Source organism: Quercus lobata, chromosome 4 (assembly GCF_001633185.2).
Source record: "Quercus lobata isolate SW786 chromosome 4, ValleyOak3.0 Primary Assembly, whole genome shotgun sequence".
In the NCBI taxonomy this organism is placed as follows: Eukaryota; Viridiplantae; Streptophyta; class Magnoliopsida; order Fagales; family Fagaceae; genus Quercus; species Quercus lobata.
This window is the reverse complement of record NC_044907.1, coordinates 38,020,920-38,093,008: the sequence shown is the minus strand read 5'-3', so window position 1 is coordinate 38,093,008 and position 72,089 is coordinate 38,020,920. Positions and strand designations below refer to the sequence as shown.

Below are 72,089 nucleotides of genomic sequence, written 5' to 3'. Positions count from 1 at the left end.
AATTGAGACACAAATCTTCGGTCTCTATCAGACACAATAGATATAGGAGTACCATGTAATCTCACTATTTCATTGATATACAATCTAGCTAACCTTTCGAGTGAGAAATCCACCCTAATGGCCAAGAAGTGTGCAGATCTTGTCAACCGGTCCACAATCACTCAAATTACATCTTTACCAGTAGGGGTTCTAGGAAGCCCCGTCACAAAGTCCATAGTAATATCCTCCCACTTTCGTTCTGGGATGGGAAGAGGTTGCAAAAATCCAACTGGTCTTTGATGCTCCATCTTGACTTGTTGACACACTAAACATTGAGCAACATATTGAGCAATCTCCCTCTTCATGTTTTTCCACCAAAAACGTCTCCCTTAAATCCTGATACATCTTAGTGCCTCTTGGGTGTATTGTGTAACTCATGTTATGAGCCTCCTTTAAAATTTCTGCCTTAAGATCTGGATCATTTGGTACACAAAGCTGATTACCAAACCTCAAGGATCCATCCTCATGAATGCAAAACTCAGATTGAGAGCCTAGATTTATCAAATCTTTTATCTTCTGCAACTGTGGATCATTACTTTGTGCAATCTTTATCCTTTCAATCAAGGTAGGCTGAACTCTAAGGTTTGCCAGTTGTGCCTCTACTTCATGAAACTGTACTTCTATCCTCATCTTCCTCAAATCTTCCTAGATGAGTTTTTGTGTAGTCAATAATGCTGCCAAATTTCCTACAGACTTCCTACTTAAGGTATCAGCTACCACATTGGCTTTTCCAGGATGGTAACTAATAGTCAGGTCATAGTCCTTTAATAGCTCCAATCATCTTCTTTGTCTCATATTCAAGTCTTTTTGAGTAAAGAGATACTTGAGGCTCTTGTGGTTAGTGAATATCTCACACTGTTCTCCATACAAATAGTGCCTCCAAATTTTTAGAGCAAAAACCACCGCTGCTAACTCCAAGTCACATGTGGGATAATTTTGCTCATAAGGCTTCAACTGTCTAGAGGCATATGCCACTACCTTCCCATGTTGCATAAGAACACACCCCAAGCCTTTCCTAGAGGCATCACTATAAATGGTAAAACCTCCACTACCTGAAGGTATGGTGAGGATGGGTGCTGACACCAACCTTCTCTTCAATTCTTGGAAGCTTTGTTCACACTCTCCATTCCACTCAAACTTAACTCCCTTTTGGGTCAAGCGAGTCAAAGGCATGGCTAAGTGAGAAAATCCTTCAACAAACCTCCTGTAGTATCCAGCTAATCCCAAAAAGCTACGAATCTCTGTCACACTATTCGGTCTATTCCATTCTACTACTACTTCCACTTTCTTAGGGTTTACAGAAATCCCATCTTTAGATACAACATGCCCAAGGAATGCAACACTTTCTAGCCAAAATTCACATTTTTTAAGCTTTGCATACAACTTCTTCTCCTGCAATAGTTGCAGTACAAGCCTCAAGTGATTCTCATGCTCCTCCACACTCTTAGAATATATCAAGATATCATCAATAAAAACCACAACAAATTTATCTAAGAAGGGTTTAAATACCCTATTCATCAAGTCCATAAAGGCTGCTAGTGCATTGGTTAAGCCAAAAGGCATTACCAAAAATTCATAATGGCCATATCTTGTACGTAAGGCTGTCTTGGGCACATCAGCAGTCTTAATCTTCAATTGATGTTAACCAGAACGAAGATCAATTTTAGAGAAAACCTGTGCTCCTTGGAGTTGATCAAACAAGTCCTCTATCCTTGGTAAAGGGTACTTATTTCGCACTGTCACCCTATTCAGCTCCCTATAATCAATGCAAAGTCGCATGCTCCCATCCTTTTTCTTTACAAACAACATAGGTGCACCCCAAGGGGAAGCACTAGGCTTGATGAAGCCTTTGTCAAGCAGCTCTTGTAACTGTTCTTTTAATTCCCTTAACTCAGCAGGTGCCATTCGGTATGGGGCTTTAGAAATTGGGATAGAACCTGGTAATAGGTCAATAGAAAACTCTTATCTCCCTATCTGGTGGTAACCCTGACAAGTCTTCTGGAAACACATTTGGAAACTCTCTTACTATAGGAATGTCCTCCAGTTTCAATTCACCTTATTGTGTGTCTCTCACGATGGCTAGATATCCTTTACACCCTTTCTTCATCATACGTCTAGCTTGTAAAGTTGAAATCACCCGTGGAGAAGTATATGCCCCACTTCCCACAAAACATAACTCAATCTCACCAGGTACTTGGAAAATTACCTTCTTCCTATGGCAATCAACTATGGCATAATGGGCAGCCAACCAATCCATCCCAAAGATTATGTCAAAATCCCACATCTCCAATAATTTTAGATCTACTAGTAACTCTCTATCTGCTATTTTGACAACATAAGATTGGCAAACACCAGCAGTAACTACTACAACCCCAACTGGGGTATCCAAACATAATTCAGACTCCATAGGCTCAAATTTAAAATTATGTTTCTTTGCAAAATTAGTAGATATGAAGGAGTGAGTGGCACCAGGATCAAACAATGCATAAGCATAAGTTGTGGAAATTGGAATAATACCTGTTACCATAACATTAGAAGTGTTATCATCCTGTTGAGTGAGTGTATAAACCCTTCCTTGGATCTTGGGCTTTTGGCTTGCTCCCTGATTCTGTCCTGTTATTGGTCTTGGAATGATCTGAACCTCCTTCCGTTGGGGACACTCAGCAATCCTGTGACCCTTTTGTCCACATGAGAAACATGCTCCTGTATTCTAGTGGCAATCCTTATCTGCATGAGACCTACCATATCGAAAGCACTTTGGCAGTGCCTTGGTATCAACATGTTGTGTTCCTTGTTTCTTGGCTTGAAAGCTAGAGCTTTGCTCTCCTTGCCTAGGCCTCTTCTTCTGGTTGTTATCTCTATCAGCTTTAGCCTCTCCACTAATAAAGCCTTACTCACCACTGCCCTAAAGGTAGTCAACTCAAGGGGCACAACTCCTTGCTTGATTCGGAACCTTAATCCATCTTCAAACCTTCGAGCCTTAGTTTCTTCATCCACCACCATTGTTGGAGCAAATTTGGCTAACTTGGAAAATTCTGTTTTATACTAAGCAACTGTCATGTTACCTTGTGTCAGCTTGATAAACTCTTTTTCCTTCTAAAAACGGATTCTCTTAAGGTCCGTTTTGTTGGAGGAGTAGAAAAGTGAGAGGATGGAAAATTAGCAGGAGGATGAAAAAGTGGGAGAATAGAAAAGATTTGATTTTCCCTTATGTGTATTTGGTTGGAGGGGTGGAAAAGTGGGAGGGTAGAAAACTTTTTTGTTTGGCTGGAGAGAAAAATGGGAGAATGAAAAATGTAGTTTATATAAATTGACTATTATGTCCTTGTTATATAATAGTAGGAAAGTGAAAGGGGTAGGTGAGTGTAATAAAGTGATGGTATTTGTGTAAATTACATCATCAACATCTTTTCCTTCCCATTTTCCTCCCAAATTGGGAGGATAAAAAAGTGTGGGCCCGGAAGGATTATTTTCCTCCCCATTTTCTGTCTCTCTTTTTTTCTCTCCTAAACCAAATGGTGGAAAATGCCATTTTCCACTCTATTTTCCTCTCCCTGTTTTCATCCCAACCAAACATGCCTATAGGAAAATATTTCTCATAGAATACATACTTAAATAGCTCCCAAGTCCAAGGCTCAGTCTCTAGGCCACGTTTGTCTCCTTCTAGCCGCCACCAGTCATAAGCATCTCCACGCAACATATATGCTACATAAGCCACTTTCTCACCCTCAGAGCATTCAAGAACTCTGAATACTTTCTCCATCTCAATGATCCATTTTTCTGCTTCCATAGGCTCAGTAGCCCCCTCAAAAGCTGGAGGGGACAATCTCTTGAATTCAATCATCCCACCATGATGACCTCGGCGTTGCTCCATCATCCTAGCCAGGTTATCTCCAATGGTGATCTGTTGTTGGACCACTCCAACCAAGGTCTGCATCATCTAGATCATCTTTGATGGCTGACCTTGGTTGTGCCTAAGTTCTCAGTTCCCATCTTGCTGATTCCTACCATTGCCAGAGTTGTTGGGAGTGTTCCCAGTGTTTTTGCTGCGAGGTGGCATCCTAACCTCTGTTCATTATGCACATGACAAACTAACATGTTATCAAATTTCTAATTTAATTAAAAAAAAAAAAAAAAATCAGAAACTCATCTAGTATATATATCATACAATGTATCCCCAAATGCCTAATTTCTACCCTCTCACCATTTAGTTTGATAAATCAATGCCTAAGGATCCAACCTAGAGCTTTGATACCATAAATATTGTCACGCCCCAAACCCAAGTAAGAGTGTGAGAGACCGCGCCCCCCGGCCTGTTTTATAGGAATGTTGGGCCAAACCCACGTGAATGGATGGAGTCATGTTATTGCCTCTCAAAATGGAGGTTCGACTAGTTATATTTTTCCCTTTAGATTAAGGGTTTTACAATGGAGTCACCACTTATTTAATTATAGGAAAAATAAGAAAACCATAATTGAAAAATTCATCATTTTATTAATTTGAAATTGAAATTACATTGGTCATAGGAAAATTACATGGCTTTAGTCCTAGATACAATCTAAGATAAAGTATATGCCTTTGTTTCCTAGTTACAATCTAAAAACCGAAAATTATAGGGATAAGCATTTGATCTACTAACCCTTGACCTAAGCTCGGAGGCTATGTTACAAGGTGGGAAGGTGTTAGGCACCCACCTTGCCCAGCGAAACCGGTCTTTTAGACTATGATGGCCAACATTCATATCATATCATCCAATATGTCAATCAATTTACATGTTGAATTTAATGTGTGTGCATGTGATGACCCTAATTCAATTTATTAAGCATTGCATTTGGATTGAAAAATAAATTCTAGTGAATGTGTGTGTATGGTGATATCCTAGATTCAAAGATTTGAAAGAATTATGAAACAAACATGTTTTTCATATTTTTTATATGAATTTAGGATCAAAACTAGTGTTTATGCATGAACATACGATGAACAACCAAGAACATGTGAAGAACACATAAGAACATTTAAGAACATTCAAATATATTCAAGAGAATTTAAATAATTACTATCATGCTTTGATCCTAAATTCACATCATGGCAACATAAAAAACCAATTAGGGAAAGGGATTATACCTTCATGCAAGATCTATATGGTGGAGGAGGAGACTCTTGATGGAGGTCCTAAGGGTGGAGGAAAAGAAGAGCTAGGAGAGGGAGAGTGCTCAATATCTTGAGTCTCAGGAAGACTAAGATATGACAAGACTACTCAACTTCACTAGAACTCAAGAAAAGAGAAGAGAGTGGGGTTTTTGTTGTGCTTTGGAATGAAGGAGAGGAGGGTTTATATAGTAGTGGTGAAGGAAATATGAATGAAAGGTCATTTAATGAGGGTTGACAAAGAATCATAAACCTAGACCTCATTTTAGCCTTTGGGGAAATCTGGTGCATTAAATGTGGAGATTAATGAGAGTGAGGAGCAAGCAAAGTTCAGTTTTCCCGTAGCTGCTGTAACAGCCCATAGGGCCAACTTCAAAAAATCATATCTGCCTCAATTCTGATCGGAATTGTCTCATTCTTGTGCTCAAATTGAAGCCCCGGATGTCTAGTTTCTGAAAAAATTAACCTTATTCACAGAGTCAAAATATTTTGAGAGATATCATTGAAATAGTGAGAAAAGGTCATTTGTTAGAAAATGGTTTCAGCACAATTAACATTAATAGGTCCCAAATTAGCTCCCAATTAACATTAAATGACTCCAATCACTCCCATTTTAGATTGGTTAAAAATTTACTCTAATTAAAAGATAATTGCACAAATTACTCATTGAATAATTAATGTTTAACTATCTAGTTAATTAGGTGTGTGCAACCCTATCATAAAATGTAGTCTTAACCAATCAAATTATGACACATCATCGATCTCAAATTGATTATACTTATAACCAATTGAAATCAATTATTCATAATCACATATAGTCGGACTTAATTTGTGATAGTACATCTCAGCCATTAAAACTTGATTTGATGATAACTTTCAATCTGATAGTCCGATTAGGGCTCATGACCAGTCAATTTGATTGTTACAATATCAAGATCATTGTGGTGAAATGAGATTAAGGATCTAATGATCAGAATCAGGATGCATATTTTCAAGGTGAAATTACCCTTTTACCCTCAATGTGAGGTTAAATGCGGGTTGCAAAATAGGGTGTCAACAAAGAGCTAGGCACGTGACAACAGCCACACACTTATAAATTTTACACCCTACAAGTGTGAAATGCCTTCTTAACAACTAAAGAATTATCCTCAAAGAACATTTCATCAAAAAAATTAAAAATATCCTCAATAATGCAATTCTTAAAAGATCTCCAAATAATAATCTTCCAACATCAAAATAAAATAAACTAAATCTTTTAAATCTATAGTTCTACACAAATGGTAATTTTAAACATAAAAGTTCAAATCTTATTCCATTGATTTCCTAAACTTCACTCATGTGCACATCCCAGCGGAAACCCAAACATATGCTACTCTTCCTGATCAGAATCTGAAAGGGGAAATAGGAGGGTGAGTTGACAACTCAATAAGTAACCAAAATCTTAAAAAGTTCTATTAAGCAAATAAATCTGTAAAATAATAATTTGTACATAGATCAAATATTTTAAATTTTACAAATATATCATAGATGAATTATAAATTAATCAGTTTACCATATATATTAAAGCTATAATTTACAATAGATTCCAAAAACACATAAGCAATTTCAAGGACTTTAAACAATTCAAATATTCAACATAATTCATATTCTTAACAATCTTTATGATTATGGTCACGCTATATCCCCATGACTGGGTATCAAATTTAGATGAAACTAGTTCTGTGCTAATGTATATCCCCCATTAGTTGGGTCCAGAAACACAATGGGCTCGTGATACCCCTGATAGAACTAGTTTCAGTACCGATGAATAACCCCCATTGGTTGGGTATCAGAGTCAAAACATAGTCAGATTGTCTAAAATCATATATATCAAATCATAGTTCAAACAAAAATATATTTCATTCAAATACATATATTTAGTAAATCAGATATATTTGTCATAATTCTTTATTATTTACTTTAAATCAATGTAGCTAAAACAATTAAAATAAAATTGTAACAACTGTACACAATTTTTAGTTAAAATACGCAAAATAAAACCAATTAGGATAAAGTTACTTACATCAACTAGCTCACCACAAAGAACTTCTCCCTAACACTTTCTCTAAAATCCTTAGATATCATCTAATAATTTATAAGTACCATTTACTCAATAATCAAATAATTCAAGAAAGACTTATAACGGTACCCGACCAGAAGAAAGACTATTAAAAAATATCCTATAACCTCCCACTTATCTCACACCAAAATTCCACCTAACCATAATATTTTCTTTATATATATATATATTTTTTTTTTTTTTTTTTGCCACCATTAATGCCTTAAAAGATAAGGCTATAGCTCCTAGTACTATGTCACACTAAAGACAAGGACGTGGGCCATCCTTCAAGTACTGCACTTATATTACAGCTTTCTTCTCTTTTTTTTTTTTTGGTAGTCGACCTATACAACAAATACATTGACATACACTTTTTTTTTTTTTTTTCTTTTAACTTGTCAGACCTCAAACCTAAACCTATACTCACTAGATTTTTTTTTGGTTTTTCCCCAAATCCATCAATTCAGTACAGTTTCTAACACAAAAACCGTGTAGAAACCTGAACCTTGACCCGCCTAAATCTGCAACTACAAACAATCTGCGCTTATCGCAACAAGTGTATGTAAAAGGATTAAATCACTGAACCTAGAAAAGTCTACAGGTATATCGTCCAGTTAAAAAAAAAAATAAGTCTAATATTTTCTTCATTTGCATCATTAAAACTTTTGAATATTTAAATAGTTTCATTACTAGTCAAAATGCCCACATAAAAAAAGATACTCTAATTCCAAATAAAGCTCAGATCTAACAAGAAAGAGATTCTTATGCTCTTAAGAATCAATTGTGTAGTCAAACTTTCTCTACTTAAGTATTTTGGGTAGTCTCCTTTCTCAAAATATTTGTCATTATACGCTAACTTAAATTAGACTATATATAGCTAGAGTTTCAACCTTATTTTCTAAAAACCCTCCTTAGTAAAATTAATTATAAAAATTGACCACATAAACAAATTTACTTAAATACCCCTCCTTTTATATCTTTTTTTTTTTCGGGGTATTACATTCTCCCCCCCCCCCCCCCACTTAAAATAAGCTTTGTCCTCTAAACTTAACATTAGAGGTACAGATCATTCGGATTTGTAAAAAAATTCGAAATCGTTGAAGGTACAAAATTGTGAAATTTCAATGGAAAATCGAAGAACGTACCAAATTGTAAAAATTAAAGAAAAATTATGTACATTAGATGTACAGATCGTATGAATTTGTTTAAATATTCGAATTTGAATGTACAAAATTGTGAAAATTCAAAGGAAAATCAAAGAACGTACGAAATCGTGAAAATTCAATGGAAAATTGTGTATATTAAATGTAAAAACATTCCGGACTTGTTCAGAAATTTGATTTTGTTGAAAGTAGAAAATCGTGAAAATTCAAGGGAAAATTGTGTACATTAGATGTACAAATAGTCCGAATTTGTTGAAAAATTCGAACTCGTTGAAAGTGTAAAATTGATAAAATTCAATGGAAAATTGAAGAATGTACCAAATCATGAAAATTCAATGGAAAATTACCTACATTAGATGTACAGATCTTTTGGATTTGTTTAAATATTTGAATTCGTTGAATGTACAAAATCGTGAAAATTTAAAGGAAAACTGTGTACTAATGTACTAATCATCTAGATTTGATGAAAAATTTGAAATCGTTGAATGTACAAAATCGTGAAATCTCTATGGAAAATTGAACAATGTACCAAATCGTGAAAATTAGATGAAAAATTATGTACATTAGATGTACAGATCATATGAATTACTTTAAAATTTTGAATTCGTTGGATGTACATGTTAGGACATATGTGTTTCACATGTTAGGATCATATGTCACTATTTTATGTTATTGGCTAATCCTTTGACAAAACGCACTTTACTTGTATTTAGGTAGATCTAGGATGAGGTTTAATACATCAAGAAACTGTGTTTCAAGATCAAGTGTTGAAGTCATCAAGTCTATCCAAGAAACAAGTGAAGAAGTGCTGAGTTTTCAAAGCTCGATAGTTGCTCGACACCTCTCAACAGCTAGGCTATCTATCGAGCCTCTTAAGGTGTTTCTTATCGCAATCTCGATACCTTCTCGATAGCTAGTCGATCAATCGAGAAATCTTCTGTCCCCTCAATAGCTTCTCGACACCTGGTGGATCGATCGAGCCTCATCTCTTGTGTCTGATGTTTTAATCCTCGACACCTGGCTCGACACCTGCTCGACACCTTATCTGTCGATCTTTACGAATTTCAAATTTTCAAATCTGATTTTCGGCCCATGCTTATGTATTTATTTAGGGTTTCTTTTCTCATAACCCTAGACCTATATAAGGCTTATTTTAGAGGCCGTCACATAAGAGAACACAAGGAGAACATATGCAAAAGGCGATCGATGCCTTATTCTCTCTAAAAGAAGCTATTGCGTCTTTGTGCCTTGAGGTTTTGTAACCAAGTGCTTCTTGATCTTCATTGTTGATGAAGTGAAGAACTTTGCAGCCAACAATCTTCTTCTAGTTGGTGATTAAGTCGTGTACTGGGATCCGCGCAATTGGTTAATCACGTACTAGGATTCTTGCATCAAAGGGTGGCGATCATATATTGAAGAGTTCAGAGGTTCTGAAGCGGTAGAAGGTTTCTGCTGTGAGTTCATCTACAGGGATTGTAGAGTCTAGGGACAAAAGTTTTGTACTAGATCTAAAACTTCTTTTTACTATAGTGGATTGCTTTTCGGGAAGGTTTACCCCCAGGATTTTTACTGTGAAACTAGTTTGTTTCATTGATTTTCCTGGGTCATCATATCTTGTCATATTTATTTTTTCACTGCATGATTTTGACATGATATTGATGTTTGTTTGTTTTAACAAGTTTTATTCATAATAAATCTAATTAACAACTTGGGTTTAAAACTTGTTAATTCTATCAACTGGGGTCTAAATTTTCCAATAGTACAAAATCATGAAAATTCAATGTAAAATTTTGTACATTAGACGTACTGATCATTTGGATAAGTAAAAAAGTTTGAATTTTTTGAATGTAGAAATTCGTGAAAATTCGATGGAAAATCAAAGAACATACCCAATCATGAAACTTCAACGGAAAATTGTGTACATTAGATGTACAAGTAGTCCGGACTTGTTGATAAATTTGATTTTGTTGAAAGTACAAAATCATGAAAATTCATTGGAAAATTATGTACATTACTTGTATAGACATTTGGATTTTTTTAAAAGTTCGAATTCGTTCAATGTATGAAATTGTGAAAATTCAATTGAAAACTGTGTACTAACGTACTAATCATTTAGATTTGATGAAAAATTCGAAATCATTGAATGTACAAAATTGTGAAAACTCAATGGAAAATCGAAGAATATACCAAATCATGAAAACTAAATGAAGAATTATGTACATTACACGTACAGATCATATGAATTTGTTGAAAAATTCAAATTTGTTGAATGTACAAAATCGTAAAAATTCAACAGAAAATTTTGTACATTAAACGTACAGAACATTCGGATTAGTAAAAACATTCGAATTCATTGAATGTTCAAATTCGTGAAAAATCTATGGAAAATTGAAAAACGTACCAAATCATGAAAATTCAATGGAAAATTGTGTCCATTATATGTACAAATAGTCCAGACTTGATGACAAATTTGTTTTCATTGAAAATACAAAATTGTAAAAAATTCTTTGGAAAATTGAGTACATTAGAAGTAAAAATCGTTTGGATTTGTAAAAAAAATCGAATTCGTTGAATGTACAAATTCAAAAAATTCGATGGAAAATGAAAATGTACCAAATCGTGAAAATTCAATGGAAAATTGTGTACATAAGATGTACAAATAGCCGGACTTGTTGAGAAATTTGATTTCGTTGAAAGTACAAAATCATGAAAATTCAATGGAAATTTATGTACATTAGATGTACAGATCGTATGAATTTGTTTAAAAATTTGATTTCGTTGAATGTATAAAATCGTGAAAATTGAATGGAAAGTTTTGTACGATATACATATAGGTCATCCGGATTTGGAAAAAAAATTCGAATTCGTTGAATGTACAAATTAGTGAAAATTTGATGGAAAATAGATGAACGTACCAAATCATGAAAATTGAATGAAAAATTGTGCACATTAGATGTACAAATATTTCAAACCTGTTGAGAAATTTGAATTCGTTGAATGTGTGAAATTGTGAAAATTCATGGAAAAATTGAAGAACATACCAAATTGAGAAAATTGAATGGAAAATTATGTACATTAGATGTACAGATTGTCCAGATTTGTTTAAAATTCGAATTCATTCAATGTACAAAATCGTGAAAATTCACTAGTAAACTGTGTACTAATGTACTAATCATTCAGATTTGATGAGAAATTCGAAATTGTTGAATGTACAAAATCGTGAAATCTCAATGGAAAATTGAACAACAAACCAAATCATGAAAATTAAATGAAAAATTATGTACATTAGATGTACAGATCACATGAATTTATGTACAAGATCGTGAAAATCCAATTTAAAATTTTGTACATTTGACGTACAGATCATTCGGATTAGTAAAAAAATTCGAATTTGTTGAATGTACAAATTTCTGAAAATTCAATGGAAAATCGAAGAACGTACCAAATCATGAAAATTCAATGGAAAATTGTGTCCATAAGATGTACAGATAGTTCGGACTTGTAGAGAAATTTGATTTCATTGAAAGTACAAAGTCATCAAAATACGATGGAAAATTGTGTACATTAGATGTACAGATCATTCTAATTTGCAAAAAAAAAAAATGAATCGAATTCGTTGAATCTACAAATTCGTGAAAATGCGATGTAAAATCAATGAACGTACCAAAATGTAAAAATTCGAAGGAAAATCAATGTACAGATAGCCCGGACTTGTTGAGAAATTTGACATTGTTGAAAGTACAAAATCAAGTAAATTCAATGGAAAATTATGGACATTAGATGTACAAATCCTATGGATTTGTTTAAAAATTTGAATTCGTTGGATGTACAAAATCGTGAAAATTCAATGGAAAATTTTGTACAATTGACATACAGATCGTTCGGATTTGTAAAAAGTTAGAATTCATTGAATGTACAAATTCATGAAAATTCAAAGGCAAATCAATGAACATTCCAAATCATGAAAATTCAATGGTAAATTGTGTACATAAGATGCACAGATAGTCCAAACTTGTTGAGAAATTTGATTTCATTGAAAGTAAAAAATCAAGAAAATTCAATGGAACAACATTAGATGTATAGATGTTATGAATTTGTTTAAAATTTTGAATTCGTTGAATATATAAAATCATGAAAATTCAATGCAAAGTATTGTACATTAGACGTACAGATCATTCAGATTTGTAAAAATATTCGAAATCATCGGAGGTACAAATCGCGAAATCTCAATGGAAAATCGAAGAACGTACCAAATCATGAGAATTAAAAGAAAAATTATGTACAATAGATGTACAAATTGTGTGAATTTGATTAAAAACTTGAATTCATTGAATGTAGAAAATCATGAAAATTCAGTGGAAAATATTGTACATTTAGACGTATGGATAGTTCAGATTTGAAAAAAAAATTGAATTTGTTGAATGTACAAATTTCAATGGGAAATCGAAGAACGTACCAAATCGTGAAAATTCAATGGAAAATTGTGTATATTAAATTTACAAATATATGCCAGACTTGTTTAGAAATTTTATTTCTTTGAAAGTACAAAATCGTGAAAATTCATTAGAAAATTGTGAAAAATTAAAATTCGTCAAACATGTTAAATTGTGAAAATTCAATTTAATATTGAAATATGTACCAAATCGTGAAAATTCAAAGGAAAATTATGTACATTAGATGTACAGATCGTCTGGATTTGTTTAAAAATTCGAATTTGTTGACTATACAAAATCATGAAAATTCATTGGAAAATTGTATATATTAGATGTACAAATAGTCCGAACTTGTAGGCAAATTTTTTTTCGTTGAAAGTACAAAATCATGAAAATTCAATGGAAAATAGTGTACATTAGATGTACAGATTTTTCAGAATTGAAAAAAAAAAAAAAATCGAATTCATTGAATGGAAGAAATCATGAAAACTTGATGGAAAATCAATGAATGTACCAAGTTGTGAAAATTCAATTGAAAATTGTGTGCATAAGATGTACAGATAGTCCAGACTTGTTGTGAAATTTGATGTCATTGAAAGTACAAAATTATAAAATTCAGTGAAAAAGTATGTACATTAGATGTACAGATAGTATGAATTTGTTTAAAGATTTGAATTCCTTGAATGCACAAAATAATGAAAATTCAATGGAAAGTTTTTTACATTGGACGTACAGATCATTCAGATATGTAAAAAAAATAGAATTCGTCAATTGTACAAAGTCATGAAAATTCGATGGAAAATCGAAGAACATACCTAATCGTGAAAATTCAAAGGAAAATTGTGTACATTAGATGTATAAATATTTTGGACTTGTTGAGAAATTTGATTTCGTTGAAAGCACAAAATCGTGAAAATTCAAGGGGAATTGTGTACATTAGACGTACAGATAGTTCGAATTTGTTGAATGTGTAAAATCGTGAAAATTCAAAGGAAAATTGAAGAATGTACCAAATTGTAAAAATTCAATGGAAAATTACGTACATTAGATGTAAAGATCGTCCAAATTAGTTTTAAAATTCAAATTCGTTAAATGTACAAAATTGTGAAAAATTGAATGGAAACTATGTATTAACGTACTAATCATCTAGATTTGATGAAAAATTTGAAATCGTTGATTGTACAAAATTGTGCAATCTCAAATGAAAATCAAACAACGAACGCAATAGTGAAAACTAAATGAAAAATTATCTACATTAGATGTACAGTTCGTATGAATTTGTTTAAAAATTCAAATTTGTTGAATGTACAAAATCGTGAAGATTCAATGAAAAATTTTGCACATTAGACGTACTGATCATTCGAATTAGTAAAAAAATTCGAATATGTTGAATGTACAATTCGTGTAAATTCGATTGAAAATCGAACAACGTACCCAATCATGAAAATTCAATTGAAAATTGTGTACATTAGATGTACAAATAGTCCAGACTTGTTGAGAAATTTGATTTTGTTGAGAGTACAAAATCTTGAAAATTCAATGGAAAATTATGTAAATTAGATGTATAGATTGTTCAAATTGATAAAAAAAAAAAAAAAAAAATCGAATTCGTTGAATGTGAAAATTCTAGAAAATTTGATGGAAAATCAATTAATGTACCAAATCATGAAAATAGAAAGGAAAATTGAGTACATAAAAAGCACAGATAGTCCGAACTTGTTAAGAAATTTGATTTCATTGAAACTACAAAATTGAGAAAATTCAAGGGAAAATTATGTACATTAGATGTATATATCGTTTGGATTTGTTTAAAAATTCGAATTCGTTGAATGTACAAAATTGAGAAAATTCAATGAAAAACTATGTTGAAATGTACTAATCATCCAGATTTGATGAAAAAATCGTAATCATTGAATGTACAAAATCGTAAAAACCCAATGGTAACTCAAAGAACGTACCAAATTGTGAAAAATAAATGAAAAGTTATTTACATTAAACGAACAGATTGTATGAATTTGTTGAATATGCAAAATCGTGAAAATTCAATAGAAAATTTTGTTCATTAGACGAACAGATCGTTTAGATTAATAAAAAAAATTCGAATTCGTTGAATGTAAAAATTTGTGAAAATTCTATGGAAAATCAAAGAACGTACCAAATCATGAAAATTTAATGAAAAATATTGTGCATTAGATGTACAAATAGTATGGATTTGTTGACAAATTTATTTTTGTTGAAAGTACAAAATTGTGAAAATTCATTGGTAAATTGTGTACATTAGATGTACAAATCGTTCGGATTTGTAAAAAAATTTGAATTCATTGAATGGACGAATTCGTGAAAATTCAATGGAAAATTAATGAACATACCAAATCGTGAAAATTCAATGGAAAATTGTGTACATAAGATGTATAGATAGTTTGGACTTGTTGAGAAATTTGATTTTGTTGAAAGTACAAGATAATGAAAATTCAATGGAAGATTATGTACATTAGATGTATAGATCATATGAATTTGTTTAAAAATTCGAATTCGTTGAGTAGACAAAATTGTGAAAATTCATTGGAAATTTGTGTATATCAGATGTACAGTTCGTTCGGATTTGTAAAAAAATTTGAATTCGTTGAGTGGACAAATTCGTGAAAATTCAATGGAAAATTGTGTACATAAGATGTACAGATAGTCCAGACTTGTTGAGAAATTTGATTTCGTTGAAATTACAAAATCAAGAAAATTCAATGGAAAAACATTAGATGTATAGATCGTATGAATTTGTTTAAAAATTCAAACTCGTTGAATGTACAAAATCATGAAAATTCAATGCAAAGTTTTGTACATTAGACGTACAAATTGTTCGGATTTGTAAAAATGTTCGAAATTGTTGGAGGTACAAAATCGTGAAATCTAACTGGAAAATCGAAGAATGTACCAAATTGTGAAAATTAAAAGAAAAATTATGTATAATAGATATACAAATCGTATGAATTTCATTAAAAATTCGAATTCGTTGAATGTACAGAGTCGTGAAAAATTCGAACAAAAACTGTGTACTAATGTACTAGTCATCTAGATTTGATGAAAAATTTGAAATCGTTGAATGTACAAAATAGTGAAATCTAAATGTAAAATCGAACGTACCAAATTGTGAAAATTAAATGAAAAATTATCTATATTAGATGTACAGATCGTATGAATTTGTTTAAAAATTCGAATTCATTGAATGTACAAAATCGTGAAAAATCAATGTAAAATTTTGTACATTAGACATACTGATCGTTCGGATTAGTAAAAAATTTCGAATACGTTGAATGTACAAATTCGTGTCAATTTGATGGAAATTCGAAGAACGTACCCAGTTATGAAAATTCAATTGAAATTGTATACATTAGATGTACAAATCGTCCGGACTTGTTGAGAAATTTGATTTTGTTGAAAGTAGAAAATCATGAAAATTCATAGAAAAATTGTGTACATTAGACGTACAGATTGTTTAGATTGGTAAAAAAAAAAAAAAAAATTGAATTCATTGAATGTACAAATTCTTGAAAATTCGATGGAAAATCAATTAACGTACCAAATCTTGAAAATTCAAAGGAAAATTGTGTACATAAGTCGTACAGATAATCCGAACTTGTTGAGAAATTTGATTTCGTTGAAACTACGAAATTGTGAAAATTGAAGGGAAAGTTATGTACATTAGATGTATTGATCGTTCAGATTTGTTTAAAAACTCAAATTCGTTGAATGTACAAAATCGTGTCTACTCAATGGTAAATCGAAGAACGTACCAAATCGTGAAAATTAAATGAAAAATTATTTACAATAAACGAACAGAGTATGAATTTGCTTAAAAATTCAAATTTGTTGAATGTACAAAATCGTGAAAATTTAGTGGAAAATTTTGTACATTAGATGTACAGATCATTCTGATTTGCCAAAAAAAAAAAAATCAAATTCGTTGAATGTACAAATTTGTGAAAATGCGATGGAAAATCAATGAACGTACCAAATCGTAAAAATTCGAAGGAAAATCAATGAACAAATAGTCCGGACATGTTGAGAAATTTGACTTCGTTGAAAGTACAAAATCAAGTAAATTCAGTGGAAAATTATGGACATTAGATGTACAAATCGTATGGATTTGTTTAAAAATTCGAATTCGTTGGATGTACAAAATCATGAAAATTCAAAGGAAAATTTTGTACAATCGATGCACAGATTGTTTGGATTTGTAAAAAAATTAGAATTCGTTGAATGTACAAATTCATGAAAATTCGAAGGCAAATCAATGAACATACCAAATCATGAAAATTCAATGGAAAATTGTGTACATAAGATGCACAGCTAGTCCAGACTTGTTGAGAAATTTGATTTCATTGAAAGTAAAAAAATCAAGAAAATTCAATGGAAAAATATTAGATGTATAGATGTTATGAATTTGTTTAAAAATTCGAATTCGTTGATGTACAAAATCATGAAAATTCAATGCGAAGTTTTGTACGTTAGACGTACAGATCGTTCAAATTTGTAAAAAAACACGAAATCGTTGGAGGTACAAAATCGTGAAATCTCAATGGAAAATTGAAGAATGTACCGTGAAAATTAAAGAAAAATTATGTACAATAGATGTACAGATCGCGTCAATTTGATTAAAAATTCGAATTCGTTGAATGTACAAAATCATGAAAATTAATTGGAAAATATTGTACATTAGATGTACGGATCGTTCGGATTTGTAAAAAAATTCGAATTCGTTGAATGTACAAATTTTGATGGAAAATCAAAGAACGTACCAAATCGTGAAAATTCAATGGAAAATTGTGTATATTAAATGTTCACATATATGCCAGACTTGTTTAGAAATTTGATTTCTTTGAAAGTACAAAATTGTGAAAATTCAAGGGAAAATTGTGAAAAATTTGAATTTGTTGAACGTGTTAAATTGTGAAAATTCAATTTAATATTGAAAAATGTACCTAATTGTGAAAATTCAAAGGAAAATTATGTACATTAGATGTACAGATCATCCAGATTTGTTTAAAAATTAGAATTTGTTGAATGTACAAAATCATGAAAATTCAATGGAAAATTGTATACATTAGATGTACAAATAGTCCGGACTTGAAGGAAAATTTGTTTTTTTTTTTGAAAATATAAAGTGAAAATTCAATGGAAAATAGTATACGTAAGATCTACAGATTGTTTAGAATTGAAAAAAAAAAAAAAAAAAATCATTGAACATACAAAATCATGAAATTTCGATGGAAAATCAATGAACATACCAAGTTGTGAAAATTCAAGGGAAAATTGTGTGCGTAAGATGTACAAATAGTCCAAACTTGTTGAGAAATTTGATTTCGTTGAGAGTACAAAATTATGAAAATTCAATGAAAAAGTATGTACATTAGATGTACTAATAGTATGAATTATTTTAAAATTTTGAATTCATTGAATGTAAAAAATTGTGAAAACTTAATGGAAAATTTTTTACATTAGACGTCCAAATAGTTCAGATATGTAAAAAAATTAGAATTCGTTAATTGTACAAATTCGTGAAAGTTCGATGGAAAATCGAAGAACATACCTAATCGTGAAAATTTGAAGGAAAATTGTGTACATTAGATGTATAACTATTCCGGACTTGTTGAGAAATTTGATTTCGTTGAAACCACAAAATCGGGAAAATTCAAGGGAAATTGTGTACATTATATGTACAGATGGTCCAAATTTGTTGAAAAATTCAAATTCGTTGAATGTGTAAAATCGTGAAAATTCAATGGAAAATTGAAGAACGTACCAAATTGTAAAAATTCAGTGAAAAATTAAGTACATTAGATGTACAGATCATCTAGATTTGTTTTAAAATTCGAATTCGTTAAATGTACAAAATCGGGAAAAATTCAATAGAAAACTATGTACTAATCATCTAGATTTGATGAAAAATTTGAAATCGTTAATGGTACACAACCGTGCAATCTCAATGGAAAATCGAACAACATACCCAATAGTGAAAATTAAATGAAACATTATCTACAATAGATGTACAGATCGTATGAATTTGTTTAAAAATTCGAAATTGTTGAATGTACAAAATCGTGAAGATTCAACTGATGGAAATTTGTTTTAAAATTCAAATTTGTTGAATGTACAAAATCCTGAAAAATTCAATGGAAAACAATGTACTAATCATCCAGATTTGATGAAAAATTTGAAATCATTGACTGTACAAAATAGTGCAATCTCAATGGAAAATCGAACAACGTACCTAATAGTGAAAATTAAATGAAAAATTATCTACATTAGATGTATAGATCGTATGAATTTGTTTAAAAATTTGAATTTGTTGAATGTACAAAATATTGAAAATTCAATGTAAATTTTTTTTACATTAGACGTACAAATCGTTCAGATTTGTAAAAAAATTAGAATTCATTATTGGTACAAATTCGTGAAAATTCGATGGAAAATCAAAGAACATACATAATCGTGAAAATTCAAAGGAAAATTATGTACATTAGATGTATAAATATTTCGGACTAGTTAAGAAATTTGATTTTGTTAAGAGTACAAAATTGTGAAAATTCAGTAAAAAATTATGTATATTAAATGTACAGATTGTTCAAATTGGTAAAAAAATCGATTCGTTGAATGTACAAATTCTTGAAAATTCAATGGAAAATCAATTAACGTACCAAATCATGAAAATTGAAAGGAAAATTAAGTACATAAAAAGTACAGATAGTTTGGATTTATTAAGAAATTTGATTTCGTTGAAACTGAGAAATTGGGAAAATTCAGTGGAAAATTATGTACATTAGATGTATAGATCATTCGGATTTGTTTGAAAATTCGAATTCGTTGGATGTACAAAATTGAGAAAATTCAACGAAAAACTGTGTTGAAATGTACTAATCATCCAGATTTGATGAAAAATTCGAAATCGTTGATTGTACAAAATCGTGAAAAATCAATGGTAAATCGAAGATAGTACCAAATCATGAAAATTAAATGAAATTTTATTTACATTAAACAAATAGATCGTATGATATTGTTTAAAAATTGAAATTTGTTGAATGTACAAAATCGTGAAAATTCAATGGAAAATTTTGTACATTAGACAAACAGATCGTTTGGATTAATAAAAAACATTTGAATTCATTGCATGTACAAATTCGTGAAAACTTTATGGAAAATCCAAGAACGTACCAAATCATGAAAATTCAATGGAAAATATTGTACCTTAGATGTACAAATAGTCTAGACTTGTTGACAAATTCGTTTTCTTTGAAACTACAAAATCGTGAAAATTCATTAGAAAATTTTGTATATTAGATATACAGATTATTCGGATTTGTAAAAAAATTCGAATTCGTTGAATGGGCAAATTTGTGAAAATTCGATGGAAAATTAATGAACGTACCAAATCGTGAAAATTCAATGGAAAATTGTGTACATAAGATCTACAGATAGTCCGAACTTGTTGAGAATTTGATTTCGTTGAAAGTACAAAATCATGAAAATTCAATGGAAAATTATGTTCATTAGATGTACAAATCGTATGAATTTGTCTAAAAATTCGAATTCATTGAGTGGACAAAATTGTCAAAATCCATTGGAAAATTGTGTACATTAGATGTACAGATCATTTGGATTTGTAAAAAAATTCGAATTCATTGAAAAAACAAATTTATGAAAATTTAATGGAAAATTAATGAACGTACCAAATTGTGAAAATTCAATGGAAAATTGTGTACATAAGATGTACAGATAGTCTGGACTTGTTGAAAAATTTGATTTCATTGAAAGTACAAAATTATGAGAATTCAATGATAAAGTATGTACATTAGATGTACTAATAGTATGAATTTGTTTAAAAATTTGAATTCATTGAATGTACAAAATTGTGAAAATTCAATGGAAATTTTTTTACATTAGACGTACAGATAATTCAGACACGTAAAAAAATAGGAATACGTTAATTGTACAAATTTGTGAAAAGTCGATGGAAAATCGAAGAACATACCTAATCGTGAAAATTCAAAGGAAAATTGTGTTCATTAGATGTATATATATTTCAGACTTGTTGAGAAATTTGATTTCGTTGAAAGCACAAAATTGTGAAAATTAAAGGGAAATTGTGTACATTAGATGTACAGATAGTCCGAATTTGTTGAAAAATTGGAATTCGTTGAATGTGTAAAATTGTGAAAATTCAAAGGAAAATTGAAGAACGTACCAAATTGTAATAATTCAGTGGAAAATTACGTACATTAGTTGTATAAATCGTCCAGATTTGTTTTAAAATTCAAATTCATTGAATGTATAAAATCGTGAAAAATTCAATGGAAAACTATGTACTAATGTACTAATCATCCAGATTTGTTGAAAAATTTGAAATCGTTGATTGTACAAAATCGTGCATTCTCAATGGAAAATCAAACAATGTACCCAACAGTGAAAATGAAAAGAAAAATTATCTACATTAGATGTATAGATCGTATGAATTTGTTTAAAAATTCGAATTTGTTGAATGTACAAAATCGTGAAAATTCAATGTAAAATTTTGCACATTAGACGTACTGATCGTTCGGATTTGTAAAAAAATTCGAATACATTGAATGTACAAATTCGTGTAAATTCAATGGAAAATCAAACAACGTAGCCAATCATGAAAATTCAATTGAAAATTGTGTACATTAGATGTATAAATAGTCTAGACTTGTTGAGAAATTTGATTTTGTTGATAGTACAAAATTGTGAAAATTCAATAAAAAATTATGTAAATTAGATGTACCGATTGTTCAAATTCGTAAAAAAAAAAAAAAAAATCGAATTCGTTGAATGTACAAATTCTTGAAAATTCGATGGAAAATCAATTAACATACCAAATCGTGAAAATAGAAAGGAAAATTGAGTACATAAAAAGTACAAATAGTTCGAACTTATTGAGAAATTTCATTTCATTGAAACTACGAAATTGGGAAAATTCAAGGGAAAATTATGTACATTCGATGTATAGTTCGTTCGGATTTATTTAAAAATTTGAATTCTTTGGATGTACAAAATTGAGAAAATTCAACGAAAAACTGTGTTGAAATGTACTAATCATCTAGATTTGATGAAAAATTCGAAATTGTTGAATGTACAAAATCGTGAAAACTCAATGGTAAATCGAAGAACATACCAAATTGTGAAAATTAAATGAAAAGTTATTTACATTAAATGAACAGATCGTATGAATTTGTTTAAAAATTAAAATTTCTTGAATGTACAAAATCGTGAAAATTCAATGGAAAATTTTGTACATTAGACGAACAGATTGTTCGGATTAATAAAAAACATTCGAATTTGTTGAATGTACAAATTAGTGAAAATTCTATGGAAAATCGAAGAACGTACCAAATCATAAAAATTCAATGGAAAATATTGTACATTAGATGTACAAATAGTCTAGACTTGTTGAAAAATTCGTTTTCGTTGAAAATACAAAATTGTGAAAATTCATTGGTAAATTGTGTACATTAGATGTACAGATCGTTCGGATTTGTAAAAAAATTCGAATTCGTTGAATGGAAAAATTCGTGAAAATTCTATGGAAAATTAATGAATGTACCAAATCATGAAAATTCAATGGAAAATTGTATACATATGATGTACAGATAGTCCGGACTTGTGGAGAAATTTGATTTCGTTGAAAGTACAAAATCATGAAAATTCAATGGAAAAACATTAGATGTACATATCGTATGGATTTGTTTAAAAATTCAAATTCATTGAATGTACAAAATCAGGAAAATTCAACGCAAAGTTTTGTACATTAGACGTACAAATCGTTCGGATTCATAAAAAAGTTCGAAATCGTTGGAGGTACAAAATCATGAAATCTCAATGGAAAATCCAAGAACGTACCAAATTGTTAAAATTAAAAGAAAAATTATGTACAATAGATGTACAAATCGTATAAATTTGATTAAAAATTCGAATTCGTTGAATGTACAAAATCGTGAAAAATTCAAAGGAAAACTTTGTACTAATGTACTAGTCATCCAGATTTGATGAAAAATTCGAAATCGTTGAATGTACAAAATAGTGAAATCTCACTGTAAAATTGAACGTACCAAATCGTGAAAATTCAATGGAAAATTGTGTACATTAGATGTACAAATATTCTAGACTTGTTGAGAAATTTAATTAGTTGAAAGTACAAAATCATGAAAATTCAAGGAAAATTTGTGTGCATTAGATGTACAGATAGTCCAAATCTGTTGAAAAATTCGAATTCGTTGAATGTGTGAAATTGTGAAAATTCAGTGAATAATTGAAGAACATACCAAATCGTGAAAATTATGTACAGTAGATGTATAGATCGTCCGGATTTGTTTAAAAATTTGAATTCGTTGAATGTGCAAAATTGTAAAAATTTAATGGAAAACTGTATACTAATGTACTAATCATCCAGATTTGATGTAAAATTCGAAATCGTTGAATGGAAAAAATTGTGAAATCTCAATGGAAAATCGAAGAGCGTACCAAATCATGAAAATCAAATGAAAAATTATGTACATTAGATGTATAGATCGTACGAATGTACAAAATCGTGAAAATTCAATGGAAAATTTTGTACATTAGATGTACAGATCGTTCGGATTAGTAAAAAAATTTGAATTCATTGAATATACAAATTCGTGAAAATTTGAGGGAAAATCGAAGAACGTACCAAATCATGAAAATTCAATGGAAAATTGTGTACACTAGATGTAAAAATAGTCTGAACTTGTTGAGATATTTGTTTTCGTTGAAAGTTCAAAATCGTGAAAATTCAATGGAAAATTATGTACTTTAGATGTACAAATCGTTCGGATTTGTAAAAAAATTCGAATTCGTTGAATGTACAAAAATAATGAAAAATTGATGGAAAATCAATAAACGTACCTAATCATGAAAATTCAATGGAAAATTATGTACATTAGATGTAAAAATAGTCTGGACTTGTTGAGAAATTTAATTTCGTTGAAAGTACAAAATCATGAAAATTCAATGAAAAATTATGTACATTAGATGTAAAGATCGTATGAATTTGTTTAAAAATTTGAATTTGTTGAATGTACAAAATCGTGAAAACTTAATAGAAAATTTTGTACGTTAGACTTACAGATTGTTCGGATTTGTAAAAAAAATTCAAATTCATTGAATGTACAAATTCTTGAAAATTCGATGGAAAATTAAGGAACGTACCTAACCTTGAAAATTCAATAGAAAATTGTGTACATTAGATATACAAAAATTCCGAACTTGTTGAGAAATTTGATTTCGTTGAAAGTACAAAATCGTGAAAATTCAAAAGAAAATTGTCTACATTAGATGTTCAAATCGTTCAGATTTGTAAAAAAAATAAAAAATTATTTGTTGAAAGTATAAAATCTTGAAAATCCAAAATAAAAGTGTAAATTAAATGTACAGATAGTTTGAATTTGTTGAATATACAAAATACTAAAAATTAAATGGAAAATTGTGTACTAATGTATTGATCTTTCGAATTTGTTGAAAAATTCAAAATTGCTGATTGAACAAAATTATGAAAACTCAATAGAAAATTGAAGAACGTACCAAATCATGAAAATTCAATGGAAAATCGAAGAACATATCAAATTGTGAAAATTCAATGGAAAATTATGTACATCAGACGTACGAATAGTCTAGACTTGTTGAGAAATTTGATTTCGTTGAAGGTACAAAGTTGTAATATTCAATGAAAAATTGTGTACATTAGATGTACTAATTGTTCGGATTTGTAAAAAAAAAAAAAAAAAAAAAAAATATTTGTTGAATGTAGAAAATCATGAAAATCGAAGTGAAAATTGTGTAGAGTAGATGTACAGATAGTCCAAATTTGTAGAAAAATTCAAATTCGTTAAACGAATAAAATCATGAAAATTCAATGGAAAATTCAAGAACGTACCAAATCGTGAAAATTCAATGGAAAATTATGTACATTAGATGAATTGATCGTCCGGTTTTATTTAAAAAGTAGCACCTTCTTTTGCAACTAATCCCAAGGTTCAACATTCAGGATAACTAAAAATTTGGGCATTTGGTTCATTATTGAGCATGTGAACTTGTATTACCTACTGAGGAGGATGACATGGGAAAATACAAGAGCATGTGATTATATAAACTCATAAATCTATCCTAGGAGATGATAAGGCAAATGCATGAACATGCAAGCATATGCAAGATGAATAAACATGTGAACAATTTATTATAGAAAACAAGACTAAAAAGCATAACTAAGCATATGATCGCATTGCATTTACTAGGAAACCAAATTGCATGACAAATGTAATGGGGCTTACCTCACAACATAGCATTACCTCACTCCATAGCATTGCATAGTATAATGAGTCCTCTCCAAGCTTTTTTCTCATACCGAAAGACACAAATAAACAACAAGAAAGTCAACGGTTTAAATTCTATAAAATGTTAAAGAAAATATTTTTATTTTTATAAAGTTGACAAGCAACCTAGTTTGGAAGTGTCCCTACACGCTGGTGCTGGTTTATTTACAAAAGAACCAGACTTTAGTTTTTTTAATAATAAAGCTTATCATTTTATTTGGAACTTTATTAAAAGTCTATATTAAGTTCATTAATTCAATCATCCACTTTTTATTTTTTATTAAAACTTTATACATGGAAAATGCATGAGTATGTAAACATAGGCAAAACCATCAACATGTAAACAATTTATTCAAAAAAAAAAAGCTAAGCATGTGAAGTTGTTTCTTTTTATTTTGGGTTCGGCTTTTTATATGGCTTTTTGGGCTTCGGCTTGAGAGAGTTTTATGTTTATTATGAGCCGGGCCTAAAGCTACTAAACAAAAGAAATGGGCAGGCTGGGATTTTTGCCCAGCCCAAAAACCCTCCTCTCTCTTTGAAAACTCTCAGGCCACCGTCGCCACCATCGACGGCGGTGGTGATTTCTTATCTTTCTATCTCTCAAACCCAGACCCAAATGTCTCGATCTCCTCTCTAAATCGCCGGTCCTGAAAAGCTGAAGCCACGGCCACCAACGGCGGTGGTTTCCTCTTATTCTACTACAAACCCGTCACTCTCGAACTCGAATTCACTTCTCTCTCCCTATTCGAAAATTTCAAACCCTAAGGGTCTCTCACTCCCTCTCTTTGATCTAGGGTTACCTAAAGAGGCTCAAATTCGAAAATTTGAGTCCATGTGCATTTCTAGTGTGTGAGATTGTGTACAAGAAAATGTATATATGATGTATGAACAAGTACAATGAGAAAAGGATTATAAAAAAAAAAAAGTACAATGAGAAAGGAATTTACCCCTTTTATTAATCTGTTCTCTGAATCTGCAACAGTGGGATTTTGGGTCTGTTGGTTCTTCTGGGTTTCACTTTTGCTGTGTTTTCCGATTTGGGTCTGTTGGTTTTTCTGGGTTTCACTTTGCTGTGTGTTTGTTTGTTTGTTTGTTTTTTTTTTTTTTTGATAACTTTGCTGTGTGTTTTTGTGTGGCTTTATAGGCGTTGGAAATAATAAATACTTTTTTTTTAAAAAATTCAAATTTCAAAATCAAAGTGGGTTTTCTGTAGACTCGCAATTTTCTATAGCAGCAAGTAAAAAAAATTTTGGCTATAGCTCATTGGACAGCGCCTTTTTTGGTATTTAGGGTGCTAAAATACCATTTTGGTTATTTTTTAGTTTTTAACACCCAATGTGAATTCTCTAATAAGCTTCCAATTCCCCGTGGGATCACATTGTCAAATGCTATATTTGAGAAATACCACATTCATAATAGTTTTATAATGTAATAGTGATTTGAATTGCCATGTAACACTGAAATTATTGCATTATCACAATTGGGTTGGTCCCAAATTATGAACCATTTTGTTCAAATTATTATGGGTACTCTTTGCATTTGCAATTTCCGTACTGGGTGGTCTTATTTTTGAATTTGCTATGTTATAGTTTCTCATTATGCTGTATTTTTGTTGTGTATGTATTTGGCAAGCAATTTTACCATCTGGGTTGGTTTTCTATTCTTCTTGTTATACTGTTATGGGATTGCCAATGGCTATTGCAGTCTGAGGCATTGAATTTTTCTGATTTTATTGTTACTTACAGCAATCAATATCCAAGAATTTAAGATCCATTTACTAGGTTTGCTGAGTTTCTTTCTCTGCATTCATGTTTAGTATTTGCATTGTGGGAGGGTTGTAAAGAGACTGAACAACATTGTACCTATAAAAATTTCAAATACAACATTGTACCGTTACCCTAGATAACAAATGTTGCAGAAAATGTCAAACCTTTGCCAAATTTTCTCTTTGCTTATAATTATAACAAAATCCAATACCGTGATTAATTTGGAATATGCATCATAAACACCTCTTCCCAAAAGAGCGAATCAGTTTTTTTCCATTATAGGGAACAATAATTTATTAAAATAATAGATTACTTCATGCTCACAATGATGAGCATACTGTAAACTAAAAGATTTAAAAAGAATTCTGCACAAAATGTAAGTGAATCTGTGAATTCTAGAAGGAAGTAGCAATTTGTAAGACCCAATACTTGAGCCCATTCAAACAAGTACTGATCAGCAATAGCTCCAACCAGGCCCTTAACCAATCCAACCAATCATTACTTTATGCTCATTCAAAATTTAAAACAATTAAATGATCTCTGCATCTTTTAAGTCCCTTGTGTATACCTCACTAGATAACAGTTCAATATCTTGTAATTTGGTTGGTATAAGTCTGTAAGAGGGACCTGGATCCTACAATCTTGACCATGATTTGTAGGGATTTTTATTATCTAAGTTAATCCATAGGATCATAAAATTGTAAGATTTTAAGATTTTAAGATTTTTTTTTTTTTAAGAAACAAACTATCGGCTAAAAACAGGCACAATTTAATTATACTATCTTACCAAGCTTGACCAAGTAAAAGCATAGTCCCTCTTCATATTTGACTAAAAGGATACCCCCATCATCCCATAAGGAATGTTCTATGCCATTTTCCATTATGTCCCAAAATCTTTCTGAAAGTAAGTGCCTGAACATATTGCTCCTTTCCATTATCCCTCATTTTAAGTTAAAGCAAAGGGTTGCGTTGTAGAAAAATTAGAGTGGAATACTTACCTATCAAGTACAGTTCCCTTTAAATGTTGAGATTTTTTGAAAAGAACTTCATGCTTAATTTAACATGTTTGCTGACACATGTACATACTATGAATGTTTGCGTCTACTCTTTTTTTGGACAATATTTAGTGAGTCATTAAAAAAAGATTGTGTTTATGATCAAAGGTGAGTATATATATATATATATATATATATATATATATTAAGTTGGGATCTAGAGTTTCTTCTCAAATAACAATTGCAATTACCTTAAAACTCTTGTTAAAGGTTCTTTGAGCTCATCCATGTTGAATGGTTGACCATGAGAATGTCTGTGGGAATCAATCTTGAGTTTAGGGCTAAAACTAGTTCAATTTATTCCTATACCTCAGCAGTATGAAAAATCAATCCATTAGATATCATTGGCAAGTTAAGATTTATTTTGTGTATGGCTTACCTTCCAAAAAAAAAAAAAAAGATTTATTTTGTGTATGGTCATCTATGTCCTACTTTTTGAAATTGCTAAATATCAGAATTTCGTTATACTTTTAACCTTGTTTTCAAATATATTACAACAGAACATCGCTTAAGTTTGGTCTCTTAAGGAATGGATCCTAACCCTCACCAATATGTCTTCTCGCCCAAAACTGAATCTTGTCTCTGAAGCTTCTCTAAAACTGAACTTTGTGACTCTCAGGTGCTACTAATAGATAATTTCCCCACAGGAAAGGAATGACTAGTCATTGTTATAGGATTTCATATGATAAGATTTTGCTGACGTTTCATTTTGTTGAGTATGTTTTCGGTGAAGATGATCAATCATTTCAAATTTGTTTATTTAATTATGGTATACAGTGGAATGTAAGAGAGAAAGTGTAGAGCAAGCTGAACGTTGTTAGCAATTTCATCATTTGGGACACATCTTCTCATAATTTGGTCAAGGCAATATTTGAAAAGATAGGGTCATCCCAATAAAAATTACTTACTTCAAACAAACAAAAAATTGCTTGTCTTGTGCACTCCATTCCGTTGAAATTTCCAATTATCTTATGCTCATTGGTCCATGTATAATTGTAATATAATGTATAATTTGTTTTCTAAAATTTGTTGAAGATAATTTTGTTCTCCCTAAAAGTTAAATTATTTTTTTCTTTCTATCTCTACCAATATATCATTCTATTATTTTGGGTGTGTTTGATTGATATTATTCTTGTATAAGGTGGTTCATATTCTTCGAAATTATGTTATAGTATACTATGTCTTTTTTTTTTTTGGTATAACTAAACTTTTTAAGTTTCAAATAAATTATTTAAATTCTTCATTCTCTTAAAGGAAATTATCATAATAATCAAAACTCATAACAATCTTATACTAAATATGTTTAATTTATTCTCTAAATTTTATCGTAGATAATTTGTTCTTCCTAAAAATTAAACAATTTCAAAAAGTATTTTTCATCACTCTATTCTTACAAATATTTAATTTTTTAATTTTTTAAGTTTTTTTTATTGATATTGTACGGCACTGAGATCCCAGGCCCATACAGGCCCTGGGCCCAGTCCCATACTGGCTTTGGGCGCAGGCCCAGTAGAAAGGTCCAGTTATCCTGCGCCCCTCTTGGAGCTTCCTTAAATACACAGACAAGTGTAGGGCATTGAGTTCCAAGAGGTGATTGGTCAAACGTTCTCGGTCAAGTATACGAATCATTCCCAGGAAAATGTGGTATGCACAGGAGACTGGGTTGCTGAACATAATCGGTCCAGAAGAAATCAAGTTCCAAGATCATAAATGCAGCACCGCCCTCTCACCTAAACATCCACTTAAATCAAATAATATTGGACCTTCAATAGCACAAACGGTGACTGTAATCATAATCTCCCCATTAACCTTGGCTATAAATAGAAGAAAGTTGGGAGAAGAAAGGGTTCAGAAAATTTGAGAGAAAATAGTCAAGTGAGTGAATATCAACTGAGCGTTGTTTTGAGTCTCTCTGCCGGGAACGACCCATAGTAGGAAATCCTCAAACCCACTACAAATAAATTGTAAGCCCAAGTGTTCTAAGGCCCAGAAGTCTTATACTTGGTTCCTACAATTGGCGCCCACCGTGGGGCCCTCCTACAAAGCAGTGGTTCGACTGAGACTCAAACGACAGAAATGTCTGAGGAGCGTTCAGGAGAGCGTGCACCGAGCGGCTCCATGGGATCTTCTCGGGGGTCAACGTGGAGGGAGAGAAGGCAGAAACGGCGGGAAGATAGGGAGCACCCAAGAGGGGAGGAAATGTCCGGATTGGGAGAGGGGTCGGCTCAGACACACTGGACGGTTTCAGACGTCTCGGCACATCGGCAGTATGACGAAAGGGACCGAGAGCTGGAGCGGTTACGCAGACTGGTGATGGATTTAGAGCTGGAAGCAAGGGGTCGGCGACATGAAAGGAATCGCAACCTCCAACAAAGGAGAAACCATGGCGAGGGCTCTAGCCGATCTAGTACGCAGCGACCCCGAGACCGATCGCGTTCCCAAGAGTCACACCGGCAACCACGGGAACCACGTCATCGGCGGAACCATTCACGGTCGCACGGTTACGATCACCAAGGATCAGAATCGCCGGAGGAACGACTGCACCACAATGCCACCATGGAAGCCATGAGCCGAGCCTTGCGGATGGCGGCCCGGTCACCATTCTCCGATGAAATTGAACGGGTCCCAATGCCGAGCAGATTCACACGACCACCATTCAATTCGTACGAGGGGAGGACAGACCCCGTGGAGCATGTTAGCCATTACATCCACATGATGTCTTTGCATGCGCACAACGATGCATTGATGTGTAAAGTATTCCCCTCTAGTCTCGGCTCTACTGCACTGAGATGGTTCAATGGGCTGCGCAAGGGTTCTATACACAGCTTTGCCGAGCTGATTCAAGAATTCGGCAGCAGGTTCGTGACATGCAGCCGAGTGCAGCAACCGGTTGACGCACTACTTTCCATGAAGATGAGGGTCGGGGAAACTCTTCGGAGTTATGCCAGCCGATACTGGGAACTCTACAACGAGATTGGGGGAGGAAACGAGAAAATTGCAGCAAGCACCTTCAGGATGGGGCTCCCTGAAGATTCTGAATTACGGGAGTCACTGACGAGAAGACCCCCCGAGGATATGAGGCAACTAATGAGACGCATAGAGGAGTACAAATGCCTGGAGGATGACCGGCTGCAAAGCAGGGGGAAAGCTCCTTTAGTGGGGAGATCTCGGCAAAGCATTCTGCCGACGAAACCGAAAAGAGACTTCAGAATGCAGGAACCAGAGGTGCAGATCGACGGGGTTAATGTAGTGTTTAAGGAGCCTGTGCACAAGATCTTGGAACGGATCAAAAATGAGCCATTCTTCAGGTGGCCGAACAAAATGGGGGGCGACCCATCTCGGAGGAACCAAAACTATACTGCACCTATCACAGAGACAAGGGGCACACCACCGAGCAGTGTCGGGTGCTAAAAGATCATCTCGGACAGCTAGTAAGGTCCGGGTACCTGAAAGAATTTGTAGCAGATTCTATTGACCGAGAAACCGGGCAGGGCGCCCAACAGAAAAGGAATCCCCTCCCACCACCCCTTGGGATAATCGAAATCATCCATGCCGCACCAAGAAGGGCAGCAGCAGCAAAAAGGGTGTTGACAGTGGCCTGCGCGGAGGGAGAATCATCCAAGAAGAAAAAAGTTGGACGGCTATCCATCTCGTTCGGAGAAGACGATTTTGAAGGGACGGTCCAACTCCACGACGATGCTTTGGTGGTGACAGCCCGGATAGGCGGATTCCTGGTGAAAAGGGTAATGATTGATCAAGGAAGTGGGGCTGACGTCATGTACCCGGACCTCTTTGAAGGGCTCGGGTTAAAGACCCAGGATTTGGCAAAGTATGACACGCCGTTGGTCTCGTTCGACGGGAGAGTTGTAATTCCCGAGGGGCAAATCTCTCTCCCAGTGGACATGGAAGGCAAGGGAGTTATGGTTACATTCATAGTAGTCCGATCATTCGCACCATACACTGCAATCCTGGGAAGGCCATGGATTCACGCCATGGGGGCTGTTCCGTCCACCCTTCACGTGAAAGTAAAATTTCCTACTGAGAATGGAGTTGCCGTGGTAAGGGGGAACCAACAGGTGGCGAGGCAGTGCCTTGTCGCCGTGGTCAGGTGGGAGAAGGAGCAGCTCGGTCGAGCTGATGAAAACGAGAAAGACAATTCATAGCAATTACAGAAACCCCGAGGGGAAATTGGGGCGGACGTTGCTGAAGAGGTGCTGAAGGTAAGAATTCTCCCAGATACTGACAGATATTTCCAGATAGGTACAAGCATGAATGACCGGGAAAGGGTAGAGATGTTGTTGTTCCTGTTACAGAACATAGATGTTTTCGCATGGAGCCCGTAAGAAGTGCCCGGCGTAGATCCCGAGTTCATTGTCCACAGGCTCAACGTGGATCCATTATTCCCCCCGAAGAAGCAGAAACCGAGAAGAGCATCAAAAGAACACGTCGATGCAGTAAACCTGGAGGTACAGCGGCTGAAGGAGGCCGGGGCCATAAAGGAGATATTCTTCCCGAAGTGGTTGGCAAACACTATCGTGGTGAAGAAGAAGAACGGGAAATGGAGAGTTTGTGTGGATTTCACAGACTTGAACAAGGCATGTCCCAAGGACCCATTCCCGATGCCCAAGATTGACCAGCTAGTAGATGCAACATACGGGCACCCGAGGATGAGCTTCCTAGATGCCTTCCAGGGCTACCACCAGATTGCCTTGGCACCCAAAGACCGAGAAAAGACAGCATTTATCTCCCCGAATGCAAACTATCACTACGAGGTCATGCCGTTCGGATTGAAGAATGCCGGGGCTACGTATCAGCGAATGATGACGAGAATGTTCCGAGAAAAAATTGGATGCACGGTTGAAGTTTATATCGACGACATGGTGGTAAAAAGCAGAATCGAGTCACAGCATACCGAAGATCTCCGGAGAGTGTTCGAGATACTTCGTCGGCACAAATTGTGCCTGAATGCCTAGAAGTGCACTTTCGGAGTGGGGGCTGGTAAGTTCCTGGGATATCTGATCTCTACTCGGGGAATAGAAGCTAACCCCGACCAAATAGAAGCCGTGAACCGCCTCAAACCACCAAGCAATCCCAAAGAGGTGCAAGTGCTCACTGGAATGTTAGCCGCCCTGAACCGATTTATCTCCAAGTTTGCCGATCGCTGCCGACCGTTTTATCAGCTTCTGAAAAAATGGAAGGGGTTTCGATGGGACGAGAGTTGCGATGAAGCTTTTCGAGAACTAAAGGAATATTTGGCAAAGGCGCCGAGGTTAACGGCCCCGGAACCCGGGGAGGATCTGTTTATGTATCTTGCAGTCACCGATCATGCCGTAAGTGCTGTATTGTTAAGGGACCGGGGAGTGCAAATGCCGGTGTATTACGTGAGCAAAACCTTGGTCGATGCCGAGACAAGGTACCTGCCTCTTGAGAAGTTAGTTTTGGCTCTGGTGCACGCCACGAGGAAGTTACCACATTACTTCCAGGCACACACAGTGTTCGTCCTCACCGAGTATCCGTTGCAGACACTGTTGAAAAGATCCGACTTCACAGGGCGGATTGCCAAATGGGGGACTCGGTTAGGATCATTTGACATAAGATACCGACCTAGAAGCTCGGTGAAGGGACAGGTTCTCGCTGATTTCATCGCAGAATTTACACCCAAGAATGAAGGCAAAATGATCTGTAGTGCGGAGATTCGCCCGTGGAGATTATTTGTGGACGGCACGTCAAATGCTATGGGGGCCGGGGCTGGCATTGTCATAATCACCCCTGAGGGTATACGGCTGGAACACTCCTTTAGATTGGGGTTCAAAGCCTCGAACAACGAAGCCGAATATGAAGCCCTACTGGCCGGGTTGAGGGCAGTGTTGCATCTGGGCGCAAAGGACGTAGAGATCTACTCGGACTCTCGGCTGGTTGTCTATCAGATCACAGGGGACTTCGAGACTCGGGATCCCCGAATGAAAGCTTATCTAAGTACGGCAAAGCAGATTATTGGCCAGTTTGGAACGGTAAAGATATCCCAGGTATCCCGGTCACAAAACAAGCACGCTGACTCTCTTCCCACGTTAGCCTCATCGGCTACCGAGGACACACCGAGGCTTATCATGATAGAACTTGTAAGGGAGCCAAGCATTTCTGTGAAGAGTGTTCACGACCAGGCCGGAGTAGAGGTTGCGCAGGTGGCAGTGGCTGGTCCATGTTGGATGAACCCGATCATAGACTTCCTTAACGAAGATAAAGTTCCAGAGGATGAGGCCGAGGCCAACAAGATTCGACGAATGGCTCCTAGGTATTGGCTGTCTTCGGACCGAAAGTTGTACCGAAGGTCCTTCGCAGGCCCTTACCTCTTGTGCCTACATCCCGAGAAAGTCAAAGAGCTTCTGACCGAGCTGCATGAGGGAGTGTGCGGCGGGTATGCTGAAGGACGATCTTTAGCACACAAAGCGATGACACAAGGGTTTTGGTGGCCACAGATGCAGAAGGATGCCGCCGAATATGTTCGGAGTTGTGAACAGTGTCAAAAACACGCCCTAATGATCCATCAGCCTGCTGGACGTCTAAATCCTGTCAGCAGCCCGTGGCCATTTGCACAATGGGGGCTTGACATCCTCGGGCCATTCCCCTGAGCAACGGGGAACTGCCGTTTTGTGTTGGTGGCTGTAGATTACTTCACAAAGTGGGCTGAAGCTGAAGCCTTGGCTAATATCCGGGATACTGACGTGAAAAAATTTGTATGGAAAAACATAGTCACAAGGTTTGGGGTGCCGAATTCGCTAGTGACAGACAATGGGCTACAGTTCGACAGCAACGCTTTTCGGACTTTTTGCAGCGAGCTCGGCATCAAGAACAAGTATTCAACCCCGGCATACCCACAAAGCAACGGCCAAGCTGAAGCAGTAAACAAGACTATTTTGAACGGGCTCAAGAGAAGGTTGGATGGAGCGAAAGGAAGATGGGCAGACGAGCTACCCAGTGTATTATGGGCCTACCGAACAACCCCCAGGAGATCCACAGGGGAAACCCCGTTTTCTCTGACATACGGAGCGGAAGCAGTGATACCAACCGAGGTGAGTTTATGCAGTGCACGGGTCGCCGGGTTTGACCCCGTACAGAACGCCGACCTGATGATGGAGCATTTGGATTGGCTAGAAGAATGCAGAGAGGCCGCGACCGTACGGCTTGCCGAGTATCAGCAGAAGCTGGCCCAAAGGTACAACCGAAATGTAAAGAGCAGGGAATTCAGTGCCGGGGAGCTAGTGTTAAGAAGGGTAGTGGGGAACATGCGGGACATGGCTGCAGGGAAGCTTGCTCAGAGTTGGGAAGGACCATACAGAGTCACAGCCATCGCGGGTGCAGGGGCCTACTACTTGGAAGACCTTGACGAGAGGCCGCTCCCCCGACCATGGAACGCCAACAACTTGAAGAAATTCTACGCATAATCATCGGTGTAAGCCAGAACTTGTATTCCATTAAAATTAAGAGCATGATGAACTTTTTTGTATATGCTGTTTTTGACTCTGTAACCGCACACCAAGAGAATTACAAATAAGGACAGAAACCTGACCCTCGGCTCGATCAATATCGCCGAGCAGGTGGAAACCTTACAAATGAATCTCTAAGGACAGAAACCTGACCCTCGGCTCGATCAATATCGCCGAGCAGGTGGAAACCTTACAAACAAATCTCTAAGGACAGAAACCTGACCCTCGGCTCGATCAATATCACCGAGCAGGTGGAAACCTTACAAACAAATCACTAAGGACAGAAACCTGACCCTCGGCTCGATCAATATCGCCGATCCTTACAAATAAATCGGACAGAAACCTGACCCTCGGCTCGATCAATATCGCCGAGCAGGTGGAAACCTTACAAACAAATCACTAAGGACAGAAACCTGACCCTCGGCTCGATCAATATCGCCGAGCAGGTGGAAACCTTACAAATAAATCCCTAAGGACAGAAACCTGACCCTCGGCTCGATCAATATCGCCGAGCAGGTGGAAACCTTACAAATGAATCTCTAAGGACAGAAACCTGATTTTCGATTAAACTCAAATCTCCGAACAGGTGGAAACCTAACAAGCGAATACTCCAAGGACGAAAACACGATTCTCGGTTAAACCAAAGCCTGATGAAAATCTAACCCTTTTACAAATACTAAATCAATTAGTGCTCTCAAAATTACATAAAGCGCCACGCAAACAGGTTTCCGGGGGTACCATTCTATTAAGCGGCCATAGCACTGGCATGATTCAAGCAAAACACATAAATAGATATAAATTCATTCAACAAATTGAAGCGGAAAAAGAAAACGGACTATTAATTAAGCAAATAAAGGCAATTGTTCAGTCACCACATCCCAGTGACGTGGGCAAATAAAACCAACAAATTAAGGCAATTGTTCGGTCACCACATCCCGGTGACATAGGCAAATAAAACTGACAAAATAAAAATAAGCTAGCAAAGAAAAATGAAATTAGCTGGGAGGTTGAGTTGGTGGTGTCACTTCCTGCTAGACGGTCAGTTGGAAAGGCGGATCCTCACCGAGAAGCTCCTGCACAGTCGGGATACTGGTGGCTTCCATTTCCTCGGGCTCGGCGTGGGCATCGATTTGTTCGACCAGCTCCCTCATACTTGCCGTCTCCTCCTCATCAATAGCAACCGGGGCATCCTGGGCGGCAGGAGCAGGGCTCGGGAATGGAATTTGGCCGGGGTCTCTCAGTTGTGAATCCTCGGGAACTCCCATTGCTTGTAGAGCGGCAAACCAACCGGCCTCGAAACCCATATGCCGAGCCCGAGCCACCACCGGCTCTGCGGAATTTTCGGCATCAGCAAAACCGACATCGTACCATTTTTGCTCCGCGGCCGCCAAGCCTGCCCGGAGGTCGGCAATCTCCTCGGCGTTGGAGGTGTTAAGGCTGATGGCTTGGGCTAGCTTGACCTCCGTCTCATTCTGCTGAGTCAGAAGCTCCGCGTACCTCTTCTCGGCCAATGCCCGGTTCTTCTCCGCAGCAGCAGCCTTTTTCTCAGCAGACTCAGCGACCTTCAGCTTTTCCTTAGCCGTTTTCACCGCTGACTCCCGCGCCTCCTTCTCGCGCTCGTTTTCCTCGGCAAGCTCCCGTGCCCGGGCAGCCACAATGTGAGCCATTTGAGCGGCCTAGAAAGCGCAAAGGTTAGAAAGGAAGCAAAAGGAAATCTATATGAAGGAGTAGATAGACAAAAGAATTACCGCAATGGCATGCCACTCTAACCGGCGCCCCACAGACTCCTCGGATCCATCCTCAAAGGCGTGCACGTCCTCGAGAAGTTGGAGAGCTCCAGCCAAAGTTTGGGCAATGCGGCCGCCCTCGCCCTTATCCCACATCCGAACACAAGTGGTTGAGGGCAATGGCTTGCCGTCTAGAAGGAACTTTGGCTCCCACGCTGGAGCCACTTGGGAGGAGGACGCACCCCCCGTGCCAGCTTCGGTTGGAGGCTCGCGGATGACAATTCCACCTGTTGGTCGGGGAGGAGTCTGGACGGCGGCATCTCTAGGGCCCGTGGAAGGTTGATCGGTAACCTTTTGTTTCTTACGGGCACGTCCGGCCTGCGCGGAGGGTGGGGGCTGAGACGCCTGACCACGGCCTTGGGAAGGTGGGGGCTGATTGGGTTGCCGGGCTCCGGGCACGAACCGTTCTATCGACATCACCTTCCTAGATACCATCCTTTTGCTAGGTCGGATAGCTTCAGCTAGCAGGGCAGCCGCTTCTATCACTTGTTGTTGAGGCACGGCGGCTGGATTCTCGGGATTGGGTTGCTCTTGCGCTTGGCCTTCTTGCTGTATGGCTTCATGGGCTATCTCCCTGAGGCGCCGGGATGCTTGTTCCTCGGATTCGTTTCGCAAAGGGGCTAGCTCGTCCGCGCAAGTAAACCGCCGACCAAATTCCCTTGCTTCCTCGGTTGTAAGCTTCGGCCGCAAAAAGTTTATGTACCGTACGTCTATGTACGATAGCAGGGGGCTGTCAACTATCAGTGCCTGCTTGAAAGGCTGCCAAGTAGAATAAACCGGCTCCACTCCGAGGATCAAGTGCGAGGCCCGAAGTTGTCCGTCCCAATGCACGTATATTTCAGAGCGGAGGACGAAGTTTAAATCTTTGGTGTGGACGGCTTTGAGGTCCTGCACAAACACTTTGCCGTCTGCAAAAGAACAGGTGACGCATTAGTCTCTAATAATAAAATTTTTTACTCCAATAAGAAGAAAAGGAGAGGTGGAAGAAAGCAATTATATGAATGGGATGGTACGAACCCACTTCACGCCGCGTAAGGGGGCAAGGGATCTCCCCGACAAACCAATTGCCGCGCACCCTAACGTACTCCCCGGCGGAGTTCCTGTTCGAATCAGGTAGGCATGATATCAGCCGTACCCGGGCATCTCTTGTCTTTAGGTAATAATTGGTAGCTTTGCTCCCACAGAGGCTATACATTTGGTTAATGTCATGGTGGTCTAATTGTAAGTTAAAGGTGTGGTTCAACTTACTAACACAACTAACTACCCGGTAAAAATTGGGGGGAAGCTGGTCGGGGCACAGCCCATAGTAAGTGAGTGTGTTTATCAAGAGGGGATCTACGGGGAACCTGACCCCACCTTCTAAAATGGACATCAAAGGAAAGAAGGCTGTGCCCTGCCCTCGGTGGAGTTCCATATCACTCTCATGGTAGTAAGCCACATCCACGTCATTGGGAATGTTAAATTTATTCCTAAAGGTGGCCAAAACAGCCGGGGATTCTAGAAGGTAAGAGTAACCCATCTATGACGCCTAAAACTACAGAAGTGAACTCAAAGAAATAATGCTGAAGGAACAGAAAGGGGAAGAAAAACTTACTTTGGGTTCTAAGAAGGAAAAGAACACTGGGCAAGCAAGCGCACAGAAATGAGGTCAGCAGAGAGTGAGCACTAAAGATCAGAGGCGAAGGAAAAATGGAATGGTGTTCAGAGGGGGACTATTTATAGAGCCAAAAAGAAATGGGGGAAGAAGAAGCGCTTAATCAAGCAATAAATGGGCACAGTTTACAAGCAACCCAGCGAATGCCAAGCGTAACCAATTCGCGCGTCGCTTCGGTTCACGAACCGTCAGACAATAATGACGACTGCGCCTGGCGCCGCGAAACGGCGCGCCTTTTGAGATGAATATTAATAAGAAGTAACAATCATAAGTCCTAGGCTAAAAGACCCCCGAGGTCAAAAGGTCCAGGCAGCTCCTTGATTCTTCTCGGGGACCGAGTATGAATCAAGGGGGGGCTATTGTACGGCACCGAGATCCCAGGCCCATATAGGCCCTGGGCCCAGTCCCATACTGGCTTTGGGCGCAGGCCCAGTAGAAAGGTCCAGTTATCCTGCGCCCCTCTTGGAGCTTCCTTAAATACACAGACAAGTGTAGGGCATTGAGTTCCAAGAGGTGATCGGTCAAACGTTCTCGATCAAGTATACGAATCATTCCCAGGAAAATGTGGTATGCACAGGAGACTGGGTTGCCGAACATAATCGGTCCAGAAGAAATCAAGTTCCAAGATCATAAATGCAGCACCGCCCTCTCACCTAAACATCCACTTAAATCAAATAATATTGGACCTTCAATAGCACAAACGGTGACTGTAATCATAATCTCCCCACTAACCTTGGCTATAAATAGAAGAAAGTTGGGAGAAGAAAGGGTTCAGAAAATTTGAGAGAAAATAGTCAAGTGAGTGAATATCAACTGAGCGTTGTTTTGAGTCTCTCTGCCGGGAACGACCCATAGTAGGAAATCCTCAAGCCCACTACAAATAAATTGTAAGCCCAAGTGTTCTAAGGCCCAGAAGTCTTATACTTGGTTCCTACAGATATTATTATTATTTGAAATGGTACATATTCTCCTAACTATTGTTATTATGCATTATATTTTCCTAATTTATTTTGGTACAACTAAAATTTTTAAGTTTTAAAATTATTATTCAACTTCTCATTCTCTTAAGAAGACTGTTATAATAACTAGAACCTATCTATAATTATAATTGATATTACTCAAATAATTGATAGAACTCTCAACAAAAACTTGTCTTTTTCAATTCTTAGGTAAATACACCAAATTAGACTAAATGGAGCTAAGTTAATTGAAATGGACAGAATTCACTTCTCTCTCCCTATTTGAAAATTTCAAACCCTAAGGGTCTCTCACTCTCTTTCTTTGATCTAGGGTTACCTAAAGATGCTCTATATATAATTAGAGTCCATGTGCATTTCTAGTGTGTGAGATTGTGTACAAGAAAATGTATATATGATGTATGAACAAGTACAATGAGAAAAGGATTAAAAAAAAGAAAAAAAAGAAAAAAAAAAAAGAGAGTACAATGAGAAAGGAATTTACCCCTTTTATTAATCTGTTCTCTGAATCTGCAACAGTGGGATTTTGGGTTTGTTGGTTTTTCTGGGTTTCACTTCGCTGTGTGTGTTTTTCTTTTTTCTTTTTTTTTTTTGATAACTTTGCTGTGTGTTTTTGTGTGGCTTTATAGGCGCTGGAAATAGTAAATACTTTCTTTCTTTTTTTTTTAAAATAAGAAAATACCATTCAAATTTCAAAATCAAAGTGGGTTTTCTGTAGACTGTAAAGGTTGCAATTTTCTATAGCAGCAAGTTAAAAAAAAAATTAGTTATAGCTCATTGGACAGCTCCTTTTTTTGATATTTAGGGTGCTAAAATAGCATTTTGGATATTTTTAAGTTTTTAACACACCCAATGTGAATTCTCTAATAAGATTCCAATTCCCCGTGGATCACATTGTCAATTGCTATATTTGAGAAATACCATATTCATAATAGTTTTATAATGTAATAGTGATTTTTTTTTTTTTTTGAGAAAATAATGTAATAGTGATTTGAATTGCCATGTAACACTGAAATTATTGCATTATCACAATTGGGTTGGTCCCAACTTATCAACTTTTTTGTTCAAATTATTATAGGTATTCTTTGCATTTGCAATTTCCGTACTGGGTGGTCTTATTTTTGAATTTGCTATGTTATAGTTTCTCATTATGCTGTATTTTTGTTGTGTATGTACTTGGCAAGCAATTTTACTATCTGGGTTGGTTTTCTATTTTTCTTTTTATACTGTTATGGGATTGCCATTGGCTATTGCAGTCTGAGGCATTGAATTTTTCTGATTTTATTGTTACTTACTGCAATCAATATCCAAGAATTTAAGATCCATTTACTAGGTTTGCTGAGTTTCTTTCTCTGCATACATGTTTAGTATTTGCATTGTGGGAGGGTTGTAAAGACACTGAACAACATTGTACCTATAAAAATTTCAAATACAACATTGTACCATTACCCTAGATAGCAAATGTTGCAGAAAATGTCAAACCTTTGCCAAATTTTCTCTTTGCTTATAATTGTAACAAAATCCAATACCGTGATTAATTTGGAATATGCATCATGCATAAACACCTCTTCCCAAAAGAACGAATCATTTTTTCCCCTTATAGGGAACAATATTTTATTAAAATAATAGATTACTTCATGCTCACAATGATGAGCATACTGTAACCTAAGAGATTTATAAAAGAATTCTGCACAAAATGTAAGTGAATCTGTGAATTATAAAAGGAAGTAGCAATTTGTGAGACCCAACACATGAGCCTAATCAAACAAGTACTAATCAGCAATAGCTCCAACCAGGCCCTTGTCCAATCCAACCAATCATTACTTTATGCTTATTCAAAATTTAAAACAATTAAATGATCTCTGCATCTTTTAAGTCCCTTGTGTATACCTCACTAGATAGCAGTTCAATATCTTGTAATTTGGTTGGTAAAAGTCTGTAAGAGGGACCCGGATATCCTACAATCTTAACCATGATTCTATTGGGATTTTTATTATCTAAGTTAATCCATAGGATTGTAAAATTGTAAGATTTTAAGATTTTTTTTTTCTTAGAATCGAACTAATTGCTAAATACACACACTTTAATTACACTCTATCATCCAGCTCAACCGAGTAAAAGCATAGTCCCTTCATATTTGACTAAAAGGATACCCCCATCATCCCATAAGAAATGTCCTATGCCATTTTCCATTATGTTCCAAAATCTTTCTGAAAGTTAGCGCCTGAACGTATTGCTCCTTTCCATTATCCCTTATTTTGAGTTAAAGCAAAGGTTGCATTGTAGAATAATTAGAGTTGAATATTTACATATCAAGTACAGTTCCCTTTCAATGTTGAGATTTTTTGAAAAGAACTTCATGCTTAATTTAACATGTTTGTTGACACATGTACATACTATGAATGTTTGCGTACCTACTCTTTTTTTGGACAATATTTAGTGAGTCATTACAAAAAGATTGTGTTTATGATCAAAGGTGAAGGTGATATGTTATAAGACAACCTAAATACCATATATATATATATATATATATATATATTAAGTTGGGATCTAGAGTTTCTTCTCAAATAACAATTGCAATTACCTTAAAACTCTTGTTAAAGGTTCTTTGAGCTCATCCATGTTGAATGGTTGACCATGAGAATGTCTGTGGGAATCAATCTTGAGGTTAGGGCTAAAACTAGTTCAATTTATTCCTATACCTCAGCAATATGAAAAATCAATCCATTAGATATCATTGGCAAGTTAAGATTTATTTTGTGTATGGCTAACCTCTAAAAAAAAAAAAAGATTTATTTTGTGTATGGCTTACCTTTCAAAAAAAAAAAAAAAAAAAGATTTATTTTGTGTATGGCCATCTATATCCTACTTTTTGAAATTGCTAAATTTCAGAATTTCATTATACTTTTAATCTTGTTTTCAAATATATTACAACAGAACATCGCTTAAGTTTGGTCTCTTAAGGAATGGATCCCATACCTCACCAATATGTCTTCACACCCAAAGCTGAATCTTGCCTCTGAAGCTTCTCTAAAACTGAACTTTGTGACTCTCAGGTGCTACTAATAGACAATTTCCCCTACAGGAAAGGAATGACCAGTCATTGTTATAGGATTTCATATGATAAGATTTTGCTGACGTTTCATTTTGTTTAGTATGTTTTCAGTGAAGATGATCAATCATTTCAAATTTTTTTATTTAGTGGAATGTAAGAGAACAAGTGTAGAGCAAGCTGAACGTTGTTAGCAATTTCATCATTTGGGACACATCATCTCATAATTTGGTTAGAGCAATATTTGAAAAGATCAAGGTCATCCCAAAAAAAATTACGTACCTCAAAAAAAGAAAATTGCTTGTCATGTGCGCCCCACTCCATTGGAATTTCCAATTATCTTATGCTCATTGGTCCATGTATAATTTGTATTCTAAAATTTGTTGAAGATAATTTTGTTCTCCCTAAAAATTAAACAATTTTTAAAATTATTTTTATCTTTCTATCTCTACCAATATATCATTCTATCATTTTGGGTGTGTTTGATTGATATTATTCTTGTATAAGGTGGTTCATATTTTTCGAAATTATGTTATAGTATACTTTTTTTTTTTGTACAACTAAACTTTTTAAGTTTCAAATAAATTATTTAAAATTTTCATTCTCTTAAAGGAAATTATCATGAAAATCAAAACTCATAACAATCTTATTCTAAATATTTTTTGTGGGGACCGGCCCAGAATAATAGGTTGATTGGGCCCTAGGCTCGTCCGAGGACCAATCCTTCCGAGGAGACATTGTGGCCCAGAATCCTTATTTTAGGCCCACTGGGGCAAAGAGAATATGTTCGAGGAGGAATTCCTCCTCGGACACTTCAAAATCCAAATCAAAGGTGCGTCTCAGCCACTGTAGCCCATTCCCCGAATACGCAAAAAGAAAGGAGACCTAAAATATCTCAGTAAAGGCTGCCACCACCACATTAAATGTATCACAACTACTCCTCTGGCCGCATTAATGAGGAAAAGACCCCTGAACAGTGCTACCTTGGCCACTGCAACTCACAAAGAACTGATAAGGGTGTCTGATGGGACAGGTGCTCAAGTAGGGGTTTAGATGATCAACAAGTGTAAAGCCCAGATGATAGGAGAGGACCTATATAATATGTAAAAGTCCCCCAAGAGAGGGGGATGGGAGACGGAGAGAAAGAGAGGAGAGAACACTGTAGAGAACTTTTATTTGCATGAATTTGTGCCCATTAGCCAAGTTTGAGACCTGATCATTTGAGAAGGATCTCTCTTCACTGCTACCTCCTTTTATTCTTGTCTCTGTACCCCCTGAGCCCATGCAATAAACCGTTCAAGCTAACTGAAACCAAGTTCTTTAACCCATACTCTACAAAAAATTCATTGTGTGGGACCATTTGGGCCAAGGCCTGACCAACAAGGATCGGGTCAACTAAAACTGTGTCCCTACAATTGGCGCCGTATGTGAGAAGAACTAGAATACTAGTAAGCACAACGGTCAAGCACGGCAGAACTAGGTCCACACCAGGAGAATCCTCACCAGGCTAACCCCCAACAGACAGAACCCATTGAGTCTCAGTGGCAAAATAATCCTGCCAACCCAAGCAGCGGAAGGAATTGTGAGGGAAGCGTACATACTACCCAAACGAGCCAAAGTCATACCCAGATAGGTAGTCACGTATCCCAAAGGCGAAACAGTCATCAGGCCATGCAGCGAGAGATAGATGACCTGAAAAGGAAGTTGCGACGTGCGCAGCGAAAGCAATCTCCCTCCAGCTCAGATGTGTCCTCTAACGAAGAGGACGTGAGTTATCGAGGGAGATCGAGAACACCCCCAAGCGAAACCTTTTCTTGCGAGAAGGAGTCTCGCCCTGTATGAAAGTATGAGAGCCCATCCAGCAAAGGTTTGGGAAACAATGCTATGAATAGGGCCCTAGACCAGATTTCAAGATCACCCTTCATGTACAGAATTGAAGGGGCTAAGTTGCCTCGACGCTTTAATCAACCAACGTTCGCCATCTACAACAGCCGAGCAGACCCGGTGGAGCACGTGAGTTAGTTTAACCAAAAAATGGCTATCTACTCGCAAAATGAAGCCCTAATGTGCAAAGTCTTCCCATCCAGCTTGGGACCAATGGCGATGAGATAGTTCAACAGCCTGAAGACAAATTCCATAGGCTCATATAAGCAGCTCACTCAGGCTTTCTGCTCTCGCTTTATTACAAATAGCAGAGTCCCTCGACCCCTAAGTTCGTTGTTGTCCTTATCCATGCACGAGGGAGAGACCCTAAAGGCATATTCGGATAGATATTGGGAGATGTATAACGAGTTGGATGAGAACCATGATGATGTCGCTATCAGCACATTCAAAAGCGGTCTCCCCACCGAGCATGGCTTAAGGAAATCTCTCACCGGTAAACTAGTTGCCAACATTCATCAGTTGATGGATAGGATTGACAAGTACAAAAGGGTGGAAGAAGATCAGCTACAAGGAAAGGGAAAGGAGAAGATCATTCCCCCCAAAGCGAATGATTTCAGGTCGGAACGATATAACCATAACCAGCCGAGGAGAGATTTTTCGAGACAGGCTGGACAAAGTAACATGCAAACGGTGAATGCCGTGTTCAGAGAGCTAGTACAACAAGTGCTAGAGAAAGTGAGGAACGAACCCTTCTTCAGATGGCCGGGAAAGATGGCTGGAGACCCTTCAAAACGTAACCAGAACCTGTATTACCACTATCATCAGGACCATGGGCATACCACTGAGGATTGCAGGAATCTATGGAATCACCTAGATCAGTTGGTCCGAGAAGGAAAGTTACGTCACCTTTTACACTCCTTGAGCGGTCATCCGGGCCAGGCAATGCAAGAGCCTCGAAAAGATGTATCCTTAAGACCCCCCACAGGAACGATTCATGTCATCCTCGCCGCTCCAGGAAGAACCGGGTCATTTCCTTCCAGGGTGCTGTCTGTGGCTCGGCTCTCTGCCGAGGACGAGGGAAGAGAATTTAAAAGGCCTAAAAAGGAAAGCTCGTTAATATTAGGATTCTCGGACGAGGATAAGAGGGGAACTATCCAACCTCACGACGATGCCTTAGTGGTTACGCTGAGAATAGGAGGTTTCAATGTGAAAAGGGTGTTGGTAGACCCGGGTAACGCAGTAGAGGTAATGTACCCTGATCTATACAAGGGGTTGAACCTGAGGCCGGAGGATTTGACAGCTTATGACTCTCCCCTTATCAGCTTCGAAGGGAAGACTGTTACGCCAAAAGGGCAGATCAAACTACCCATACAGACTGGCTCAAAGGTGGTGGAGGTGAACTTTATTATGGTCGATGCCTACTCGCCCTACACAGCGATAGTAGTCAGGCCATGGATCCATGCCCTAGAAGCTGTATCCTCCATACTTCACCAAAAAGTGAAATACCCGTCCAGAGGCCAAGTAGAAGAGAATCGTGGAGATCAGGCCATGGCCAGGTAGTATATGGTGGCCGCCATCTCACGTCGGTCCCATGCCGAGTCCTCGACCTCTGAGAACTTATAGCAACCAGCCACCTCGGCGGGGCAAGCCAATGAGCCAGCCGAGGAGATAAGGTGTGAAAGTTTAGAAAAGTTTATCGTTGACAATGACCCGGAGAGATTTTTCTAGGTCGGCTCCGAGTTGCCTCCTCAAGAAAAAGAGGAACTGGTCGGATTTCTAAGAAGAAATGTCGATGTGTTTGCATGGGACGCTTGCGACGCCCCGGGGGTTGATCCTAGCTTTATTTGTCACCACTTGAATGTTAACCCATCTTCCATTCCCAAGAAACAACCACCCCGACGTCCTTCAAAGGAACATGCCAGCGCCGTTAGAGATGAAGTGACAAAATTGAAAAAGGTAGGGGCTATTAAAGAGGTTTTTTATCCCGAATGGCTGGCAAATACGGTGGTGGTAAGAAAGAAAACGGGGAAGTGGCGAGTCTGCGTCGACTTCACAGACTTGAACAAGGCCTGCCCGAAAGACCCGTTCACGTTACCTCGAATAGACCGACTGGTAGATGCGACTGCAGGCCACCCTCGAATGAGCTTCCTGGATGCTTTCCAGGGCTATCATCAGATACCTCTGGCATTAGAGGATCAGGAGAAAACGGCGTTCATGACACCTGTCGGAAACTACCATTATAAGGTGATGCCTTTCGGACTAAAGAACGCAGGGTCAACGTACCAAAGGATGATGACCAGAATGTTTGAACCACAACTAGGCAAAGTTATTAAAGTCTACATAGATGATATGGTGGTAAAAAGCAAGGTGGTGTCCGAGCATGTGAAAGACCTAGAGATCATTTTTGACATTTTAAGGGAGCACAAGTTGCGGCTTAATGCCTCCAAGTGCTCATTCGAGGTCGGGTCTAGGAAATTCCTAGGCTATATGGTAACCCACAGAGGGATAGAGGTAAGCCCAGATCAAATCAAAGCGATTAATAGCCTACAGGCTCCTTGGAATCCGAAATAAGTGCAAAAACTCACTGGCATGATCGCAGCATTAAACCGGTTCATATCACAACCTGCAGACTGATGTCGACCTTTCTACCTCTTGATAAATAAGTGGAAAGGATTTGAGTGGTCAGAGGATTGTATCCGGGCCTTCCAGCAACTTAAGGAATACTTGTCACGACCACCCATCATGTCTAGCCCTGAGGCAGACGAGGTACTGTTTGCATACATAGTCGTAGCCCCTTATGCTGTAAGCCTGGTACTGATACGGGATGACAATGGGATACAGCGACCAGTATACTATGTAAGTAAATCATTACATGAGGCCGAAGTGCGATACTTACCATTGGAGAAAGCAATTCTGGCGGTAGTGCATGCCACACGGAAGCTCCCTCATTACTTTCAGGCACACACGGTCATCGTTCTAACCCAGCTTCCCCTTCGAGTGGTGTTTCGAAGCGCCGACTACACAGGAAGGATCGCCATGTGGAGTGCACTTTTGGGAGCCTTTGATATTAAACATATGCCTAGGTCCTCTGTCAAGGGTCAAGTCCTCACGGACTTAGTCGCAGAATTCGCTGAACCTTCTGTAGAAACAATAACTGAGAAGAAAGACATGGGTGGAAAATCGGTTGGCACAATCTCAGCACGGGAGACCTTGCGCTGGAGGGTCTACGTGGATGGCGCGGCCAATCAAAGAGGATCTGGAATTGGGCTAGTTTTAATATCGCCCGAAGGTATTGCCATTGAGAAATCACTAAGACTCGGGTTCTCGGCTACGAACAACGAGGCCGAGTACGAAGCCTTACTTCAAGGGATGAAGATGGTTCAAAAATTGGGCGGAAGGGTAATGGAAGCATTCTCGAACTCCAAATTGGTCATTGGCCAAGTGATGGGTGAGTTAGAAGCTAGGGATGTTAGAATGCAAGAGTATCTCGGACAAGTCAAACGCCTGCAGTCGGGTTTTGAATCCTTCAATCTGACACATGTTTCCAGAAGTGGAAACACCCATGCAGATTCGCTGGCCACTCTTGCCACGTCCTCGGCGCATAATCTGCCGCAAATAATCCTTGTCGAGGATCTAGTCCAAGCGAGTTCAATTAGAAGAGACCCAGCTCAAGTCCATCAGGTTAGAAAGAGTCCCAGCTGGATGGATCCTATAATGAACTTCCTCAAAGACGATACACTACCAGAGGGAAAACTGGAAGCCGAGAAGATACGAAGGAATGCTCCCCGGTTTTGGTTGTCGGAAGACCATAAGCTATACCGGCGTTCCTATTCTGGGCCGTACCTATTGTGTATACACCCAAAGGGGTCCGAGTCCCTACTTGAGGAGCTACATGAGGGAATTTGTGGGAGTCACACAGGAAGAAGGTCGCTGGCACACAGGGCACTCACCCAGGGATACTAGTGGCCGAATATGCAGAGAGATGCCCAAGAATATACGAAGAAGTGTGATCAATGCCAGAGATTCGCCCCAAATATCCACCAACCTGGAGGAATCCTTAACCCCCTCTCCAGCCCTTGGCCGTTTGCTCAATGGGGTCTTGATATTGTCGGTCCTTTCCCTAAAGCAGCAGGGAATAAGCAATACATAATAGTCAGCACCAACTATTTCACCAAGTGGGTAGAGGCTGAACCTTTGGCCAACATCAGGGACGTGGATGCCAAGAAATTCATTTGGAAAAACATTATTACGCGCTTCGGAACTCCTCACACCCTCATCTCAGACAACGGTCTTCAATTTGATAGTAAGAACTTTAGGGGATACTGCAACGAGTTTGGCATCACCAACAGATATTCCATTCCTGCCTACCCCCAAGGAAATGGGCAAGCCGAGGCCGTGAACAAAGTCATAGTAAGCGGTTTGAAAAAGAGATTGGATGATGCAAAGGGGAGATGGGTGGAAGAGCTCCCGCATGTTTTATGGACCTATCGAACGACGCTGCTACGGTCGACGGGCGAAACTCCCTTTTCAATGACTTATGGGGCCGAAGTTGTACTCCCAATCAAGAACAGCTTCCCTAAATTGAGGTCTAGCACTTTTACCCCAGAAAATAATGAAGAGTTACTGGGGAGAAGTCTAGACTTAGCTGAGGAAAGAAGGGAAAAAGCGATGATCCATATGACCTACTATCATTAGAAGCTGAAGCGGGGATATGACGCCAATGTAAAGCTGCGACCCCTAAGTCCAGGCGACCTCGTAATGAGGAAAATTCTCGGTAGCGCTAAGAACCCTTCCTGGGGCAAGCTGGGACCCAACTGGGAAGGACCGTACCGCATCACATCTGTGGCCGGAACAGGTGCCTATTACCTAGAAGACTTAGATGAAAAAACTGTACCTCGCCCGTGGAATGTAAACAATCTAAGAAGATATTATTATTAATGAAAGCAGCTCAGCCTATGTTTTGTTCCATGATCATCGCATTGGTCCATTTCCATCTATCCAAGTTTTAAACATAACCTAAGTCCTACATGGCTCCTCGGACCACAGGCTTAGGGAAAATTAACAACTTATGGCATCTATCCAAGTTTTAAACAGAACCTAAGTCCTGCATGGCTCCTCGGACCACAGGCTTAGGGGAAATTAACAACTTATGACATCTATCCAAGTTTTAAACAGAACCTAAGTCCAGCATGGTTCCTCGGACCACAGGCTTAGGGGAAATTAACAACTTATGGCATCTATCCAAGTTTTAAACAGAACCTAAGTCCTGCATGGCTTCTCGGACCACAGGCTTAGGGGAAATTAACAACTTATGGCGTCTATCCAAGTTCTAAACAGAACCTAAGTCCTGCATGACTCCTCGGACCACAGGCTTAGGGGAAATTAACAACTTATGGCGTCTATCCAAGTTTTAAACAGAACCTAAGTCCTACATGGCTCCTCGGACCACAGACTTAGGGGAAATTAACAACTTATGGCATCTATCTAGGTTTTAAACAGAACCTAAGTCCTGCATGGCTCCTCGGACCACAGACTTAGGGGAAATTAACAACTTATGACATCTATCCAAGTTTTAAACAGAACCTAAGTCCTGCATGGCTCCTCGGACCACAGGTTTAGGGGAAATTAACAACTTATGGCATCTATCCAAGTTTTAAACAGAACCTAAGTCCTGCATGGCTCCTTGGACCACAAGCTTAGGGGAAATTAACAACTTATGGCATCTATCCAAGTTTTAAACAGAACCTAAGTCCTGCATGGCTCCTCGGACCACAGGCTTAGGGGAAATTAACAACTTAGAGCTCTTGTGCAATTTCAAGGTATGTGCGTAGTTTAGTATAATTACAACTATCGTTCAAATTCGCCGCACGACATTCCTTTTTCTTATTCGTTTATATTTGTTTATATCGTTGCGAACGTTAAATAGAGGAATAGTGTTAGTAACATCCGAAGAGAATAAAGAGAACATTCTATATTAATATTCCGAGGTCAATACAAAGAGAGGTCTTTACAAAAGAACAAAAATAAAACAACTCTCATTCAAAAAAAGTACAATAATTAAAAACCTAAAATCTAAGCCTCAGCAGAAGGATTCTCTTTCTGCTCTGGCTGAGGAGGAGGAACCTCGGAGATGGACTCCTTGGCAGGATCCTTGGCTTTATCAAGCATAGGGATGGCATCAAGAATAGCCCTGGCCTGCTCAGAAGCTTCATGAGCGCCATCAGGATTCTCTCGAATCTCCGGCGAAAAGAAGACCTTCCCGGGCAACCTCAGCACCGAGTCTGCAGGAATTCCTGCAGCATCAAGGGCATGAGCCCATGAGATGCTGCAATACTCCCTGCATACCTCTGGAATCTCCTCAGAGAGCCTGACTTCAGTCTCCTCAGCCTCAAGCTGATAAGAGGCCTTCTTCTCAGCCTCGGCTGCTTCCCGAGCTAGCTGAACCTCTTCTTTAGCCCGCCGGACCTCCTCCTCAGCTTTTTGTAGCGCGGCCCTGAGATCCAGCACTGTTTGTTTTTCAGTGGCCAGGCTGGTCTCGGTCACGTACAATTGTTGGCGCTGGTCCTCCGTTTGGGTTTCAGCGTTCTTCATGCCGGCCTCAGCACTCCGGCGCTTTTTCTCCACCTCTTTGAACTTCTTCGCAAGTTCAAAGTTCTCTTGCTTAAGGGACCCCACGGTTTTCTCCACCTCTGTCCGAGATTGAGCCTCAAGTTCAACTAAGCTGCTGTTGCTGCGACAGAACTCCTCAGCCACAAACACCTGCTGAGTGATCTGCCAACAAAACAAAAATTGTCTTAGAATGCAACAATGTCTAATGATTTAATGAAAGGGTAGAACAGTGACTTACCATTGCAAGGTCCCTCTTAAGGGATAGAAAGAGCTCGGGCTGAGAGAACCTCCTGTAGGCCTCCATATCCCGAGGGAGGAGTACTGGCTGCTCCAAAGCCTCAGCTATGTACCTTGCTCAGCCCCTGTTGTATTTTCGGACCGATGCAGTGTAAGGGATAGCAACCCCATCCAGCTCCAGCTTTGGGCCCCAAGTGCGCGGTTGAGAATGCACTTCAGCCCGGTTCTCCTCCTCTCGGCTCTCCACGGAGGACGCCCTTTTATTCTTTTGCCCCCGGGTGATTTTTTGCTGCTTGCCCTGGCGGGGCACCACCTCGCCTTCCTCAGGGATTTTAGCCGGCCTTTTCTTTTTTAGGTCTGGGTTAACCTTGAGGCCAAGGTCAAAAGGAACCTGAGGAGCAATTGAAGGAAGGTCCTGGGCCTGCAACTGAGTAGGCACCTTCGAAGATTGACCTTTTCCTCGGGAGGACATAAATTCTCGTAAGGTTTTTCCTTTGCCAGCCATATTGTCTACCTTCTCGTCTGAAGAGTCGTTCGAGCAGGCTATAATAATCGGAGCACCGACCACGGAGTTTCGATCCTACTCTCCTTCAGGTTCTGAAAGCTCAATCAAGGGGGCTTTATGAACCTCCTCTTCAAAATAGAACTCGTCTATCTCCTCCTCAAGAGAAAGACGAGATGATTCGGTCTCTCCTTCAACTAGCGCAGCAACTTCAAGGTTGTCTGGCGGAGGCAATTGCGCGGCTGGTGGAGGATTCCGAACACCAGGTAACACTACTGGCTTGAGATCTTCTCGGGCTAGAAACTTGGGCTTGGATACATCAATCCTAGCCAACCTTGGAATACCAGCTCTTATGGCATGGCCAATGGCTTGGAAGGAACGGGTTAGTGGTTGGTAGCCCAAAACCAAATGACACGCGCGTAGCTGCCCGTCCTCGGCAACGTAGATTTCTGACCTTAGAAGATAGTTCAAGGCCTGAACGTTCACGTGGCTCAGCTTGGGAGCAACCAGAGCTCTATCTGCAATACAGTTGAGAAGGAGATTAGAGTTAAACTATAAAATTTATGACTTAAGCAAAAAAAAAGAGAGTGAATCCGAAGAGCTAAGCCCCCGCCCTAAAGGATTGGCCCTAAAGGCGCCGCACTTGGAATTCCTGCCTGAGTTGGACAATGAAAACCATCGCTCCATTCTCCTAAGGCAATGAGGAAGTCATCCTTTATAGTCCTATTGGATATGGGGAGGCAGGAGATTAGCCTAACCACCTCGGATCGAGATTTAAGGTAATACCCTCCCTTCTCGACGTAGTGGCACTCGTACATGTGAACCACATCATGCCAGGTCAGGCCTAGACCCATCCGCTCGTTCAAGACATCTATGCAGCCTAATACCCTGAACATGTTTGGAGCGCACTGATGTGGTGTCAACCTATGGTGGAACAAGTAGTCCCGGGTAATCCTACGCATGGAAAGTGTCATTCCTCCTTGTATAAAGGCAATCATAGGAATGACCACTTCACCCATGTCTCTATCTATCAATACTCCTTCTAGGGGACAGTACCGCAGAACCACCCCCTGCGGGATGTGGTATTTTGCCCTAAAAGCCTCCATGGCCGCCGGAGTGTCTACTAGGTCTTTGAATCTACCCATCTAAGTTGAACTAGAGGGACGGAAATAAAAACCGAGGAGAAAAGTGAAATCCGAGGAGAAATTCAAAGCAACGAAACGAATGGAACTTACGAGTATCTTCACAAACGACCAGTGAGATGCTTGAAAATCTCTTCTAGGAAGGACGCTTCGCGAAAACGGTTATGGAAATTTGAAGAACGGAAGTGCTCGTAGATTTCTGGGCGCTGGAGTTCTCTGGAGTTCTCTGGACTTTTGATATGCAGATAAAAAATAAAAGATGAGCTTCTCTAGTGCTTTATATAGCAAGAGAGAGAAAGAGAAAACCATTCCCACTCAAGAATTCGAGGAAAAATGCTGGCCGTCAGATCCAAGCCTCGCCGTTGGATGAAAGAGACATAAAACTACCTGGAGTAAATGGCCGCACCTCGTAAATTGTAGTGCGTTAAAAGTAACTGTCCGCATGTGCGAACCCAGATCTCATTAATTCCATCCTTTTTAAATGTCAAAACCCTGTTTGTCTCCTCGGAAGGAGATCAAAAACTGGAGTTTTGAGGGGCTATTGTGGGGACCGGCCCAAAATAATAGGTTGACTGGGCCTTGGGCCCGTCCGAGGACCAATCCTTCCGAGGAGACATCGTGGCCCAGAATCCTTATTTTAGGCCCACTGGGGCAAAGAGAATATGTCCGAGGAGGAATTCCTCCTCGGACACTTCAAAATCCAAATCAAAGGCGCGTCTCAGCCACTGTAGCCCATTCGCCGAATACGCAAAAAGGAAGGAGACCCAAAATATCTCAGCAAAGGCTGCCACCACCACATTAAATGTATCACAACTACTCTCCTAGTCGTATTAATGAGGAGAAGACCCCTGAACAGTGCTACCTTGGCCACTGCAACTCACAAAGAACTGATAAGGGTGTCTAATGGGACAGGTGCTCAAGTAGAGGTTTGGATGATCAACAAGTGTAAAGCCCAGATGATAGGAGAGGGCCTATATAATATGTAAAAGTCCCCCAAGAGAGAGGGACGGGAGACGGAGAGAAAGAGAGGAGAGAACACTGTAGAGAACTTTTATTTGCATGAATCTGTGCCCATTAGTCAAGTTTGAGACCTGATAATTTGAGAAGGATCTCTCTTCACTGCTACCTCCTTTTATTCTTGTCTCTGTACCCCCTGAGCCCATGCAACAAACCGTTCAAGCTAATTGAAACCAAGTTCTTTAACCCATACTCTACAAAAAATTCATTATGTGGGACCTTTTGGGCCAAGGCCTGACCAACAAGGATCGGGTCAACTAAAACCGTGTCCCTACATTTTTAATTTATTCTCTAAATTTTATTGTAGATAATTTGTTCTTCCTAAAAATTAAAAAATTTCAAAATGTATTTTTCATCACTCTATTCTTACAAATATATAATTTTGTAATTTTTTACGTTTTTTTATTGATATTATTATTATTATTATTATTTGAAATGGTACATATTCTTCTAACTATTGTTATTGTGCATTATATTTTCCTAATTTATTTTAGTACAACTAAAACTTTTAAGTTTTAAAATTATTATTCAAATTCCCATTCTCTTAAGAAGACTATTATAATAACCAAAATTTATCTATAATTACATTTGATATTACTCAAATAATTGATAGTACTCTCAACAAAAATTTGTCTTTTTCAATTCTTAGGTAAATACACCAAATTAGACTGAATGGAGCGAAGTTAACTAAAATGGACAAAATTAGATTGAATGGACCGAAGTAGACAACATGGACCAAATAGGACTGAATAGATTGAATTAGACAGATGGGACCAAATGGACCGAATCGACCGAAGTGGACTAAAAAGGACCAAAATAGACTGAAGTGGAACAAATTGGACCGAAGTGAACCAAGTAGATTAAATGGACCGAATTGGACCAAAACGAACCAAACTAGACCAGATGGACCAAAGTAGACCGAACATGACCAATTTGATAAGTTTCCAATTTTTTTTTTCTTTACCACTAAAGTTTTTAAGTTTCAAATATATTATTCAAATTTCTCATTCTCTTAAAGAATATTATTTTGATAATCAAAAATCATTATAAAAATACACTTCATATTACTCAAATAATTGATTGGCACATTCAAATACATAGTTAAGATTGTGATTTAATATATACATATGAGTTGGATTTGAGTTATACTTGATGTAACTCTAAGTAATGTTACACCACCCAATAACTTATTATTTAATTCATATTTTTAAAATTCAACCATTGAATTATATGTTCTGAACATGCATGCCAATTTTCATGCCAATCAAATGTAATTTACCACTCAATTCATAAACTCATCTTTTATACATTATTTTAAACTACAAAAACTTAAATTTAAACAATTGATTGATAACATGCTTATTGATCTTTGATCACTTTGAAATTTTGCAAGCGTTGAGAACATACAAAGATAATGTGATCTAACGGTAGATATGTCAAAATTCACATCCAATTAAAAAATTTCAGTGGTGTAACATTGCTTAAAGTTACACCTGGTGTAACTCTTATAAAGTTACACATTTTTTATACCTTAAATTTGTAAGAAATCTAATGGCTAAAAAAATATATTTGCCACCTTAGCAATCCTAATTAATATAGCATCTTTTACGTTCTCTCCTTTATTTATTACAAATTAATTCTATCCTTTATTCTTTCTCTTTTTTACCCAATATAAAACGAAATTTTATTCTTTTTTTTCACCTTTACTTCCTTCTGGATTTTTAAGCAATATATTAGGTCGCCTCTATCTTCTCAATAAAATAAAATATAAAAATTGCCTCTATCTCTTTTTTATTATTTTAAGCAGTGTATGCGTTTGCTTCACTAGTATTTTATCATGTATTTTTTCCCTATAGTTTCGTTTATAATTTGAAATAATACCAATAACATTGTTAAAGAATTTCTTCCTACCCATTTCACTGATATGGTTTTGGGTTTTTGACAAAGGAGATAAAAACAAAGAAATGGTGGAAAGAAAAATAGGAGGGGAAGTGATCTTTGTAGAGGAGGAAAAGATAAAAACAAAATAATTTTTTTTTGATGAATTAAAAAAAAACATACAGAATTTAGAAATTATAAAGGCTATTCGTGGTGTGGCAAGGCTATGCAAACCTTACCAAAGCTCATTGTTATTAACATATGTTATTGTTATTGTTATTTTAATAATTTTTTTTTTTGGTAAACTAAATATTTGGTTCCTAACCTTTAGATTGTGTGTCAGCTGGTCCTTAACCTTTCAAATGTATCATATTAATTCCTAATCTTTTAACATTGTGTTAAAACAGTCCCTACCATTAAGTGATGAATGGAAAATACTGAAGTAACTAACGGCCAAATTAAAATATTATTTTTATGTCCCATGGACTTCACAAAGCTGCCACATGATAATTAAAAAAATCAACTCTCTCTCTCTCTCTCTCTCTCTCTCTCTCTCTCTCTCTCTCTCTCTCTCTCTCTCTCTCTCTCTCTCTCTCAACATACATGATTAAACTCTTTGAGCTCCTTCAATGTTGCTTCACACTACCAAAATCGGCTGTGGTCTTTGTGCCCAAAGCTTTCTCTTATTTCTTTCTCGGCCTCACACTTTCTCTAAATCTGGTTCGAACCACCATGTGAGCTGATGATGGCAAAAATCGCCAGTTGGGTCACTCGTCCAATCCAAAACTTTTGATGGTCTTTTAAGATCTACAAAAATAAATAAATAAATAAATAAAAAATAAAATAAAATAATGATCGAAGATACCTCCAGGGTGTGCCCTAATGGGGGAGCCTCCGATGCTTGAGTCAGTATCAATCCATATATTTTATATGTAGATAATATTTTGTAGTATTTTTCTCAAATCTTAGCAAGTGAGACAAACTGTCCCTTTTATAAGTGATTTGGGTAATTGTTGTACATAATTAGAGGTGATCATTATCCTGAGTGTAACGGTCATTATATTGATGGTAGTTTAAGGTCAATGAGTAACTATTGTCATTTAATGTGTTAAATGTGCTTGAATGGTTATATCTTTTTCTTTGATGGCTTATTGACCTTAATGATTTTTCTGCACTCATCATGAGCTATCCCAAATCTGAACGTGTAGGTCTCCCCCTCTCAAACTTTGAAACATTTTAATTTCCTAGGGGAAAAAAAAAAAGAAAAAACTACTTCTACCTGATTAAATTAAAAAAAAAATTACATAAATTCATTCCGGTGAAAATCCCTAATAAGCTCAAAACCCAACTATTCAACCTTTTTTTTTCTCTTTTTTTTTTTTTTTTAATTGACTACCTGGCTATTCTACTTATAGAAAACAAAAAAACACTAACTAAAACAGTATCAACTACAATCAAATTTTCAGAACACACACCATACCATTCCCCAATAAGCTCACAACCCAACTATTCAACCTTTCTTTTTTTCTTTTTCTTTTTTCTCTCTTTTTTTTTCAATTGACTACCTGGCTATTCTACTTATAGAAAACAAAAAAACACTAACTAAAAAACTACAATCAAATTTTCAGAACACACACCATACCATATGTTGAGGTACTTTTCTTTACACCTAATATTATTTAAATAACACCTATTTATTTTCCTTTCAAATGTATTATTGGACATGCTTAAATATCTTTTCCAACTATCACTATGCTAGCCCACAACCTTTCTCCTTTCTACCACAAAATTGGGCTACGCTACAGGACCCAATACTTTCTCATAAAAAATCCGAATTATTTAGTAAAGCGAGATAAAATTTAATCTTTTCTAAAGACCAAGAATACTTATGCTTGGCAAGGTTTGAAAAGCCCACAATTCAAATCTATCAAAACAAACTTTATCAATGGAATTCAAATCCATAATCAAAGACCATGGTCTAAACCCATGGTAATCTATTTATCTAAAAGCCAAATTCTCATTGGCAATATTTAAAGCCCAATTTTCATTGACAACATCAAAATCCAATTTTCATTGGCAACATCAAAGCCCAATTCTCATTGGCAATATCAAAAAGCCCAGTTCTGCTGGCAATATCAAAAGCCCAATCTTCATTGGCAATATCAAAAGCCCAAGTTCCCACTAACGATATCCAAAGCCCATTTTTTCATTGGTACTATTTCATCAAAAAACCCGAGATTATTAACACTTGACAAACAGAAAAGTATCATGGCATAATTATTGCTTAAGTATTACTATGGCAAAAAACCATGGCAATCGTTTTATAAAAGCTCATACGGAGTTATCTTGAAGAATATGTGCTCACCCTATAACCCATGAAACACATGGTCATCACTTGCATCGCAACATCCATAATATATATCTTCAACGCTCATGGAAAATGCTCGATCCCACAAGCTTATCATTTAAATTATGGTGCGAATATTAGATGCCATGAACGTTATTTATGATATGGAATCCATCATAGTAAAGGTTATTTTCAAAGGTACTTTGAAAAACTTGTCATATTGTTTCAAACATTACAATTAATTTTCCAAGAGACCCATTGCAAGTATCTATAAAAACCCAAAGAATATTTACTAATAAAAGTCCATGAGGAAGGAAAGCCCATGGCAACAAGTGTTGTTAGGATGCACACAACCCGACCCAAAGGAACTAGCCCAGGTGAACAAGCCCAATCTAAGAGATCCCAGCAAGAAGCAGAGGACTGAAAGTAGGCAAAACAACCCTTGTTCATCCCTGACCGAAGTACAACAAGAGAACCAAGTCCTTAAGGATGAACTAGAGGCTGTCTCATCGGCTTTTTGTCCTCTCTACCTGACGTGAACAGTACCCGAGGCTTGTAACATCAGCTAAAGTCTAAAGAGTGATGGAACTCCATCATCTTTTTCAAGACTACACCTCCAGCGGAAGAAGAGCTGAAACCAAATTTTTTAAACTCCAGCAAATTGATGCTATAAATGTTAAAAACATTCAAGACGTGATTCATGTGCCAAGCCCATGAATCCTAAAGGGGAAAAAATTGGGAATATGTGGTTTGGAGGGCATAAAGGCACCTTCAGCAGAACCCCCTAAAGTAGGCTTAGAACTTGACAACTAGCTTGGGGTGTTGAATCTTACTTCTTGGGGGTTTAAATCTCAGTTGCAACTTTAGGATTTACTCTTGATACACGCCCCAATCACATTGATTAAGCTCAACCCCAGAAATCCTAGCATTTAATGCAAAATACCATCATTACCCAAAGAAGCAAAGCAGCCCATAAAGCAAATCTTCTACTTCTGACCAAAAATCCCAGGAAGATGAACCCTGGTTCCCCATCTCTGATTAACCCTACATTTTTTGGACTCATGTTATTCAATGCTTCCCTAAAAAATCCATTATAAAAATACAAGGATCTCAGCCCACAAGGACTCAGACTCTTCCTCTGAAACCCTTGGTCTATTTGCCATTTTACTAGTAGTTTAGCTCTCTTTAAGCTCACTACTCATCCCTTTTAGCCCACGTTCATCTAACCTCAGACATTCTTTCCTCTCTTTTACACAAACACAGCTCATAAATGCCTCCCACTACTCACAAACAGCCCACTATTCACAAAAAGCCTTAACTTCAGAGTTAATCTCATCCCACTACTCACAAATAGCCCACTACTCACAAAAAGCCTTAACCTCAGAATTAATCTCATCCCACTCACTAAAAACAGCCCATATTGTCTCATTCATGCCTTATGAACACACACCTACCAAAATCTTAGTTTAATACTTGCTGTACTGAGCTGGAATCCCTCTCTCCCTTCACACCATGCCAATTAATCCTTTCCCTCTTCCCATGGAACCTTTAATTTTTACTTTTTATTTTACAGTTGAAGGATATAATGTATATGCAACAATCGAACTTTTCCTTCACATTGATGTAATGATGGCTGAAAGTACAATGAACTCCCCTGACCAAGACATGTAAGGACCCCCAAGAGTTAACACATTCCTAAATTTATTTAATCATTGACTATTGGACTGTTTAAATCTTTTCTTTTTTTTTTTGGACTAAGTGTAATTTTACCTTTACCGCTGGATATTTTATTTCACTTGAACTATCAGATCAGGACCACTAATGTACTAATTAAGTATTGTAACGTGTTTTTCATTGGGCTTTTTGTTGCTGTTTTGTCAAGTGCAGCCTTAGTTTCTTGTTTGGATAGGCTTTGTCATCACACCGAAAGCCTTTGGTACCATCTTAAGAGCCTATAGTCGAGTTTCGGCTTGGCTTCCCAACATCTTAGATAGAGGCATCAATTTCCCCCTCGACACCGTACTTGGGGAAATTCAAATTCAAATCTTAGTAAAAACTAAAAACACATGCAAAGCTATGCCAATACAAAAAATCTCAGAAGTTTACACCCAAACAAATAGTTTGAGATCACATAGAGCACACACTCACATCCATACCCATTTACAAATCAACTAAGAATCTAAAACATTTAAACCCATAAACCCATTTTGAAAAGAAAAAAAAATTTTCAAATTCCAAATCAAGTCATACCCATTTGCACAACTTGCACCAATAAACAATACCCACAAATGAAAAGGGCTTCATCCACTTGAAACAAACCCACTCAATCCACTTTAGCTTCTCCTTAGGCGCCAGATCAAAGACAAATATAGGCTTAGAGCTTCAATCTTGGTAAATTGATGAGAGTGAGCAAGTTAGAATAAGAGAGCGGGAAATTGCAAAAGAGGGTTTGGGTTTGGACTTGGAAACCATAGCTATGGTGGTGGCGGCGAGCGGTGAGAATAGAAGGAGCTGTCATAGAACATTAAGGTTCGGCCATGGTGGTTTGAACGAAATTTAAATAGAGAGAGAGAGAGTGAGGCCAAGAAAGAAATAAGAGAGAGGTTTAGGTTCGAAGACCATCACCGGTGGTGGTGGAGGCAAGCGGCGTTGAAGGAGCTTAGAGAGTTTTTGGTCATGGAGGTTGAGAGAGAGAGAGAGAGAGAGGAAAAAGTATTTTGTATCAAATGATACCACGTCATCAATATCAAAACCCAATAAATGAGAGATATATATGTAAAAATAACTTCTCACTAATACATGTCTTTCATTTGTTAGTGGGGTAGTTATTTTTTGCTGATATATCTCACACTTATTAGATTTTGATATTGCTGACATAGTATCATTTGATACAAAATTATATTTTTTTTAATTTTAATTTAACAGTTAGCCACATCAGTATTTTACTATTTTTTATCCATCACTTAATGGTAGGGACTATTTTGACACAATACCAAAAGGTTAGGGACCAAACTGACATATTTGAAAGATTTGAGACTAAATTGACACACGGGCCTAAAAGTAAGGGACCAAAAATTTAGCTTACCCTTTATTGTTTATATTTGTTCTTAGCATTATTGCATCTTAGACTTATAACAATAATAGCAAAAGTAAAAAATAATTATTATATTGGTGTTTAATACCTTATTCATAATATAGAATTCAAATTTGTAAATATGAAAGTGAAGTGTCAAATGTGTAGTTCAAATTTTGTAGAAAAAAAAAATCATGGACATGTTATTTTATTGGGCTTAATTAAGTATCCCAATAATTTTAAGTTTAAAATAAGTCTAATAACTTGTTGGACTCAAATAAAATTACAAATTTTAACAAAAATGATAGACCAGGCAATTATCCTCGTCCAAAGAGCGAACCAGGATGAGGATAGAACGCCATAAAAACGGGTACTTAATGCCCCGACAGTTACATATCAAGAATGAGACCGTTGGGGCCTCCATTAAAGCCAAATTAAATAGGCCTGAGACGTTACCAAATGAGCCTTCAAGTCACCATTTAAGAAGGACAACGGCTAGTAAGAAGAGCCTATTTATAGGACCTACCAAATCCCAGACAAGGTACATAGACACTAATCATTTTTCACTCTCATTACTGAATTCTCTCTATTTTCCTGAGCTCTATTTGCTGACTTTATCATTGGAGACTGTGGCTAGCACCACTCCGATGACCGCCTGAGAGGATCCCTCTTTTTTCACTAACCCTGTAGGAACTTGGACAAACTTGTATTGGAAATCTTCTAGACGAACCCAACTACTGATGATCTCAGCATCATAAAAAAAAAAAATTTTATTTTAACTCACATGTCTATATATTGTATGATACATATTGTACACAATACTAACTAATATCTAGTAAATATACTAGTTTCTATATCAATAAAAGGCAACTAGCTGGAATCAGTCGAGATGTACTCTTAAAGCCATTTGTACTGTAATTTTAGACTGAATGCAAGAGTTTGCCCTTTTTTAACGTTCAATTGGTTTATACTTTACACGCATCGTTATCATTTACAACATCCTCTCAACGAAGGTAATTTAGAAATCACGTACTATATAATTCAAGGGCGGCATCACATTGAAACTTGGGTGGTCATAGGACCACCCTGGCCTAGAAAAAAAATTATTATATATAAAATTTTATAATTTTATAATTTTTTTTAACCCTTAAAATATATTTGTGACCACCTAAATTTTTTTAGACCCAATATAATTAAACTTTTGAGAAAATTTGATATCAAACTTAGTTGTAAACTAAGGCTATAACTCCACTTAATATTTTTTTAATTGATATGAATTTTGTCAAATCCACCATTGGATCACAATTTCTTCTTATATCCTCTATACTTACAAATTTCAATAAGATAAAAGATCGATAGCTATGCATCAATCAAATGTTTAAATTTCGAGTTTTTGTAGTCTAAAATTATACATAAAAGGTAAGTTTATAGATCAAATAGTAAATAACATCCAATAGGCATGAATTTGACATGTGTTTTAAAAACATAAAGAACATGCAGTTTTACGATTAGATTTTCAAAATATATAGTCATGTTAATTTGTTTAGTGAAAGTTGTAGTTACAAATAAGATTGTAGTTAAACTTTGTTTTTAAACTTTGGTCATCTTAATAATATATTAGACCCTTACCCAAAAAAAAAAAAGGGAAAAGTTGGAGAAAAATATTATTGAACTAAAAATTTGAAAGAGATGTAGTTTGCAGAATTGATAATGATACTATTATGTAATAATTTCAAAATAAAAAACTTATAGAAGGAAATTGTGAGACTTTATGTATTTGCATGTGTTTTTTTTTTTTTTAAATTTCAATATATGAAATTTTCTTTTTATTAGATTTTGTGTAATTTAAATTTTTTAATGACCCCCAGACAAATTTTTAAAGTCGGGCAAGCACTATATTCAAAGTTTCAAACTAAAAATTTGAAATATCGGTATAAACAGTTAAACACGTTACACACAACTCAATTAAGACGTCTTCCATAATCAAACAAATTCCAACAATTCTTTAGTGATGACTTTTCTTACTTTTTATTCTTTAAACTTCTGGAAAATGATCAGAAGTAACTCCTTTTGTCGCAGATAATGACTAACACAAGTAAATAGTACAACTTAAGAGGGACTTTTCAGCTTTGTTGTCTAGGATTTTTATATATTTAACTGTACTTATAATGTAAATTTCCGTGGTAGAGACATAAAAGTTATTAAATGTTGAACGAATTTGCAAAAAGTTATAATATTGTGCACTTTTTGCCAATATGCAGTTACGTACAACATTTGCCCATTTTTGTCTGAAAGAAAGAACTTAGCTTGTTGTCTATTTCGGTTTGATGGCAGCTTATTTAGCTCTTAAGAAAATTCCACGGACAGCAATTTAGGCGTGCAAGTTGGAATATTATTACGACAGTGATTCTATCCACTTATATATATTCAAGCAACTCAACGAGACCTGTTGCAGTCCCTCATAACAACTCAAGCTGCACATGGCTGACTTGCGTATTATTCAACTACATCAGTTGAGAAGTTCCTTGTATTTTGCTCCACCTCCTGGACCCTCTGATTGAGTTTGCTTTGACAATACTGCAGTGTAATTCTCTTTGGAGAGAGACTTTTTTTTTGTTCGGTAGTTGTATGTACTCTGGGTATCAAACTATTTAATAGTTAAACACGTTACACACAACTCAATTAAGACGTCTTCCATAATCAAACAAATTCCAACAATTCTTTAGTGATGACTTTTCTTACTTTTTATTCTTCAAACTTCTGGAAAATGATCGGAAGGAACTCCTTTTGTCGCAGATAATGACTAACACAAGTAAATAGTACAACTTAAGAGGGACTTTTCAGCTTTGTTGTCTAGGATTTTTATATATTTAACTGTACTTATAATGTAAATTTCCGTGGTAGAGACATAAAGTTATTAAATGTTGAACGAATTTGCAAAAAGTTATAATATTGTGCACTTTTTGCCAATATGCAGTTACGTACAACATTTGCCTATTTTTGTCAGAAAGAAAGAACTTAGCTTGTTGTCTATTTCTGTTTCATGGATGCTTATTTAGCTCTTAAGAAAATTCCACGGACAGCAATTTAGGCGGGCAAGTTGGAATATTATTACGACAGTGATTCTATCCACTTGTAAAGTCCAAGTAAACGAAGGAACAAAATTTCGCGGAAGGTGCGGAAAAATATATTGTCTAGCTATACTTTTATTGTGAGGCTATATATATTGGTATATAGAGGCTGGGTATGTATGGTTTGCTTTGTAGCACTGCAAAAGATACAGAAATTAAATGGGTGTGCAATTTGTAATGCGCATTACTTTCTTACTTCTTCTGACATATGGATTAGCAGAAGCAGCAGCACCACTTATGGCAATGCCCGGTTGCAAAGATACCTGTGGAAATGTTAGTATTCCATACCCGTTTGGAATGACAGCCGGTTGTTACTTGAACGACTGGTTCAAAATTAATTGCATTGGAAAGGGCAGCTCGGCTAGAGCCTTCCTTCCCAAAATAAACATGGAAGTGCTGGAAATCAATATTGTTAATCCATATAGGAATGATTCATACCTTCGTTTGGAGGAAAGCATCGTTCGAGTCAAGATGCCGATTATTATTTCTTCGAATTGCACAGGTACGGGTCCGAGCAATGGTGGTGTGAATATGACGGGGGGTCCTTTTTACTTCTCATCCTCTCGGAATAAATTTATTTCGGTTGGTTGCAACAATATGGCCATGATAACCGGTAATGATCCTATGCTGCTGGCTGGTTGCAATTCGGATTGCAATAGTGAAACCATGATACCAAGGGAAGCTAAATGTTCGGGCTTCAACTGCTGCCAGACCACAGTCCCTGATGGGAATCAGGTATTTAATGTAACTTTCAAAAGTATAGATGAGAAAAATAATGGCAGCGAAAAATGCAAATATGCATTCCTAGCAGAAGAGGAATGGTTTGACTCAAACATAAAAAATCTCTCTTACGCAGTGCCGCTTTTGGAAGACGTTCCCGTGGTGCTGGATTGGAAAGTGTCTGACATAAGTTTCACCGAGGCATATAGACGGAATAGTGGGTACTCAACAAGATCCGGCGACAGCGCCAGGCAATATTATTGCCTTCCTGGATATGAAGGAAATCCATATCTTAACACGGGATGTCAAGGTAAACTTCAATTACCAACAGCTTTAATTTTCCCGTAGCTTTTAAATTACATGCCTGATCACTCGAGTTCTACGTTCATCACTTTATTATTTTATTTTTAAATTTTTTTTAGCTATGGACTATACGGTATGATTAAGGTTGCATTCACTAAGACTATTGCAAATAAATTTTAAATTTTAGTAGCATAAAGATTAATATGGGCAAAATTTATGCGGGAGCTGGGGCCTTGTAAAAGAAGGAATTTTCTCAAAATTAAAAAAATTAATTTTCTTACCGGCCCCTAGGATTTTGAAACAGTATATATATATATATATATATATATATAATCAGTTCTTAGATCTTAAAATAGTTTCAGAATATTCAAATCAAAACAAAATTAAAATCTGGCCCAGCTCCCATAGCTCCTCCAAAATACAAGACACTAGTTTAAGGATGAAATTTTCCTTTTAAAAAAAAAATATATATATATATATATATATATTAAGAATACATAATACCATGTTATTTTAAATTTTATTCAAGAATTTTATCTGATTTTAAATAACATATCATCACATATTAGATTTATTCTAAAATAAATTATCAATTCGACAGAACTGTCTTTATTTTTTTTAGTGTACTTGATGTATATATATCAAATAGTTAGCATATTTAATAATTACATTTATTACAGTATGTGTTTCAAAGTATCCTATAATAAACCTTTAAAATACAATAGAAGTACAGTTTTCTATAATTGGTATGTGTTTCTCTCTCTTACAACAATGCTTTAAACATATGCCTTACTATACTCCCACAAAAATAATCGAATAATTTAATCAATTTTCGTCACCTATATCCTTTAGAAAAAAATTTAGTGCCCATTTGTAACGATATTTTTAGTAAAGTTGTAAATGAATCAAATTTTTCATCAACAACTTGAGCTTGACTCAAGAAAAATCTTATTATTATTATTATTATTATTATTATTATTATTATTTTATGTATGTTTATTTAGCAAACGATTCAAAGTTCAAACTCAAATTTAGATTCAACTATTAAATGAGTCAATCTCAAACATAATAATATACATACGTGAACAAGCTTATGAATATTTGACTTGATTTAAGTAATATAATATTATTTTTTTATATGTATACATAAATTCATAAAATTTCAAAGTATTACTAATTTATTGATAAGATATAAATATCACATTTCATAATAAAATTATATAATTTTTACCAATATGATGTTGATAAATCTATTTTTTATAAGTTCATAAACAAAAATCATTCTCTACAATAAACTGAAATTAGATAACTTCAACCCTTTTTAGTTATACATTACTAGCATAAATTTATTACAAGGTGAAAAATTTTAGTTGCGAAGTTAATTATATATGAAAAATAAAAATGAACCAATTCAATTGTTCAGGAACAAGCTTGAGTTTGTTTAAGAAGAAAATATACTAAACTTGAATGTGTAATATAATTTGACAATGAGACATAATTGTTGTGCAACAAAAGAAGTTTTAACATTAATTATTATGATTTGAGGCTAGCAGAAGTACATGCACATGAATAAGAAAATAAAACATCCACACAAGTTAGGAATATTAATGTGGTTTAGCCAACTGCATGCCTACATCCACAGGCAAAACCAACGAACAATATCTAATATCAACCATAGGCATTACAATGGCATTAATCAACACTCACAACTCACACAAAAAAAAAATAAATAAATAAAAAAAACTCACAAATCTCACAAATACACAAACAAAACCTCTTACAAACTCAAACTCACAATCTGAAATCCTCAATATAACCAATAATTCTCTTACACTCACATAACAAACAAACTCTCAATACATAACAGAGAGTAATCTTTTAACCTCAAAATCTACCAAACTATTATGAAAAAAAAAATCTACCAAACTATTCTCCAAAGAAACCCACTCATGTTTTTCTAGGAGACTTTCTCTTGCAAAAAATATATATTTATAAGACTTCAATCTTATTCCTTAATGGACAAGAAATACCCAACTGCTTCTATATCAAGAAAACTCAAATTAAAACTAATTAGGAATATGAGGCAATATTCAACAAATTGAATGAACAATCCTAAACTTTAACACTCGGTATATCTTAGCTCGACTTTACAACACTAATTACTAGCAACACAATCTTAAAATATCAAATATGTTAATTACATCTTTAAACATTTATACTTTACTTCTAATGTTAAAACTTTTCATAAACTTTACATTTCCCATTATATGTAATAATCTAATATCTAATAGGATAAAATGCAAATTTCCAATTATATGTAATAATTTTCCTATATAATAAAAAAAGTTAAATCTAAATTTGACCAAAATTCATTTCAATCCTCTAACTTTACTTTCTTTTTTTTTTTTTTTTTCGATTAAGTCCTCTAAATTTTAAATTTATTTAATTTAAGCATTCCTTCATTTCTCCGTCCAAATTTTTCCATTAACTTCATTTCTTGAATTAAAAATTCATATTTTTTTTAAAAAAAAACTGTTCATAAAATAGATTCATCCAAAAAATTATCAAAAGTAAAAATTTAGCCAAAATTTTCTATAACTTCTCACCAACCAAACAAAACCAAATTATTTGATCCACAAAAATTCAAAGTTTTTTTTTTGGTTGAGAAAGTTAAAAACTTCTAAATCAACACACAACTCACAACCCATATTAACTATTGCATTTATACAAACCTACCACATCTCAAGGGCGGTTGTTGTAATTTACCCCTTTTTTAGTTCTTTATTTAAACCTCTAGGTGTCTTAGGGCCTGTTTGGTCACCCAGTTTGAGCAATGTTGTTTTGTGTTTAAACACCCAAACAGGTGGGCCCTACGCTAAAATCTTTGTTTGGTACGTGAGTCTAAACTAGCAAGGTTTGAGTTGTGTTGAAGCGCTGTTTGAGCAAGTGTTTCACAGGAGATGAATTTTGCTCAAGCTTGTTTGAGTGTGTGTTTTACTGTGCTCTAAGCCCACGCATATAAATATTTTTAATTTATTATCCGGGGGATGAAGCTCATAGTTTTGTCTTATCTGACATGGAACATTATGTGGGCCCCACCAACATAAAAATACACCAATGACATACCGCCAATGCATAAGAAATATCAATAAACTAATGAGAAATAAAAAAACACACTGATGTGAAACACACTGAGGTGTAGACCGTTGTGGGTTATCAGTCTTCCTCTGATGTGAAATAAAGTGCTCTGTTCGGTGGTAGCTTTTTTTAAAGAAAAACACACACTTACCAAACACACAACTTCATATTTCTAAACACCAAAATATCTATTTAAAACATATTACCAAACACATTTTTCTCTTTATGAATACTATAAATACATTTTTTTAACAACACTTTTTAAATCACATTTTTAGAAATTTTAAACAACGTTACTCAAACTTCTATGCCAAACGCACTTTTTTTAAATCACTTGCTTAAGTAACATTTGCATTCTGCCACCAAGCTTGAGAACTAAAGCAATTATGAGTTGATCGCCATTCACTTATGATTAGCTCCGACCACCTTTTAGTTTTTATTTTTAGCTTTTGATTGAGCCATAATGTTCACTTGGTGGTTTCTGTTTAAGTTTATTGTTTGCTTTTGTTTTCCCCTTGTTGGAGTAAGCATAGTAGCAAAACCATGAATTTTTGTTTGGATGGCCGAGTTGTGATACTAACATTTTAGTCATGATAATCTCGAGGGTTCCAAAAAGTAGCAAATTAAATGTTACTTTTTGAAATCTCAGGATTTAATTTGTTACTTTTGAAACTATAGGGTATACTTTCTTTCTTTTTAAAATTCCGACATATAATTTATTAGTTATGAAACTACATGGTCCAATTTGTTACTCCTCTTAAGTTATAGGATGCAAAACATATTTTTATAAGAGCGTCGTTGCACTAACTCAAATATTTGGAGAGCCAACTCCAAGTTTTATAAGCTAAATCTTCAAAATGCTTAATATTTTTACATACTATACCGAGTAAGGATGCTTAAGAACCAAGACAATGCTAGTAATAAGGCTGTTTGAGATTTATTAATCTCCTTGGATTTAAATTCAAATCAATCTTGAAGAACGTCTAGTGCTTAGAACCTTTGAAACCTCTTTTGTCTATATGAGTGAGCACCAAAGTGCCCAAAATTTTAATGAATTTATTAATTTTTCTTTCAAAATTCCATTAGATATCATATAGATGATTGCGAAGATATGTATGTTGTAACTTGTAAGTACCAAATGCACACAAAAATTAATGAATTTATAAATTTGCATGTTATCCTGTTCCTGTCAGATATAAATGAATGCGAGAAAGACAATATATGTCTCAACAAGTCAGATTGTGTGAATATAGAAGGCAGTTTCGATTGCAACAAGCGCAACAAGCGAAAGTCTCTATTGAAGGTAGCCATTTTAGGTATGTCCATATGCTCATTAAATTTGGAAAATGAATAAAAGTAAAAAATAATAAGATCATGGTTATGTGACTAAGAGGTGCTGAGACGTACTATAGCACATGGTCCGTTACATCTACCGCTATCAATTGTGCAAAAATATTTGGAAATTGTAAATTTAATCATTTAATACTTTCTGTTATGATACAATGATAGATTACTGACTGTTCCAAAAACCTAAACTATAAAAAAAAAAAATCATAAATTTAATTATTTAACAACATAATTCTAACAAATATAGTGTTTATAATTCTAATTATCATTTAATTCTCTAAGAAGTATTTTGTGTTTCAACCTAGGGAAAATGCATTCCATCTTACCTCTCCTTTTTACTTCGAAAATAAATTTTTTACTTTTAGGCTGTGTTTTTTTCGGGTGTAAAAAGAATATGGAAAATATTTTACACTATGATGAGTGTTTGGGTTGGTCGGAAAACTCAGTCAAACGGAAATCTTTTCCATTGACTATAAAATATCAGCCCCTGGGATGTAAAATAAATTACACTTCTAATTTACCTTCAAACCATTTACACCCATTTTCCTCTTCTACCCGAACCCAGAGAGAGAGAGAGAGAGAGAGAGAGAGAGAACACTTACAATGGAACATGGAGAGATTAGGAGCACCGAAAAATGGATCAAACCATTGTGTCGACCCAGTGAACAACCCACCCTAAAGCCAATCGAACCACCATGAGCAACCCACCCTTGAGTCGATTTGACCACTGTGTGAATGACCCACTCCTAGATCAAACTACCGTGGGTAACCCACGCCTAGATCGAGCCATAACCTTTAGATCGACCCACTGTGTCCATGTCCCCACTACCACCACCACTACCAAGTCACCCATGAACCAATCTCTCTCTCTATCACTCAATCTCTCTCATGTGATTTTGATTTTTTTTCTTTTTGTGTTTATATATTGAGATTTTCTATAATAATATTTGTTTGGATCTTGAGAAAATGTGAGAAACTTGATAAAAATGTGTTTTCTAGAGCATTTTCAAGAACACAACCAAACACCATAAAATATTTTCCAAAGCATTTTTTGGAATGCAACCAAACACCTGAAAATGTTTTTCTTTTTGAAAAATATTTTCACCTAAAAATATTTTCTCAGAAAATATTTTACATATTGCCAAACGCAACCTTAGTTTGTTGGTTTTCTTAACTCAATAAATAATGACAGGCCGGGAATGAATTAATCCTACCTTTCCGAGCTATATCATGGAAACAACTTTAAAAAAACTTATATATACATATACATATAAATATATATATATATATATATATATATATATTTCATACATTTTAGTTTACTAAATGAAGCGCATAAAAAGTCAATTAGCTTTTAATTTTTGTGCTCTAGACAATCTATCACCAAAAGATATGATCATACCTTGTATAACTTGATAATTTTAGACTATTATTGGCTGAATTGCATTACTCAGTACTCTTCTATATTTTATTCTTTTTCCACGAAGATTAAAAATCTATCTAGAAAAGATAAATATTCTCTCTAAAGTGGTACACTTTACTATTAAGGGAGGATAACCTCATCTTTTTCACTCATTGTTCACGAGTAAGGGCCTAAGGGGTCAAAAGATGGGAGATATTAAGAGTAATGTTAGGGCTATAACTTTTGCTACAATTTGCTTATGTGGCAAGTTGTGAGTGGTAGAGTTATGGGCCCACTACTTTTACTCC

The 72,089-nt window shown here is 36.3% G+C and overlaps 1 protein-coding gene across 1 annotated transcript; it reads left to right on the top strand.

Annotated features, from left to right (window-relative positions):
* The first annotated feature begins 65,031 nt into the window (after positions 1-65,031).
* On the top strand, positions 65,032-70,281 carry LOC115987595 (wall-associated receptor kinase-like 8). The gene is made up of 3 exons (XM_031111182.1): positions 65,032-65,606; positions 65,728-65,901; positions 70,226-70,281. Exons 1-2 carry the CDS (start codon positions 65,049-65,051, stop codon positions 65,779-65,781), a joined length of 612 nt encoding a protein of 203 aa, XP_030967042.1. The 5' UTR covers positions 65,032-65,048; the 3' UTR covers positions 65,782-65,901; positions 70,226-70,281.
* The last annotated feature ends 1,808 nt before the right edge of the window (positions 70,282-72,089 follow it).

Coding starts and splice junctions, on each gene's coding strand:
- LOC115987595 (XM_031111182.1), top strand. CDS start 65,049: ATGCGCATTACTTTCTTACTTCTTCTGACATATGGATTAGCAGAAGCA. Junction 65,607..65,727: donor CAGTCCCTGATGGGAATCAG/GTATTTAATGTA, acceptor TCTCTTACGCAG/TGCCGCTTTTGGAAGACGTT.